The 71805-nt window shown below is 43.7% G+C and overlaps 2 protein-coding genes and 1 pseudogene across 4 annotated transcripts; 1 reads left to right on the plus strand and 2 right to left on the minus strand.

Moving 5' to 3' along the window:
* Positions 1-7374: 7374 nt before the first annotated feature.
* ttf2 (transcription termination factor, RNA polymerase II) lies at positions 7375-16638 on the minus strand. 2 transcript variants are annotated; one of them, XM_029639355.2, is made up of 23 exons: positions 16533-16638; positions 16078-16192; positions 15816-15902; positions 15637-15706; positions 14493-15506; positions 14283-14403; positions 13998-14174; positions 13726-13883; positions 13522-13603; positions 13271-13387; positions 12980-13130; positions 12744-12849; positions 12469-12653; positions 12189-12342; positions 12021-12112; positions 11856-11935; positions 11574-11713; positions 10954-11127; positions 10782-10840; positions 10235-10388; positions 10044-10126; positions 9891-9965; positions 7375-9745 (listed from the first exon to the last, which is right to left on the minus strand). In XM_029639355.2, the coding sequence occupies exons 1-23, from the start codon at positions 16558-16560 to the stop codon at positions 9601-9603; spliced, it is 3567 nt and encodes a 1188-aa protein (XP_029495215.1). In that variant the 5' UTR covers positions 16561-16638; the 3' UTR covers positions 7375-9600. The 2 variants fall into 2 exon arrangements, with proteins under 2 accessions (XP_029495215.1, XP_029495206.1); XM_029639346.2 differs by having other exon boundaries at positions 11847-11935.
* An 83-nt stretch (positions 16639-16721) lies between these two features.
* LOC115112350 (centromere protein J-like) lies at positions 16722-24321 on the plus strand (annotated as a pseudogene).
* Positions 24236-59876, minus strand: rnf17 (ring finger protein 17). Of its 2 annotated transcripts, none has more exons than XM_029639324.2 (37): positions 59684-59876; positions 59105-59217; positions 54953-55050; positions 53740-53803; positions 53480-53569; positions 53138-53241; positions 52781-52949; positions 52571-52647; positions 52403-52477; positions 51697-52112; positions 51473-51580; positions 51204-51365; positions 50904-51075; positions 50640-50781; positions 50254-50444; positions 47792-47942; positions 47524-47701; positions 46299-46414; positions 46022-46142; positions 45785-45905; positions 38794-39045; positions 38434-38581; positions 38134-38246; positions 37800-37890; positions 30682-30803; positions 30254-30558; positions 29100-29263; positions 28875-28994; positions 28695-28775; positions 28384-28509; positions 28232-28282; positions 27961-28068; positions 27738-27861; positions 27448-27583; positions 26389-26575; positions 25896-26013; positions 24236-24416 (listed from the first exon to the last, which is right to left on the minus strand). In XM_029639324.2, the coding sequence occupies exons 1-36, from the start codon at positions 59760-59762 to the stop codon at positions 25918-25920; spliced, it is 4971 nt and encodes a 1656-aa protein (XP_029495184.1). In that variant the 5' UTR covers positions 59763-59876; the 3' UTR covers positions 24236-24416; positions 25896-25917. The 2 variants fall into 2 exon arrangements, with proteins under 2 accessions (XP_029495184.1, XP_064870618.1); XM_065014546.1 differs by having other exon boundaries at positions 28232-28277; positions 28382-28509.
* Positions 59877-71805: the final 11929 nt, after the last annotated feature.

Below are 71805 nucleotides of genomic sequence, written 5' to 3' on the forward strand. Positions count from 1 at the left end.
CAGCAGCGTAAACAGGAGTCTCGGTAGCCCTTTGATTAGCTGTTTAGGAGCCTTATGGCTTGGGGGTAGAAGCTGTTAAGTCTTTTGGACCTAGACTTGGCGCTCCGGTACCGTGCGGTAGCAGAGAGAATAGTCTATGACTAGGGTGATTGGAGTCTTGGACAATTTTTAGGGCCTTCCTCTGACACAGCCTGGTATAGAGGTCTTGGATGGCAGGAAGCTTGGCCCCCGTGATGTATTGGGCCGTACGCACTACCCTCTGCGGTCAGAGGCCAAGCAGTTGCCATACCAGCAGTTGCCATACCAGGTAGTGATGCAGCTTTAGAACCTTTTGAGGATCTGAGGACCCATGTCAAATCTTTTCAGTCTCCTGAGGGGGAATAGGCTTTGTTGTGCCCTCTTCACGATTGTCTTATTGTGTTTGGACCATGATAATTTGTTGGTGATGTGAACACCAAGGAGCCTGAAGCTCTCAACCTGCTCCACTACAGCCTCGTCGATGAGAATGGGGGCGTGCTCGGTCTTCCTTGTCTTGTAGTCCACAATCATCTCCTTTGTCTTGATCACGTTGAGGGAGAGGTTGTTGTCGTTACGTCTATCTTTGTGGTATTCTGAGGTGTTTTTGATTTCAGGAGGGGTGGTTTTGAATTCAGGAAGAATGTTCTTGATATTAGTGAAATGGATAGAGATTTTTGCCCTCTAGTACAGTAACCATTCCCTTATTCCCTATATATATATATATATATATATATATATATATATATATATATAAAGAGAGAGATTGATTCCATATGTGTTATTTCATAGTTTTGATGTCTTCGCTATTATTCTATAATGTAGAAAATAGTACAAAAAAGAAAAAACCTGGAATGAGTAAGTGTGTCCAAACTTTTGACCGGTAGTGTGTGTGTATATATGTGTGTGTGTGAGATATATATATATACACACACAATTAGATATTTTCTTTGACATAGTTTGCAAACTGATATGTGACACGTAATGCCAAAATAAAACAGGAAAGCCCCCCCCCCCCAAAAGTGTATTCTTTTTTGTCTTAAAATGTGGGGCTCAAAACAGGTTGGGCTCTGCCCCACCTGCCCTGAATGGCGTGTCTCCACTGTCCGTACCAACATTAGTTATTTATCTCCTCTAGGTGGCAGTATTTACTCTTACAATTATGTATTGATTAAAGTGGATCTCATTCATGCTATTTAAACATAACTTGTTTAGTTTTAATCAGAATAGTTATTGCACCACAACAAAAGGCTTATCCAAAAGAACCGGACCTGGTAGCTTGTTGAATAAAATCCTTTCACTCTTCTCCCACTGAGCACCGGACACCCATAGACATTGAAAAGTCGTCTAAATTTGGTTAGTCCACCCTGGCCTTGATTTTTTTCGTAGAAATATTTGCTCAATAATATTTCTCAGATACCGGAACTTGTGAATTCAAATAGACATTATTACGATGTAACAAGTCGGGCTGGTCCATGGATCAACTGCCTTTCCAGCCTCGGCACACACTTTTTATACAGTTTTCATCCTTACGTCACACACTGTCACTCCTCTTTAAGTTAATGATTCATCCCCTTGGGCATTCAGCCACCATTTTCTTTTTTGCCTTGCACTCATTTCAGCTTGGTTTCTATTTTCTTGTTTGGCACAGACCTTAGGGTCTACAGACCATAGATTCTATTGGTGGCGTATCCATAGCAAAGATACAAAAAGAAACAGACACACACACTCCTAATGTAGGTGCATGTCTAATGGCCCTTTCAGTAATACAAACCTACGCTCCTAATGCACATCTAATGAACCTCATGGGACTAGGAAATGGCTCCCCTTATCCTAATGGCCTATTGATTATTGGTTTCCCTTAGCCTAATGACCCAGACACATATGCCACCCCTTAACCTAATGACCTATTGATTAATGGATTCAGGGTCCATGTCTAATGACCCAGACACATATGCCGTTCCTTAACCTAATGACCTATTGATTAATGGATTCAGGGTCCATGTCTAATGACCCAGACACATGTGCCATTCCTTAACCTAATGACCTATTGATTAATGGATTCAGGGTCCATGTCGAATGACCCAGACACATATGCCGTTCCTTAACCTAATGACCTATTGATTAATGGATTCAGGGTCCATGTCTAATGACCCAGACACATATGCCATTCCTTAACCTAATGACCTATTGATTAATGGATTCAGGGTCCATGTCTAATGACCCAGACACATGTGCCATTCCTTAACCTAATGACCTATTGATTAATGGATTCAGGGTCCATGTCTTTCTCCCAGGACAGACTGAACAACGTGTGCTAATCTGTTCGCCCTCACGATTGCTGTAGACCTTTATAACATGCTAAGGCTTAATTATAAACATAGTTTGACAAGTTTACTCGAAATATAATGTATACTTTCGACGTTTTGGTGCGCAGCCACTTGAAATTTGCATACATTTCGACCGAAAAGTGTCTAGTTTGAGAACGGAAAGACACAGAGTTGCAAACTGAACGCTAACTTGGTGAGTATTAACCCTTCCACGTCTTCTGACGCAAGAACAGCCATGGTAAGGGAATATTTACGTCTTCATTTTGGGTTTCTGCCGACTCCATGATAGAGGAGTCAGCATGCTAAATGAGAGCGCCGACTCTCTATTATAGCCTAGTAAACGCCAAATGTAACGTTAAAAATAATTGTAACATAGCAATTGCATTTAGAAGAAGTTTATCTTGCCATACATATGTAAAACATGCATATTTAGTCAAAGTTTATGATGTGTATTCCTTGTTAGCTGACGTTATCTGCCGGAGCTATTTATTTCTCCTGACATTGCAGTAGCATTTTTTGAACGATGCATAATTGTAAACAGAGATTTATGGATATATATTGCATATTATTGAAAAAAAAATGAATGTACTGTGTAACATGTTATATTACTGTCATCTGATGAAGATTTCAAAAGGTTAGTGAAATGATTTTTCTTTTAATCCTGCGTTTGTTGATTGCATATTTTTTCCTACTTGGCTAAGCTAATGAGGTATGTATGCAGTGGTGGTTGGACATAAATATGTGCTATGTTTTCGCCGTAAAACTTTTTAGAAATCTGACTTGCTGGGTAGATAAATAACTTCTTTATCTTTCATTTGAGCCATTTTTCAAGCGATTCTGTGGAGGTTAAATATTTTTAGGATTATTTCTTGCGTTCCCTGCGCCACATTACAGCTCAGGGGGGGTGGGGGGTGATCCCAAAGGGGAACTAGTAGCTCTAGCAGGTCTATCATCATTTATCCTTTAGCAACTGTTATATTGAGTACATGGTTATACACTTTTAGTATTGATTACATGGTTGTATCCCTTTAACACTGAATACATGATATTATTTTATACTATGTGTATCCTTTAAACACATTCCTTATCCCAACATAAGAGGCAGTCACCCCTTTGACACATAGCACAGAAAATTGCGTCAGCATGATGAAAATGTCCAAGTCTCTGATAATCTAGTTTACACCATTTGCACAACCCTCTTTTTGGGCATGGTTTGTGTACATGAGGAGGTACATCACCACCATAGTCTGGGACTGGGTATAGGTCAGGAAGATCTCTGTCCAGTCCATTGCTCAGCAACCTTTGTTGATCCTGATAGCCATCTCCCTCCTGGTCTTACTCCATATAGACATTCTGGGTTTCCAATAGGACAGTCCAATGGTCCTCCTTTAGCATTGCATGGTTTTCCATATCTGTCCTTATTTTGTCCACGAGCATCAGGCACAGGATTCACTACGACAGGTGGGTCATAAACACCCGTTCCCACAGCGATATGCTTTACTGCAGTTTATACCAGGAGACACTTTTTCAATGGTAAGACACAACAAAAACCTATTCCATGGCCACCAGTACAACACCTATCATGATATCAATTTTTGTAAATATTGCTCCCCATTTCCCCAAAGTTCAATCCAACCAGTCACAAGCGTGGGTATCAAATCAAGAATTGTCCCTTTACTTCTTGCCGTAATTCTTTCAGTTTGGTCATAGCTTCCGTAAATTATCCATCTGGGGCCGTGTTGTTGGGAATGAAGGTGTAACATTCTTCTCCGAACATTATGCAAACTCCACCTTTCTCTGCTAAGAGCCAATTCAAAGCCTGCCTGTTCTGCCATGTCATTTTGCTTGTGGCCTGTACTTGTTTTCCCAAAGCTGTCAATGCTTAGTTGGTATAGTTAATGAATCTTTGTTGGTTATAGTAAATGTAATTTATCCATTCTAAGTTTTTGTTTGGTGATATCCAAAGAAATATTAATTCACATCCTGGCTTAATACAAATGGCCGCTCCCCTCAGTGGGTGCTCTGATCAGTGGGTGCACCCACTCGCCCCGAAATGCCCCCAGCCCAAAAGGAGAGGGCGGAGTTTGCTGTTTGGGAAAGTGGTAAATGTGCTGCTAAAAAGGAAAACCACTGTTCATGATTCCACTTGTTTACAAAGAGGCAGGCACAATTAGAACTCAATCAACCTCAGAAAAAAGCATTCTGATCTTTGATCATCGCTGGGAGCAATATTTCGATGTTGACCCGTAACTGATTTTCTTTTTGTACAAAATTAATATTTTAATTTAACACAACCAAATATCAACATGTGAAGGAGATGTATCTTCTGCTTGGATAGTTCCATCAGTGCCACTAATTAGGCTGGCTTTAATTCCACTTTGTCTACAAATTAATAAATTATATGTTGGATTCATATCTCCAACTCAACCAAAAATACAATTTAACTAATGGGATTAAGCCAGTGGCTCAGATGGAACTATCCAAGCAGTAGATACATCCCCTTTTTTTCTTTACATAGCTGAATGTGCTGACAACAAAATCACACAAAAATTATCAATGGAAATCAAATTTATCAACACATGGAGGTCTGGATTTGGAGTCACACTCAAAATTAAAGTGGAAAACCACACTACAGGATGATCCAACTTTGATGTAATGTCCTTAAAACAAGTAAAAATGAGGCTCAGTAGTGTGTGTGGCCTCCACATGCCTGTATGACCTCCCTACAACGCCTGGGCATGCTCCTGATGAGGTGGCGGATGGTCTCCTGAGGGATCTCCTCCCAGACCTGCACTAAAGCATCCGCCAACTCCTGGACAGTCTGTGGTGCAACGTTGCGTTGGTGGATGGAGCAAGATATGATGTTCCAGATGTGCTCAATTGGATTCAGGTCTGGGGAACGGGCGGGCCAGTCCATAGCATCAATGCCTTCCTCTTGCAGGAACTGCTGACACACTCCCGCCACATGAGGTCTAGCATTGTCTTGCATTAGGAGGAACCCAGGGCCAACCGCACCAGCATATGGTCTCACAAGGGGTCTGAGGATCTCATCTCGGTACCTAATGGCAGTCAGGCTACCTCAAACCGGTCATGCTGGAGGATGTTGCAGGCAGAAGAACATTCTCCACGGCGTCTCCAGACTGTCACATGTGCTCAGTGTGAACCTGCTTTCATCTGTGAAGAGCACAGGGCGCCAGTGGCGAATTTACCAATCTTGGTGTTCTCTGGCAAATGCCAAACGTCCTGCACGGTGTTGGGCTGTAAGCACAACCCCCACCTGTGGACATCGGGCCCTCATACCACCCTCATGGAGTCTGTTTCTGACCGTTTGAGCAGACACATGCACATTTGTGGCCTGCTGGAGGTAATTTTGCAGGGCTCTGGCAGTGCTCCTCATGCTCCTTCTTGCACAAAGGCGGAGGTAGCGATCCTGCTGCTGGGTTGTTGCCCTCCTACGGCCTCCTCCACGTCTCCTGATGTACTGGCCTGTCTCCTGGTAGCGCCCCATGCTCTGGACACTACGCTGACAGACACAGCAAACCTTCTTGCCACAGCTCGCATTGATGTGCCATCCTGGATGAGCTGCACTACCTGAGCCACTTGTGTGGGTTGTAGACTCCGTCTCATGCTACCACTAGAGTGAAAGCACCGCCAGCATTCAAAAGTGACCAAAACATCAGCCAGGAAGCATAGGAACTGAGAAGTGCTCTGTGGTCACCACCTGCAGAACCACTCCTTTATTGAGGGTGTCTTGCTAATTGCCTATAATTTCCACCTGTTGTCTATACCATTTGCATAACAGCATGTGAAATGTATTGTCAATCAGTGTTGCTTCCTAAGTGGCCATTTTGATTTCACAGAAGTGTGATTGACTTGCAGTTACATTGTGTTGTTTAAGTGTTCCCTTTATTTTTTTGAGCAGTATATATATATATATATATATATATACATATATAAAAATCGGCATCGGCTTTTTTTGGTCCTCCAATCGGTATCGGCATTGAAAAATCATAATCGGTTGGCCTCTAGTTCCTATTGTTTGGTATACTTCATGTAAGTGAATTTGTCCAAATACTTTTGGTACCCTAAAATGGGTGGGGGGGCTGCAATGCTAAAAGTGATGTTACTTCTAAACGGTTTACCTGATATGGATGAAAATACCCTCAAATTAACACCAACAGTATGCAGTTTCTCATAGTCCTGTTATCATTTCAAATCCAAAGTGCTGGAGTTCAGACCCCGAAACACTTCATGTGTCACAGTCCAAATACTCTTGGACCTCACTGTATAAAATAATCAGATCGAAACAAAACTTTCAAAAGGTGGCTAGACTGTAGAAAAACAAGTGATATATTGTGAAACTAATAATGATGAGGCTGTGTGAAGTCTATACCATAAGAGTGATTTCTGTCTCAAACATTCAGAATAACCTAGGTCACACTACATTACGTTGCACTGATAGGTCAACAAGAATTGCTCAACTGAATTGCTCTGTACATAAACCCATTCCTCATAGAAAAAGTGTGATTTAGTCCTATTCTGTAACTTAGATTTTTGGTTGATATGGAGACGTGAATCCAACATATCAATTATTAATTTATAGAGCAACTGTAATTAAAGCCAGACAAGCCAGTGGCACAGATGGAACTATCCAAGTAGAAGATATTTGGTTGCATTGTTAACAAAACACATTTCCAAATCTCTTTTGTGATTAGCCTGTTAACCTGCACACAAGTTAACAGATTGTTGGATTTACATCTCCAACTCAACCAAAAATAAATGTTGAAGAACATTAAGCCAGTGGCTCAGAAGAAACTATCCAAGCAGTAGATTTGTATTTGGTTGCGTTCTCAACCAGTAATACAGTAAATGGCCTAAAGAGTAACACACCGATGCCTACATTGGTTACGGTAACTAATGTTCTCTAATGTAATCATAGAAAGCACTCATGGTCAAGATAGCAAGCAAAGGTCATGTGTCTCTGGAGATGTTCAAAATTGTTATAATAAAGAATCTCAAACAGCAGTGATCACTTGCACTATGCATAGGGTATGTACTTTTAATGTTCTCAACTGCAGTTAGTTGGGATTGGCCATTTGTTGTGTGATGTAATATTTCACTATAAAAACAGAGAAAAGTTCATCAAGCATTCAAAAAGAAAGTAAAAGAGTGTTGCTCTGTAAAAACAAAAAACATTGAAATGAATCTGGATGGGATGCACACTAACAAACATACTTCAGGTGAGAAGAATGCATACTACTGGCAACAAGTAGGTGAAACCTGTGGGCTGTATCAAAATGTCTTAGGGCAGTTTCCATAAGGGGAAATATGACACCTTACCTCAGTAACCCCACCTTTTTAATAGTTATAAAAAGACAACCAGCACATGATACAATCAGAGCACCACTCCATACATCATTTTGACCAAGGGGAGGTGTTCTTATTTGAGCTGATATGCCAGCACATGCCAATCACCCAGCCCTAAACTCTGAATTCTTGATGAAGTTGTTTGCTACAGGCTACAGTGCTTTTGCCATTGTTGCCTTTTTCATCATTTTTCAGTACATTTTCAAACTGGACTTCACCTGTCCTTGTCAGTTATCTTGGCTCTGTGGGTTTGTGGAACATCCAGAGGCAAGTCATATCGGGAATATCTGTATGATGTGTACTATGAAAAGGCTGAAGACAAAAAGACAAAGGAGGAAGAGGAGAGAGCAATGCATAAACTAGAATCAGAACGCTCACAGTCTAATGTCACCCACACAGAGTGGACGACCTCAAAGTGGACAAACTCAGAGTGAAGAAAGCATTAATGGAGGACCTCAGATAGGAGGCTTGGAGCATCAAGATCAACATGCATGTTCAGATGAATCAACATTCGACTGATCAGGAGAACTATTATGATGGGACAGAACCTCCGGAAGACTCCTCTACTGAAATGTCAGAAGAGGAATGTTTTCTCATCACAAGGATAAATTAGTCAATTACATTATTAGCATATCTAGTTTCCTTACAAAATGTATTTGCCAGTGGAAGAGATTGGTTGTGAATATCCACAGATTTTGCAAAGTGGTTGAGCATTAACAATATCCGTCAGCAACCTCCATAGAAAAAGGCAACTCCTAAAATTTTAAGCATAAGAATCTACACAGCTTAACATCAGCAAATGGATTAATATTGCCTGTAGCCTAATGCTACTGAACATTTTAGCTTGAGCAATGTGTATATTTATAGTGGTGTTAACATTACTCCATAACCCCTCCCCTGTATGTACTTGCCTGAGTTTTATTCTAAACCATGTGACTGGTGGTTTAGGGACTTTCTCTCAGTGGGACAATCATTCCATCATCTCACGTTTGAAAAACTCTGAACTGGGTATGGTTTTAACCAGAATACTTTCACAAACAACATAACACCCACTTTTGTAATACATCTGGCTGTAAATTGTATGATTACTGACTGTATTGTCTTTATTACTCATGACAATACTGGGTTATCAATGGTCAGATGGATCATTATCTGCTATTTGCCACTTTAAATGATTCTCTTAACTTATGAAGACCCTGGGTCATTTGGGATGCTTTTTCTGTTCAACAGAAACTCTTTGTTTATGTAGATTTCATTATTAATCCAAATTCAAACATATTTTCACCCACTGCAGTGATTGTTCTTATGGAATTCATGCAACTTTTCATTCTCAGAATAAGCGGTTTGATCAACTGTAATAAATAATATTTTATTCAAAAACAGCCAACAGCCTTGAGGAAGACCTAATAATCAAACACAGCATAAGAGGTAAAAGTATTTAGGATTAGAAATAACATGACCCAGCAGAGATAAGTCAGTCTTATAAATTACACTTAAAATGTATTCAATGAAAAGACCATGTGACCTGACCAGGAGAAACAAGGTAGTTGTCTTAACACATGGAATAGTGTGAAACAGAGTGCTGGATATGGGAAATACAACAGTACACAGCTAGTAGGCCTGAGGCTCTGCAACCTGCCAGAATACCATATGGAGAAAAGTAGCAGCAAAGCATTCAAGCGCATAACAGCAAAGTAGTGCCAACAACATTAGCCACACTATGTGCCAATATGTAGTGTTGTGCGCAGTAACCAACAAGAGCAAAGGGGGTTATCAACCAGATTCATACACAACATAAATCTAGCAAACCTAATTGTTTAAGTATGGCTGGCCCCGCTACTACCTGGTCCTCAGTCTGGCTGCCCCCACCACCCTTACTTCCTGGTCGTCAGACCCCAAAGATGACCCTGAGGTCAGCCAGGGAGAGCTTGGTGAAGGAGGCTCCAGTCCCTGACAGCACCTTCTGTGCGAGATCCTTCTTCTTCTCCTGCAGAATGGAGATCTTATCCTCCACTGTGCCCTCACACACAAACCTGCAGGGATAGGGACACACATGCTCTGTGTAAGCACTCACATCAGCAATCAGATTTATACAATGTCTTTATTCAACAGGACACAACCTCAAAATATGTCAGTGAGATTCTCCTACAGTATCTCTGCACCCAAGCATGCGCTTACCTGTGGATGGTGACATCTCGGTGCTGACCCACTCTGTAGATGCGGTCACAGGCCTGGTCCTCTAGAGCTGGGTTCCTGTCAGAACCACAGTATAAATCAATAAAGAACACTCAGATGGTAGTGGTGGATGGGTGTGTGTGTTGTGAGTCTCACCAGTGCATGTCCATGAGGAAGAGGTGATTCCCTCCAATAAGGTTAATACCCACTCCTCCAGCACACAGAGACACAAGCATCACCTAGAAACACAAAACACCTTGTCTAAACTCTACCAACTACACTGTATCCAAAGCTGAAAATAGGTAGAGCATATCAATATTTTATGGTCACGGTTGTCCATACGATACCTGTGGTCCTTTAGGGTTGGTGTTGAACTCTTCGACCAGGTCCATGCGGCGTTTGGGGTTGACAGTGCCGTCGATGACAGCAAAGCTCAGGCCCATTCTCCTCAGGTGAACGGCCACGATGTGAAGCATGCTGGTCCACTGGGACACTATCACACTGACAGACAGACAGAGGATGATTATCATATATGATTACTGTACAATCAAAATGCAACATAACAACACATGCATTCAATCACTTTCTGACTGTACCCCTTTAGATTTGAACGAAGCCTTCCAGACGTGTTTGCCCATGGTAGAAGTGGTCAGAAAATTATTTTTTGAACCCGAATGCCAAAACATTCAAGAGATAGAGGTGCTCAAAGTTGACCCATTTTGCATACCCCACCCTACTATGAGGGAAACATGTTCTATTACCAATAATCCTTTATTTGTCATGGACTTTAGTTGTCTATCAAACTCCTCTATATCTGTCTGCCAGGACTACATCATCCAGATGACACCAAACATTTGTAGTCTGAATGGGCTACATTTAGGTGCGTGAAATGACCTTTTCTGAGCCTCACTCTGCTGCCTGATATCCTTCAGCTCTGTGAGAATGGCAGCGATCTGAAACAACAAGAACATTAAGAGAATCAAGCAGGTAGTAGCGTATATAGATGCACCAGATAGCCGTATAAAAACAGAAACATTTTAGTATACATGGAGGCAGTTGACGTCACCTTGGTGCTCTCGTGGGTGTCCTCAAAGAGATCGGAGGCGAATCGGCTCCCATTGAGGGACACGGTGGCTTTGGGGTCGGGGCCCGAGGGCTCGGAGAAGAGGCATAGGGCATTGAGCTGCTCCTCAAGGGAGAGAGAGATCCCATCCCCCTGCAGCTCAGATGAATCCAGGGTCTTTGAAGAAGACACACAAAGAGAACGCCAGGTAAAGACAGACCAAACTTACCCATAGTCTGTGGAGCAAGACACACAGAGAAGAGCAGCAGGTAAAAACCAAACAGATGCCTGTTCCATAGACCCCAGAGATAAAGAAAAAAGAGAGGAGCGCAGGTCAGGCCCTCTCCACAGGTCTGGCTCCTGATTGGCGCAGCGCTCTAAGGCACTGCATCTCAGTGCTAGAGGCCCCACTACAGACCCTGGTTCGATTCCAGGCTGTATCACAGCCGGACGTGATTGGTAGTCCCACAGGGTGGCGCACAATTGGCCCAGCGTCGTCCGGGTTAGGGTTTGGCTTGGGTAGGCCATCATTGTAAATAAGAATGTGTTCTTAACTGACTTGCGTAGTTAAATAAAAGGTTAAAAATAGTTTTGTTTTTTAAAAGGTAGAAGTGTGTTTGTACCTTCTTCAACAGAGACAGATGGCAGCAGCTCTGTCTGAGTCGGAGCAATAGAGACAGGATGTGAACAGTGCTGGTGGGGCCCTGGGTCTGCTGGGAGGAGGACACAGAGTCCGCCTGGGACACTCCAAACTCACGAGCCACTGGGGGGGGAGAAAGACAGACACTAAGGTGTCACATTGGTATCCTGTCCAAATTCACACGCCTCTGGAGAAAAAGACACATGAATTCAAACAGATTATTATTAGTAGTATTATTTTTTAACAGAAAGTTTACCTCCCTTACCCTTGTCGAAGGGATTGGAGTCGTCTCCCTTTTTACCATTGTCTCCCTCATGTCTCTTCAGATAGTTCTGCAGAGTGGACCTAGGAGAAAAAGTTGAAAGAATCAGTCATTAAGCCGTAGACCCAGAGAGGGAAGTTTCAGATACCAATCAGACATAGTTGTTACCTGGACTGTGCAAACACCACATCGTAAACAGACTGCTCCTCTTCAGACAGCTTCAGGCGATGCACCTCACAGGTCCGATCTGGCAGATTCACCTGGAAAATTAAGAAGGAAATCAAATCAGCTAATAATCCACATATGCTAATGTGTGTGTGTCTGTGTGTCATGTACCAGAGGTTTTCCGGTAGAGTCCATCTGGTCTTTGGTGCGTCGGAGCAGCAGAGTTTTGGTCAGAATGTTAAGTCGCTCTCCTCCTCTCTTAGAGCCGTTGTCTACCTGGGTTTTCCAAAGCTTGAACTCATCAAATGGGGCGCAGCGCAGAAACCTGACAAACACAGGCAAAGACTTTAGCAAAGGATTCTGTGGTTTGGGGGGAGGGCTGTGTATTGTTACTGGACATGTGGTATGATATGTGTAATATAAGGGTAGAGTAAGATATTGATGGACTTACTTGAGCAGGGCGTACATATCCAGTAGGTTGTTCTGGATGGGGGTCCCGGTAACAGCCCACCTGGCCTTGGCCCTCAGCTTACACACAGCCAAGGAGGTCTGCACCTTGGGATTCTTGATGTTGTGGGCCTCGTCCAGCACAATGCGGGCCCAGGCCACCCGCAGCAGAGGAGGGAGGGCTGATGGCTGGGGAAAGGGAGCGAGGGGACAACGTCGTAGCATCATTAGCACCATCAATACATTACACACCGTTTCTCTCTCTGTGTTTATTCTTACCACATCCTCGGGGTCCTTGCTAGGTTTCTCTGCGTCGTCCTTCGGGACTGGGATCTCCTTGGAGACAAGGCTGTAGGTGGTCACCACCACATCATGCTCAGCCAGACTATCAGAGAGCAGGAGATAGAAAACAAATAAAACACGTGTCAAAAGCAACCTGTACACTTGATAGTCTTTCAGGTGACACAAGTGTGTTAAACTCAGGGAAACAGATGACTCAGGTGTGTGTGTCTTACACTTTGGCGTTCTTCTGGCGGTTGGGCCCGTGGTACAGGTAGATACTGAGTCGGCTGCTCTTGACGCGTCTCTCGATCTCCTTCTTCCAGTGATGAACCAAAGAGGCAGGGCAGATGATCAAAGTGCCCTGAGACACTACCAGGCTAGAGTCTGCAACACAATACAGGGTATAACAAATATATCATACACAAGTTACTAAATACATTATATATACACATTGTTCACATACATTACCAAATATATCATAATACAAGTTAATAATTACATGAGAAGTTGCCATTTGATATTACCATTTTTGGAGATCCAGCCTTCCAATTTAGTGTCTTTCTCCTCCTCCTTTTGCTTCTTCTTCTGGGCCAGAATGAGAGCGATCATGGTGAGGGTTTTCCCCAGGCCCATGTCATCAGCTGAGGATTAGGGGAGAAATGTTGTTAATGCATTTTCTGAAGGTTTTTGAAATACTCTGGCCATTCAACTCCTTACAAAACCCCTGGGGCTGCTGCAATCAAAGCAACTACACAGACAGGCTGGTTGACCTTACCCAGGATCCCTCCACAGGGTTTCTGGGTTTCTCTCCACAGCAGCCAGGCCAGAGCTTGTCTCTGATGGGCCAGTAGAGGCACCTGACCAATGAGAACGACCACAACACCACAGTAGATTAGGGTACCATACCCATAGACAACAGTGTGTACAATATGAGGTTTAGAAGGGTTGAGGCATTGAGTAGTGTACAAGGAGGTCTTGCCTTGATGCCTTTCGGGTCCGTAACCTCAGTATTGGGGTCGGGGCAGGACTCCAGGGAGCTGTGGAGGTGGTCAATGGCCTCAGAGGTGGCGTTCTTCACCGCTAGCAGACGGTTGTCTGTCATCCTGCCTCCATAGAACGCTTGGCTCTGGGGGTTCACTGGACAATCAGGGAAAGGCAGAGGGTTTACTGACGGTGATCACGGAGATACGACTATATCTGACTAAAGCAGGTTACAAGAATACCAAGTGTGTGTGTAGCCCTGTTCCATACCTCCATACATCTGAGTGTATCCCTGGCTGAGCTGAAGCCCCATTGAGCTGGTGGAGGCCTGGTACTGGAGGGGGGCAGGAGCAATGGGCAGTAGGACGGTGCCTCCCGGGCAGCTAAATGGGTTGTACTGGCTGGGAGTGGGCTTCGGTTTGGCATTACCTTCGTCACCCTGAGGCTCTAAAAACAGAACATTAAATTGAGTTTGTGCTTGAAGTACCTACAATTACAATACAGTAGGCAATGTTGTGGTTAGCCAAACAGTCCAGTATCCTGCTAGGGTCTTACCTGGCTCAGTGGAAGTGGTGAGGCAGAGAGACTCCAGAGCCTCCTCCAGGTCTTTGACCTGACTCTTCAACCTCTCCCCTTTATCGGGCAGAGCAGACATATTCACCACCGACAGAGTGGCCTGAGAAAGGGAAGGAGAGTTAAATATTAACTATTTATTTCAGTGTACATTCTGACACACACACACACACACACAGGGGTGTCCCTTACCTTCTTCTGTTTGAGCTGAGCAGTGAGCTGGCTGTGCAGGGCCCTGGGGTCCTCCTGCTGACCTTTGACCTGAGAGGCAGGCTGGAACCCTGGGAAGGATGTCAGGGCTTTCTGGACCAGGGGCACTGGTACTAGAGTCGTTGTCTGTGTACCTGGCTGAACTGACACAAACTGGACATCATCATCATCATCTTCATCACAACGCCACTCTCCAAATTGGTTCCCACAATGGGACTTGTCCTGGTTCTGCTGTGATGATGAAGCAGTCATTTTCTCTGCCTCCTTATCCTGTTCAGTTGTTGGAGTGGAAAGTCGCTGCGCTGGTTTATCAGATTGTGGGATTGGGGTTTTGGTCTTCTCTGTGCTCTTAGGTGCTTGGGTGTCTTTAGAGGTAGTGCCATTTGGGTCGGAGGGGTTGCTCTTCTTCCTATCTGTGCTTGGCTTTTTCCCAGCATGCTTTCCAGACTCTTTTAGGCTATTGGTTAGTGGCTCTCGTGGGTAGTATCCATGATGACCCTTTGAGGCTTTGTGTGGGTCCTCTGTATCCTGGGGTTTCGGGCTAGAGTTGTTGCTTGTCTCAGCCTCTCTCTGGCTGTCTTTGTTTGAGTTCTTGTTTTTGTCTTTCATCTCCTTGACAGTCTTTTCCTTTTCCTCAGGTGATGTTTCAGAACTTTCCTTATTGTCCTCGCCTGATACTCTCTTCTTTATCTTCATCCCTGCTGGAAGCTGTTTGTCTCTCCAAGACTCCGAGGAACTTGACATCCCCCTCTCCTCCTCCTCCATACCTCGACCGTGTTCGCTTTCTTTACCTACACTCTTGTGAAGCCTCTCCTTCTCTCCACCTTTCTCATTCTTTCCTTTGCTCTCATCCTCCAGTCTCCCCCCATCTTGGAGTCTCCTCCACTCTGACGTCTGGTCAGTCTTGCCTGGGGCCTTGAATGGATTTCTCTCTGGGGGCAGGCTGGAGGGCTGCAGCTGTCTGTCAGACAGTGGGCTGCGTTTCTCTGCCTCTGGCTGCAGGGGTGGAGCACTAGTCAGCCATTTTGAAACACATTCAACGAGTGCTTGCCATGACAGTAATAGGCTATGACTCAGGCAATGTATACTGTATTTTCATCATCACCAGTAGTTAGGAGGTGCTTACCGCTGTCCAGGGAACATTGCCACACCACCTCTGACCTGCGTTCTTCCCCAAAACACACCGGTAGTACAACCTGAGAAGAGAAAAGAGAGTGAGACAGAGTATGATAATGCACCTGAACACAAACCATTGATCATAGCTAGAGTTAGAGGAAGCATCCACACACATGCACACAGACAGACCTGTAGCCCTGCTGCTTCTGACTGCGGATGAGAGTCTGGAGTTCCACCATAGAATCCTCATGAAGCAGGCAGTGTGAGGCCGGGATCCTAATGAAAGCCATAAAACAGATCAGTCATATCAGTAAATGACTATTGCATAAGTCCTGTACATTGTTAGATGTCTTTTGAGAATGCCACGGTCAGATACCAGTTAGGATAGAGCTAGTGCTCTTCATGAAAAGAGAAACAGGCATTAATGAACTGACATGAGAGAACCACCTACCCTGCCACTTTGGTGAAATCACAGGGAGACCCCAGTTGACGCTCCCCGCACAAGTAGAAGCTTTTACCCTTATTTGGCCCTTCTTTCACTCCCGTCTTCAGCATGCATGTGCTGCCTGGTTAGTTTAAATACAAGTCAAATAGATGAAAACATGAGTTCATATTCAGTAAAACACGTCCTTGCATTACTAACGTTATCACCCCCCTATTGGTTGATATGATGGCTCAATTATGTTAATATTATTATTAGGCAGGTGGCTAGCATCATATTCTGCCTCGAGAGATAAAGAAAACACAATTGAGCTATGTTCCCAACCTGCTAACGTTAGATGGCTACAAGTGCAAGCTAGCATACGTTTCAGAAAAGCACCTCGTTTCAGCAGGCACGAATAACAATATAATCATTATGATAATGCAACACTTTGACTATGTCAATGGAAAAATAAACACATTTACCGTGGTTATTGCATAGTACAATCTCCATTATCAAGAAAAGTTTAAGATAATGATCAAATTCGTCCAAAAGTAAAAATGCGTTTGAACTTCTTGAAACTTTCAATTGACCAATGGGAATTGTGTTTGAAAATCACTTCCGAGTCAATTATTTAACGTTAATTACTACATTACCCAGATTGCAATGCGACCCATTTTTTTTCTCTCTCGCGGGCTTAGTTTCAGTGTGGCGGAACACTTCGAAATCTCGAAATTCCCATTCGTTGTCTTCACAACAAAAATACCCTGAATACGTGTACTTGTCGCATGTAAACAAGGTACGTTATGTAAGTTCGCTTTGTATCCATCATTATATAATTGAAGCACAAATGTTGTCTTACTTGCCTGCCATGATAAGACTTTGTTGCAAGCTAGTTTGCTAGTCAAACCAAGGAGTTGTCAATGGAGTGGCAGGCACTAACGTTAACATTAAACTGCTAACTAAGCTGTTGTTCGACAACATTATAAAACACATCTGTCATTTAGCACGCAATATGTCATATAAGGTAGTTACAGGTACTTTACGGTTCAGGGATTTACAACTTATTGCAACTAGTGTAAAAGGCACAGTGGGCAAACTGTAGGTAGAAAGCTGTTGCTAACAGTCCTTTTAAACGGTCATTTTTGCCGTAACTAAAGCCTAACTACACTGTGACATTCCTAACTAGCTATATTAGGTAGCTAGCCACTTGATCGTGTATTCTGAATGATGCACGCCGCCTTATTATTGACCTGTCTCTAAACTATGGTTTACTCGGTTTAGCCCTGTCTGGAGAGTACTTTCATGTCATCTCCAGCTGGGTTACAGGCTCAGCAGTGCCAAACAAACTTCCTCTCCCGATGGATGCCAAGCAGCTCTTGTGCCGGGGTTATCCTGAACCACTCCCTAGACCTGGCTGAGTCTCTTCGACATAGCTCTGTCTGGGGGTCCCGGGACGTGGACGATTCCTTCGCCTCTCAATTCCTTTGTCCCCGTGTACATTTCCTTGTCCATGATGCTGAGTCTGGGACATAATTGAACAAACGGAACCAGCGACCTGGGGATAGGCCTGGAGAGATGGACAGTATGGAGAAGTTGGTAAAGCAGTCTCAAGACCTACCCTTGATACTCAAACTTGAACAGGTAAGAAAAAAACATTGTTGAATGGCTTCATAAAATATTTGAGAACAGTTTGGAATGGCTTGTCACTTCCAGGTAGGCAGGCCTGTCTAGTGTTGTACACCAGGAACATAAGCACTGCAGCCCATAGTGCTGTTATCTAGGCCTATGCTTTGTTGTAATTGAGGCACTGATTATTGATGTGTGCTGTATTTGGAAGCAATGCTTATTGGTAGTGTAATGTGCCGTGTTTCAGCTGAGGCAGTGGCAGCAACACATGCAGGAGCAACTGAAAGCCCACCAGCTGGAAGAGCTGGTCCATCTCCAGGAGGAGCAACAGAGGCTACTCTGCATGGTGCATGTGGCTCAACAGGACGGAGCAGGTACTGAAAATATAGTAGATAATCTATATCATCTACTGCATCCTTATGTAATACATGTATCACTAGCCACTTTAACTATGCCACTTTGTTTACGTACTCATCTCATATGTATATACTGCACTCAATACCATCTACTGTATCTTGCCTATGCCGCTCTGTACCATCACTCATTCATATATCTTTATGTACATATTCTTTATCCCCTTACACTTGTGTCTATAAGGTAGTAGTTGTGGAATTGTTAGCTAGATTACTTGTTGGTTATTACTGCATTGTCAGAACTAGAAGCACAAGCATTTCGCTACACTCACACTAACATCTGCTAACCATGTGTATGTGACAAATACAATTTGATTTGATTTGAAAACACGCTCACACTGTGTTCTTGCCATGTCATTGTTGTTATTCCGGTGGTATTACTCAGCAATCTGGATGGAGCAGGAAGCACCAGTTATTGAGTTTGACACCCCTGATTTAGACAAGACTGATTTCCCACAGATTACATAGAGACCTCCAGGTTGACGGGAGCAGACTGGAGAGAGGGAACTCTATTGGGGGACGCCCCCCTTTCTCAAAGTTCCCCAACAGCCCAGAGCTTCCCTATAGGCCCCAGTCTTCCCAGCTTTGGAGAGAGGGGCCTACCTTCCAACAGCCTCCAAGGGGCCAGGAGCAGGAGGGAGAGGATCAGGACCAAACACTGGGTTGGTAAAGTGCTTACTGGGGGGGAAATGTACTTACCATGACTGTGATATGTGGTTGTCTCACCTAGATACCTTAAGAGGGAGGCACTAACTGTAAGTAGCTCTGGATAAGAGCGTCTGCTAAATGACTAATGTGCCAAGGTGCTTAAAAGCATTTAAAAGTGCTTTTTACATGAGCATTGACTCAAACTCTGTCACTCAAACAGGGACAGAAGCATGGAGCAGTCCACACAAACATCAGCTGAGTGGGAATGCTGATCATATGGGTGATAATGAGATGGATGAAGTCATGTTATCCCCCATTCTGCTCCCTCTATGATTGAATAATGCAGATTACAGAGGAGATGACAGTGAACTAGACTCACAGGACAGGTAAATGTTTAATTTAATATTTGAGATAAATGTCAACATTTTTTATTTCACTATTCTCTGTCAGCTGACAGTACAGACTACAAAGAAGCGATTTAGCTGTGTGTTTATGCTCTACTCATTAAAGACCCATTAAACAAGGAATAGAGGGGCAGAAGCAGACATTTGAGGAGCTCCTGGAGGAAGAGCTGAGACTGGAGGAGCAGAGACTGAAGACTACCCAGCAGCAGCAGGTCAGAAACTAAACTACACTAAATATGGGCTGTAGAGCTCACACAAGTGACAAGTTTGAGGTTGATTCAGGTATGGTGGTTTTTGGAGCTACAGGACCATTCCCTTTTGGTGGGGGAATGCAGCATTGCTAATGCTAAGCTCTTCTCTCCATCCCAAAAGAGCCCAGAGGCAGTTGAGGGTGCCATTCCCAAAAGGGTCTTCCTGAGGCAAGGGGAGGGCCTCTCCAGATTCACCAATAGAAGCAAAGCCAACAGACAGAGACCCCAAACCCCAGGGGACCTCAGAACCCAAGCCCACCCAGAGGGTCAGTCAGTGGCCTCCCATACAGTGCAAGACTGCTGTGCTCAACAAGGCGAATAGACCCAGAGATCCCTGCTCACCCCCCTTGGACAGTGGCAGTCCAGACAGCAAGGCAGCGCAGACAGAGGCAGTGAGACCCGGAGTCCTGGGCAGTCACCACAGACAGAACATGGCGACACCTGACCTTCTGAGACCTAGGAATGTGATTAGTAACAAGGTGGGTGGGACTTCTCAGCCTGTGAGTAGAACTCCTGCAGCTGCAATTAAACAGTTTGGGCTTGAGGAGAGGACTGGGGCCCTGCAGAGAAATGGAAGTGGTCCATTGAGACTAGATGGAGCAGCAGAGGGAAAACCAGGTGTTGTTTCAGAGTATTCCTTTGAGCTGTCGTTTCAGGAGAAGCTGCAGCGCTGGGACTGTGACCGTCACAAGGAGTGTGTGGAGCTAGGAGAGTTTGAGCTGCTGGAGCAGGCAGCCGAGGAGCTCTCTTTCTCCTCCAACTCATCCTTCGTCATGAAGGCTTGTAATGCTTTTATACCTGTCTTTTTTTTATCATGTATGGCATTAACATTTTTGTTGTATGTTTCACAAATTAATGCTACACAATTGCTTAGTAAATGTAAACCTACAGGTGCTGCAGCTGGACCAGCAACACCCCCTCCATGGCAGCTGGGGGCACCACCTGCTACGCCTGTCCTCCAATCAAATCCCCCAAACCCTTGCCAACTAAAGGTATTCACAGCGGAGGCACCAGTAAAAGTGGCCTAGGAACAGGGACCAGCTCCTCTGAATCATCAGGAGTATCTGCTGTGAGGGCAAAGGAGGTTGTGATGAGGGAAAAAGGAAAAGCCACTGAGGAGGAAGATGAAGTGAGGGACCGCAAACATGAGGAAATCTGTATTTCGTTCCATAGCAGCTCTGAATTCGGGGATCAGGAGGAAGTAGCCCGACCGCCGTACCAAACTATATTTCCCAGCAACCCCTGCAGCTCCCCACATCCAGCCCTCCATACGACATGAGGTCATATCAGGACAGAGAGGGGGGCAGGGAGAGTGACCTTGATGACTCCACCCTATTGGAAGACAGAGAAGAGGGGGACCGCAAGGGTCGGTTGGTGTTTGATGACGATGACACCTGGAATGGCCTGGAGGTGGCTGGCAGAATCGTTGAGGACCCCATCAGAACAAAAGGCGCTGCTACAGTAAACAGCCACACTCACAATAACAGGGAACGACGTCTCTCCCCCAGAGAGGAAGCTGAAGAGAAAGGTGGCTGGGGCCGAGCTGGAGAGGGTGTCAATTATCACAGCAGCCAACCAGGAGCCAGATCCTCCTCCCGCCTCCCAGCTTATGGCCAGGCTGTTCCCCTCGCTGAAGCCCAAGACCCAGGCCCCTCCTCCACCAGAGCCTAGGAAGTCTGAGAACGGACCAGGTGAGAGAGAGTTGCAAACACACTCTTAACCCAGGGGAGCATCTCAACAGCAACTGTTTTCCCTTCCAAAGTTGGTAGCACCAGCATTAAACTGTGTGTGTGTGGGGGGTCAGGCCAGCAGCAGCAGTCCAGGCAGCTGAGGGAGAGAGAGAACGATTCAGGACAGAGAACACTGCCCTGGCCAGACTCCGACTGGAGAACGAGAATAACCAGGAATATCTCGGGTAACAACCATCTGGTCTGACCTGGAATGGGACGGTTTTCCTCTCATTCAAAGACATTGTTACAAAAATTATATTTAATAACCCCCATATTAAAATTATTAATATTGGGTATTCTATTCCAGGAAGGAGAGGGCAGAGTTTGAGCAGCAGAAGGCTGAGGAGCTGGCCAGGTTTGAAGAGTTCAAGAGGGAGGAGACTAAGAAGCTGCAGAAGGAACGCAAGGTGTTTGAGAAGCACACCTCCGCCGCCAGGGCCATACCAGATAAGAGGGAGCTCGACGAGATCCAGGTGAGACGTTTTAGTCATTTAGTAGACACTCTTATCCAGAGCGACTTACAGGAGCAATTAGGGTTAATTGCTTTGCTCAAGGGCACATCAACCAATTTTTCAGTGTCGGCCCGGGGATTCAAACCGGTGACCTTTCGCTTACTGGCCCAATGCTCTTAACCATTAGGCTAACTGCCGCAGACACACACACAGACATGTCTTGTATCCGTCAACAACCTTGCCCCCCGTCCCCCCCAGGCCCTGAAGCAGTAGCAGAGTTCCCTACACAAGGAGCTGAAGTGGAGAGAGCCGCTGGTCCACCACACACAAGCGTCTCCGACAGCAGATCGACTTGATTTATTCATGTGGAGGTATTGTTCTACATTGTGTGGTCTCTTAAACAGACAGTATCGGGGCATCCTAAAGAGGTCAGCCCCTACAGCAGCCGCAGCACCCGATCCCACTCAGTTACAGCTCTTTGACCAGTCACCACGACCACTCACACAACCTATCCCCTGTGAGTTAGGAATGCGCACAGCCTTCATCTGACATAAATCACTAGCCTTTTTAATTATTTAATGAAAGTACCTCCATGGCATAGCTCCACACTGCTATACACTCAGAGAAATTACATAACTGTATGTCATTTTAATAGGATTTCTGTGTATACACCACCATTGTTGTTGAGTGTTGCTGTGGTGTTTGAATGTACCCACAGAGGTTAACGAGCAGCAAGAGCTAAGTCAGGATGTCATCATTCACCCTGATGGAAAGGTGAGGGGGGGATGAGAAGCATTGGGAGGGAATTCTGTGAAAATAATTTTGAATTTAGTTTCACTCAAAGCAGGTAGTCTCAGAGCCATACATTATATTAAGAGTTCGGCCAGGTTTTAGAATGGAGGCGGAAGTGTCAATTATCACTAGCAACGGCTATGGAGGAGAAAGTGGAGTCTCGGAACGGTCAGACAGAAATGGCAGTGGCCCGGCTTCCTAAATACTGCACACTGAGTCACCTTCCTAATATTGAGTTGCACCCCCTTTTGCACTCAGAACAGAATCAATTTGTCGGGGCATGGACTCAAGATGTTGAATGCGTGGCACAATTGTCAAGTTGGCTGGATGTCCTTTGGTTGGTGGACCATTATTGATAAATGGGAAACTGTTGTGTGAAAAACACAGCAGCATTGCAGTTCTTGACACAACTGTACCATACCCCGTTCAAGTCTTGCCCACTCACTCTGAATGGCACACAAACACAATCCGTCTCAAGGCTTAAAAATCCTTCTTTAACCCGTCTCCTCCCCTTTATCTACACTGATTGAAGTGGATTTAACAGATTATTTTTTTAATTAACTAGGCAGTCATTTAAGAACAAATTCTTATTTACAATGACGGCCTAGGAACAGTGGGTTTAACTGCCTTGTTCAGGGGCAGAACAGATTTTTACCTTGTCAGCTTGGGAATTTGATCCAGCAACCTTTCGGTTACTGGCCCAACGCTGTAACCACTAGGCTACCTGCCGCCATAGCTTAAACCTGGTCAGTCTGTCATAGAAGGAGCAGGTGTGCCTAATGTTTTGTGCACATGACTCTGGATTGTATTCATGGATTTATTTAGTGCTTTTCCAGGAGCTCAAAGTGCTCTACATTGTATGTATGTGTTCCTGTTGAAGATGGAGAGGGTGCTGGCCTGTGGAGGGAGACTCATCATCTTTCCCAATGGGACCAGGAAGGAGGTGTTAGCGGACGGACTGACAGCCAATGTCACGGCTGACCAGAGAGTGGTGGGTTATTGACAGTGACCCTTCCCTGGCCTTAGTGCATTAGCTCAACACCTTTCTTAAGTGGGATATTAAACTTACATGAATCCCAGATCGTTGTGTGTGGTCCTCTTACAGATCTACTATGCTGATGCCCAGACCATTCACACCACCTATCCTGACAGCATCGAGGTTCTGCAGTTCCAACAACCAGACTGGTGAGATTTGATGGAAACATTTCATTATTATACTTGACTACCTCCTCCTCCACCACTTTGTTCTGACCCGAAACATTTCCTTTTGTAGTGAAGCATTTCCCTGATGGCCGTAAGGAGATCACGTACCCTGACCAGACAGTTAAGAACCTGTATCCAGATGGGACGGAGGAGTGTACACTCACTGATGGGACCATCATTCAAGTTAACCTGTAAGTCCACACCTATCTACCACGTTCTCTACATTGACATGCATCTGGACAGGTAAAAGCTCTTGATGAAGAGTTCCCAATCTGTCTCTTTCATGAAGTCAGTGGTTACAAGGGGTTTTGTTCAAGTAAGGCTCGTATTTTCACCACTGTTCTCCTCTCCTCCAGGGATGGCAGTAAGGAGATCCGGGTCCACACAGCAGACTATAAAAGGAGGGAGTACCCAGATGGCACTTTGAAAACAGTTTATACAGATGGCAGACAGGAGACCCGCTACACCACCGGACGCCAACGTTGTCATGGACAACAGGCCCTAGGACTGAATCATTTGTTTCGAAAAGTTTATTTTAATGTGGTGCGAGTGTCTTTTTTATGTCTATTTATTTTAGCTGATTGTAATTTCTATTGTAAAATACATGTTTATCAAATCCCTGTGCATACATTTAGGGAGTGTATTAAAGAGTCAGACACATTGAAGCAGTTTTAAATGAAAACTTTAATACTTCTGTACCCTTCATACAGACAGAAAATAAAGTACTCAGCTACATTCTGCTCAAAACAAAATGTTAGATTTGTATGTACTGTATATTGAAGGCAGCATTCTTACAATGCAGAAGGAACAGGGAACTGAAGAACCCGTCCAATGTCACAGCAGATCTCTGAGGGGGGGGGTCAAAGGAGAGAAAAGGTTACTTGATAACGTATTCAGACTTCACGTCGCTCTCTTGAAGAAACAGATTACACTTCCTTTGAACACCGGAGTGCTATTACTGACCATACGATGCCGAGAGGCCTGGGGTCCTGTTATGTGCTTTGTCACTGATATTCACACTGTTCATTGTCTAATGGAAAACTGCATAGAATGGATGGCGGAAGATGTATACATGCATAATGTCCTGCATGTCATTGTGACAGCAAGGGGGAAACACAGCTACCAACTTTTAAGGAGCACCAGGAAGATAATTTCTGATATAGTTTAGGCCTATATGAATCCTACCTTGAAGGGGGTAGTGTATCCCAATATGCTTCATGTTGTATGTGTGTGCTTACTGTGACCATCGCTCGGACATTGGCTACTTAGGTAGCTACTTCCACGGTGTTGCCATTCATGCCCTCCCCATTGAGTATGTATGTATGGTTATCAATACTAGTTATTTCTTGTGTAGGAAAGTACTATCCTACTTGAAATAAAATTATGGTAGGAATGAAATGGCCACGTTAGTTATCCGGCTTATCAACTTGTCGTGCAGCCCAATCAGCCACGCAAAATTAGCTGATTTGCTTTCTATACACCCACTCCTTTCGACACATCTCGCTCATACTCCGGTCGCCATATTGGGCTGTAAGCGAAGCACATCTCATGAGTAGCAGACCCTTTACTTTATATCTGTGCCAATCAAAATTGCCTAGACCTAGTATCAAAGTTAGCCGGTTGTTAGCTAGGTAACATGACAACGTTTATCACACCAATAATTAGCAAAAAACAGCCGGTGACATGGTTTGTGAAATTATAAAATGCGTGCAAAATCATGCAGGAAGAAAAAAAGGTAACTTTGCTAATATGGGTCATATTTGTGGACCCATTTGGGCTAGACAGTGTTCTCTGCTATAAATCTGCACGCATGCCTGTCGCGAAGCGGCGCTCCATTTTTCCTCTGTCGCTCAGCGAACTTGAAATTGCAAAGCCTACTTAGACTGGCCTGTGACCTTGGTTATACCAGGCAATGAAATTATACAATGTATCAACTTTGCTCATTAGGGTCTGCATCCTTTCGCCTTCACAGCCAAATTATATTTTAAAAACTGCAGGAAGAGTGGACAGAGAGAAGCAGGTGAGTGAAGGCTGGTAGGGGATGCAGAGAGAAGCAGGTGAGTGAAGGCTGGTAGGGGATGCGGCTGGCTGATTATAGCTGCCACACGTGAGATGCGCCTGAAAGTGAACATTACTAGACTGGCGCAAGAGAGTAGTTGTTGCTTAATGAAAACAATTTATGAACAAAACTGACTTTATAAACAGCGGCAGGGCTGAAAAATGTGGTACTATCATATTGTACAAAGTGATTCAAAAATGTTGGTATCATGACGTTTTGGTACCGGTATACCGTGCAACACTACTCCTGAATGAGAGCCAAACCCACCTTTGTCTCTTGCTGTAGTGTCTTAGTCAAAGTCAGCCAGTCCTTTCTCCACCAGAGGCAGGTAGACCAGAGCTCCATCCTCGTCATACAGGAACACAGACAGCTCTGGTTCAGTGGCCTGAGACAACCAGGAAACAGCATTATCATAAAAACGTCACTATAGCTTCATTATCACCATTATCATAAAAACTACACTATAGCTTCATTATCACCATTATCATGATTGGCAGAGATGACCAACAGCACCAATGTTACCATCTCACAATGATCTAATTGGATGAATGGTATTTGAACAGTATACTGTTTATAACCACAATACACACATGCAACAATTCTGCTGTTATCGCCCTTGTTGAGCAGAGACCACAGTAACGCTGAATGCCAAAAATCCACTATCATAACCATGACCACACTTAATGTGTCGTCATCGTCTGTCCAGCTTTTTATGACTGCCACTGATATGACGGGGATAACTAAGGCAGATGTTGCTCACGGTAACGGATGCGGTGCAGCAGCTGTGCAGCAGGTCAATCATCTCCAGGGCAGCCTTCAGGCTCCACTCTGGCCGGTAGGACAGGCGCTCCTTCTCCAGGTTGTGGCGGGGTGGTCTGAAGCCCGCCACCCGCACCTTGATGGCCTTACAGGGAAACCGCAGGAGATGGGCCGGGATCTGACGCAGCCTGACGGGGAGAAAAAAAGACTCCGGTAACCAGAGAGGAAAAGGCAAAGCGAGAGGTTTTTACTCTGCCCAAAATCTGTCCACAAAAATGAGACAGACATTTTTGTATGGAGGTCAATGAGTGTGTCTAATTTGGTCAACACATTTTAAAAATTTGCGATGTGGGGCTTATTTGATCTAATAGAAGTTTTGTAATGGTTAGGTTGTAAACAAATACACTGATATAAATGGACGCACGTGGCATGCCGGCAACTTTGAAAAAAAAAAAATGACTTTTTGCCTGTTGTCATAGAGATAGAGGACTATAACCCATTTTAGCGTGGACATTGCCGTTGAGGAGTTCCACCATTTTAAAGTAGTCAACAGGGTGGGGATTCCTATAATTGGGAGCAATCAGCCAATGAAGAATAAGAAAATTGACTACTTAAAATGGAGACAGCCTCAATGGCACTGCCCATGCTGTCAGACACTATAATGGCACAGATACAAAGATGAGTAGTCTATCTCAAAAGATTCCCAACCAGGGGTACAAGGACTCATAAGACCATAGGCTTACTGGTAAAATGCACATGAGTAAATCAGGGGTACTCAGGGCAGACCACAATTCAGTTGGTGGTACAGTAACTGAAAAAGGTTGGGAACAACTGCTCTTGCTTTAAGGCCTGTTGTTCGCATGCCCTCTCATTGGCTAGAATGGTCCCACCTGATCTCGCCTCCTTTCGCCTGCCTTCCATCTTTGAGGATGTGTATTTCCATTGTTAGAGCGGTCACTTGACCATCTTGTCAATATAATAGACAATCAATCTGCACGAAAATGGGATTTACTTATGCTCCAATCTCCAGTAGGATTCGGCCCACAGTGAGATGTCTTACTTGTGTGTGGGAAGGGTGTCGTCAGAGCCAAAGTCCACGTGTCTGACCAAGATCTTAACAGGGTTGAGGCCAGCGAAGCCCAGCAGCTTGGCCCGGTAGTACTTCCCATCACTGTATTCTGCCAGACACGGGGCCTCTGGAGAGATGGATACACAGGATCAACAAGTCAGAACTTTACCACCTAGCTCGTTATAAGTCCCTGTTACAAGACCCTACGGAAATGTTTTAGTAAAAGCATTAAGTGTGAAGTTTAGTACATGGAAAGAGCTTGTGATCGTGTTGTGGTTTACCAATGGCGAAGTCCGAGAGCATGGCCAGACGGTCAATCCTGTCATGGACTCTCTTCAGTGCTTCCTCCAGACTCTCCCCACCAGACTCCACACAACTACTGCCATCTAAGGGATACAGGAACACCTGCAACACACACGCAGTAGAAAAAGTAGAAAGTGTTGCAAAAGGCATAACAAATCATTTCAGAATTGACATTACAGTTGGGTATGGAAGTGGTAGTACCTCGTTGGGGGTCCGGAGGTGTTTGATCCTGACCCGGAAGCGTTCGCCTTTCTCAGGCAGGTTTGGGTATGAGAACACCCTCGGTACTGGCTCTGGGTCCTCCAAACCCTGTACATAAGACAGGAAAACACAGCAGAGCAGTGGGGATAACTGACATTATCACACTCGATAAATAAATAAACAAATGTAATTGGCAAGTTATATCGCAGTGTGCATACTAGCAATTTCAAACAACATCTTATATACAGATGGCACTGAATAACCAACATACCTCTGTGTCAATGTCCCAGTCATCTAGATCTAGGTGAGATGACACCACCAGCTCGAGGAAAATCACAGATTTAGACAATTGTGTTGAATCAAAAAAAAAAGGGGGGGGGGGGGGGGTTGAAACAAGGGTAATACCCACTCCCACCTCCCTACCTCCTGCGTGGATGCAATAGCCTGGTCTACAGAGGCGTGTTGGTGGTGAACCATGATTCTGCTTAGAGTCATGCCATCCAGAGAAATCTGTACTGTCAGACAGCCCAGAGGATCCTCAGGCAGTTCCTAACACACAGTCATGTTTTTTGTTACATTTCATCATACATCAGGCCAGTGAGTCCATGCACAACTGATACAGGGCCTTGCCTGCAGCTTATAGTGAGACACCCACACTTACTCAAACTGAGAGGATCACCTCATTTCCCCCAAGCACTAACATACCATCTTTGTGTGTGTAGTGTCCACCTCACCATAATCTGCATGTCCACACAGCGGTTTAGCAGCAGCTCTTTCAGCAGAGCCACAGCATCCCACTGCCACGTCCTGCCCACCTGAACAGAGAGAGGGGAGGGGGGAGCAACTGTAGATAAAGGAGAGGAAGCTACTGCGATGGAACACAACAACCATGATTCTGAATCTAGTCCACTCACAGGGATGACTCCGTGCAGCTGGCAGGGCATACAGAGCTGGGGAATATCCTCACACAACACTGTGGGGTAGACGTGACACACGGGGATGTTCTCCACTAGACCCTGGTCCACGTAGCGCACCTGGAACACACACAGGTTGGGGTCTTGTAAGTTTTGTATAGACATCATTTGTATAAATTGTTCAAAATCCCAGTATTTATTTGTTCACAAAAAACGTGTCTGTACCTTAACGTGACCTCCAATGACCTCCAGCACCTCTCCTCTGTACCAGAGCATGTCAGAGCCCATGACAGCACAACCCAGGACACTCTTCCAGGTGTAGGGCTTCAGCCTGGGAAGGGTCTTTATGTGCTGCTGTAGACGCTCCCGCAGCTGCTCAAACTGACGCCCTGACAAACACACAGTAGTTACGCATGTACACTGAGTGTACAAAACATTATGAACACCTTCCTGATATTGAGTGTGTCACCTAGGGCTGTTATGATGACCACTGAATAATTTTTCTTAGATGCATGCCAGCAAAGCACAACACAATACAAGTGGCTCCCATTTTGGCTGTAGTGTTTGTTGCGTGTTCCGGTGAGGGTGTGCACTTAGTTATTTATCTCCGGTAATGTTCTCCGGGATTCTCAGTCTTAAATTTGATCGTTTATTTACATATTAGGGTACCTGAGGATTGATTAGGAACGTTGTTTGATATGTTTGGAAGAGTTTATTGTTAACTTACGGGATTCATTTGTATGCATTTTAAACGAGGGAAACCGGTGGATTACTGAGTCAAGTGCGCCAATGAAACTTACGTTTTTGGGATATAAAGAAGGACTTTATCGAACAAAAGGAACATTTGTTAAGTATCTGGGACCCTTGTGATTGCAACCAGATGAAGATCTTCAAAGGTAAGTGATTTATTTTATCGCCATTTCTGACTTTCGTGACGCCTCTGCTTGGTTGGAAAATGTATGTAATGCTTTAGTGTGCGGGGCGCTGTCCTCAGACAATCGCATGGTGTCCTTTCGCGGTAAAGCCTTTTTGAAATCTTACAAAGCGGCTGGATTAACAAGAAGTTAAGCTTTTAAATGATGTATGACACTTGTATTTTCATGAATGTTTAATATAACGATTTCTGTAATTTGAATTTGGCGCTCTGCAATTTCACCGGATGTTGTCAATGATCCGTAAGAAGTTAACCTGTCTCCTCCCCTTCATCTACACTGATTGAAGTGGATTTAACAAGTGACATCAATAAGGGGATAGCTTCCACCTGGTCAGTCTATGTCATGGAAAGTCTGTGTCAAATTGTGTATAACTCAGTGTATGTGTGTGGGGTGGGGGTGGGTGAGAGTGAGCGCAGGGGTAAACAGGAGTAGAAAGGAGAGTACCTGCGTGGTGCGTCATGGCGTAGATGAGGCCATCCTCTCCGATGGCAGAGATGGTCATCAGAGTGCGTCCACAGTGGGGCAGCTCAGGGGGGCAGTAGGCCTGTGTCTTCACCTTCTCTGGGAAGGGGTTAGTACGGGGGGCCGGTTTGGGCGGCATAGGGGCAGTGGAGACGGGTCGGGGAGAGACTGACCAGTCAGCGGGGGGGGTGGGGGGCTGGTTTTCTGTGTTAGGTGTCCTGTTTTGAAGGCCCTTGAACTTGGAGTCAGAGTCTGATAACTCCTCTAGTTTAGGCATGGGGGACACTCTGTAGCACAGAACACAGGGACAAAGAGGGCAGATACGTAGAGCCAACAGAAAGACATGGGTCATAGGAAACATATTATACTCAACTGTGAAACATATATCCACACACAGTTCTGTTACTCACTGTGGCTTCCTCTCTTTCAGAGCGAGGCCCTCACTAACCAGGAAGTCTGCGATGCTGACGTCTTGCCCGGCCCGGTTGGAGCAGTACAGAGAGACCGGCACCGGACGCTGCTCTGTGTTCTCCTGCAGAGAAGAGGAAAAGGCTGGTATAAAGAGAGATTCAAGTAAAACCATGGATGGTCTCCACTGAGCTGGTGAAGAACAAAGTGTCACAGTATTCAGATGATCTACTATTATATATCACAAATCCTGTCTATAACATACTGCCTATTTTAAACACATTTGGATCATTCTCAGGTTACAAATTGAACATTCAGAAAAGTGAATGTTTTCCGATCAACCCCGCTGCCAAGCAAATTCACCCTGCCTTTCCGTCTGTCGCCCTCTGGTTTTTACTATTTAGGTTTGAATATAACACCTTTGGCTACCCTCCATAAAACTAACTTCGCAAGTCCAGTCAGTAGAGTTAAAACAGACTTACAACGCTGGGATAGTCTGCCTCTGTCCTTAGCTAGCAGATCCAATCTGTTAAAATTAACATTTTACCACGGTTTCTATACCTTTTTCCAATGTCTTCTGATCTTTCTGCCAAAATCATTTTTTACCAAGTTGGATAGGCTCAGTCAATTTATCTGGGCTGGCAAATCACCTAAGATACGTAGAACAATACTTCAAAGGAGACAAGATGGAGGATTGGCACATCCAAATGTACTGCTTTACTATTGGAAAGCCAATATTCAAAAGATTGTGGTCTGGTGTAATGCTCCAAGTAACAACTGGTGCTCATTAGAAGCACACACCTGCCAATCATCCTCCCTTTCTGCTCTTACTTGTGTCCCACTGTCCTTCAAAGTACACTGGAAACCCCAATGCGCTCTCTACTTTGAGGATCTGGAGACAATTTTGTCAACATTTTAGACTTTTTGCCCCTTCTCCTCTAAGCCCCATTTGTAACCACTTATTTTAACCATCCAAACTCAACCAGGCTTTTGTTTTGTGGCAACAGGGAGGTTTGGTATGTTTCAAAGATGTATTTTTATATGGGAAGTTAGCCAATTTTAAAGATCGTGTAGCTAATCTTTTCCCCTATTTTCAAGTCCGTAACTTTGTTCGCTCTAATTTTCAGATGACTGGTGGGAGGAGGCCCTTCTTAGGGTTAACTCCATATCATGTGCTCGGTTAAGTTTAATTCAGTTCAAGGTCTTGCACAGAATTCACTACACCAAAGAGTAAATTCCTCCCAGACACAAATGACACATGATAGATGTTCAAAATCACTCCGATCTGCAGCCTTGTCCTCTAATAGCTATATTTGGAGTTACATCTTTGTTGCCTAGTCTCACTAAAAGTAAAGAAGGCGTTGTAGTGTTTGCTTCCCTTATAGCACGCAGGGAGATCTTGCTTAATTGGAAATCCTCCAAACCTCCCACTGTATTAGCCTGGTTAAAAGATCTGTTTTCGACAATTAAAGGTTGTTCTGGCAGCCTTTAATTTCCTTTTTTGAACAGTTGCCTTCTATTGATCAGGAGTAAGAATGTTGGCCAACAGGGGATATGAGATTGTGGGAGAGAATGGAGGGTATGTAGTGATATCTTTTATTTATTTTTGTGTATATATAATTTCCAATTGATGTTTTAATGTATTTTTGTATGTATGCTGCTTTTGTTAAGGGGAGGGAGGTGTTTCAATAAGTATAGGGGGATAAAAGGATGTATCTGTTCAATTTGTAATTTGTGTTTATTGGTCCAATAAAATATATATATACACAGTACCAGTCAAAAGTTTGGACACACCTAATCATTCAGGGGTTTTTCTTTATTTGTACTATTTTCTACGTTGGAGAATAATAGTGAAGACATAATTTGAGATTCTTCAAAGTAGCCACCCTTTGCACACTCTTGGCATTCTCTCAACCAGCTTCATGATGTAGTCACCTGAAATGCATTTCAATTAACAAGTGTTCCTTGTTAAAAGTACATTTGTGGAATTTATTTCCATCTTTAATGCATTTGAGCCAATTAGTTGTGTTGTGACAAGGTAGGGGTGGTATACAGAAGATAGCCCTATTTGGTAAAAGACCAAGTCCATATTATGACAAGAAGAACTGAAATAAGCAAAGAGAAACCAGTCTATCATTACTTTAAGACATGAAGGTCAGCCAATGTTAAGAATTTCAAGAACTTTGAAAGTTAAGTGCAGTTGCAAAAACCCTCAAGCACTATGATGAAACTGGCTCTCATGAGGACCTCCACAGGAACGGAAGACCCAGAGTTACCTCAGCTGCAGAGGATAACTTCATTAGAGTTACCAGCCTAAGAAATTGCAGCCCAAATAAATGCTTAACAGAGTTCACGTAACAGACATATCTCAACATTAACTGTTCAGAGGAGACTGCATGAATCAGGCCTTCATGTTCGAATTACTGCAAAGAAACCAATTCTAAAAGGACACCAATAAGAGGAAGAGACTTGCTTGGGCCAAGAAACACAAGCAATGGACATTAGACCGGAGGAAATCTGTCCAAATTTGAGATTTTTGGTTCCAACCGCCATGTCTTTGTGAGACACAGAGTAGGTGAACGGATGATCTCTGCATGTGTGGTTCCCACCGTGAAGCATGGACGAAGAGGAGTGATGGTGCTTTGCTGGTGACACGGTCTGTGATTTATTTAGAATTCAAGGCATGGCTACCACAGCATTCTGCAGCGATACACCATCCCAATTGGTTTACGCTTTGTGGGACTATCATTTGTTTTTCAACAGGACAATGACCCAAAACACCTCCAGGATGTGTAATGGCTATCGGAGCAAGAAGGAGAGTGATGGAGTGCTGCATCAGATGACCTGGCCTCCACAATCACTCGACATCAACCAAATTGAGATGGTTTGGGATGAGTTGATCCGCAGAGTGAAGGAAAAGCAGCCCAAAAATGCTCACCATATGTGGGAACTCCTTCAAGAATGTGGGAAAAGCATCCCAGGTGAAGCTGGATGAAAGAACGCCAAGTGTGTGAAAAGCTGTCATCAAGGAAAAGGGTGACTACTTTGAAGAATCTACAATATTAAATATATTTTGAATTGTTTAACACTGTATTGTTGGTTAACCTGTCTAGGACTGTTTAACCCCGTTCCGCTAGCGGAACCCCTTGCCAACAGCCAATGAAATTGCAAGACGCCAAATACAAATCAACAGAAATCTCATATATCAAATTTCTCAAACATACAAGTATTAGGCACCATTTTAAAGATAAAATTCTCATTAATCCAGCCACAGTGTCTGATTTCAAAAATGCTTTACAGCGAAAGCTCCACAAATGATTTTGTTAGGTCACCACCAAGCCACAGAAAAACCCAGCCATTTTCCAGCCAGAGAGAGTCACAAAAAGCACAAATAAGAGATAAAATTAATCACTAACCTTTGATGATCTTCATCACATGACACTCATAGGACTTCATGTTACACAATACATGTGTTTTGTTCGATAAAGTGCAGATTTATATTTTAAAAATCTCATTTTACATTGGCGCGTTACGTTCAGTAGTTCTAAAACATGCAATGATTGTGCAGAGCCACATGAATTCACAGAAATACTCATTATAAATGTTGATGAAAATTCAAGTGTTATGCATGGCTCTTTAGATACACTTCTCCTTAACCTGTTATGGCTGTATCCCTTTGTTCTCAATTTCCGCCTGAAGACATACCCTAATCTAACTGCCTGTATCTCAGCCCCAGAGGCAAGGATATGCATATTCTTGGTATCATTTGAATGGAAACATTCTGAAGTTTGTGGAAATGCTAATTGAATGTAGGAGAATATAACACAGTAGATATGGTGTAAGAAAAGAGAAAGAAAGAGCATACGTTTTCTGTTTTTTTATCGTTGTAGCATCATCTTTCACATGTACTAGAATAGCCACACAGTCAGATAGGATGCTGGTGATAATTTTGATGGATAACACAAGAGGGCAACGGTAGGTGTGCAAAGTTTCAGACTGATAACTTCAGGAATGGGTGAGCTACATGACATTTAGCATGAAGTCACCCAGGTGTCCCACACAAGTTGCCCAAATGTACCCAAGTGGCCAAATTTGTGAAATGACCTATAACTATATACAACAGTGCAAATAACTATATACAACATATCAAAAAGCAATTCTAACACACAAAAAAAAAAAAAAAATCTTAGAAAAAAACAACAAAAAAAACAGGGGTAGACCGTTAGGAAGCCCTCTACACAATATTTTGCTGCCTGTGCCATGTCCCATTGCAGTCTCTTTCTGCTGTAAAGCAGAGGCAAACTGAACAACTGGTGCAGGTGATGGGGATTTCATGTGACAAAGAACACAACGACGCCTCCATGCTTTACCCTTCTGGCCCTGTGGCACAGTCATGCCTGCAGTAATGAACTGTGGCATATGAACACCACTGGAGCTGGCAGAGGTAGAGGCGGCAGAATATGATGCAGTGGACTTGCTGTAGCCAGCAAGCTCCTGGATGAGCAGCTCCCTGAAGGCTAGCTGTGAGATGGGGGGCTGTCCACAGCTCTTGGCCATTTCCTTCTGGAGGATGAAGGAATTCACCACAGCAATGTCAATGAAATGGTAAAACAAATTCTTGTACCATTTCTTTGTCTTATGTAGAACATTGTAGTACCCTATAAGTGCGTCTGAGAGGTCCACACCTCCCATGCTCTTGTTGTAGTCCTTGATGACTGCAGGAATGGGGACATTTTTGGTGGTCCATGCCCAGTAGCGTCCTTCACACGCCTGACGACGTGATCGCCACTGAAGGACTTGTGGATAGTGGAGCACATCACCACCTCTCTGGTGTCCATCCACTTCAAACAGCAGGCCATCTTCACGGATCCATCGCTCAGCCCGCTTAGGCATGTCATTTACCTTGGTCTTTGGAAAGCCCACTCCGTTGTTCCGAATGGTGCCACATGCCCACACCTCCAGATTTCTCAGGTCTGCAAACAGGGTAGGGCATGTGTAGAAGTTGTCCACAAAGAGTTTGTAGCCCTTCCCCAGCAGTTGAAAATCCAATAACTCCATTAGAGTCATAACTAAGTCCTTTACCAGTCGCACACGTGTTCTTCCCCTCATAGACAAAAAAATTGCATGTGTATGCACACACAGATCAGCCAAAACAAACAGCTTGTAACCCCAATTAGTTGGTTTGTTACGCATGTATTGTTTTAGGCCAATTCTGGTCTTTGAGGCTACCATCCTCTCATCTATGGACAAGTTCTGGGCGGGCTGAAAATGTATCTTGCAGGCCTCAACCAAGCTGGGGTAGAGAGGTTTGACTTTGCACAGCCTGTCAAACCTTGCGGTGCCTCTCCTCGTGTCATTCTCCTCATCAACTTCTGGGTCACTGATGTGAAGCGCCCGTGAAATATTTTAAAATCTTGTAGAGGACATGACAAAGGGGGGGGGAAAGGCAGGTGATAGAGTGGGGATGTTTTCCAGTAATCCTTTAGTGTTTTTAACTTCACCAGCCCCATGTAAATTACCAGTGAAAAGTAGCAGAAAAGGTCTGACATGGAAATGGGCTTCCATGCCTCTTTCTTTCCTGCTTGCTTCCTAGCCCCATACTTGTTAGTATTACACACCGGGGAATCAACAACTGCCGGGGGGGAAAAACAATTGAAAAAGTTGCATGGGGCTGTATTTTGATGTCATGTCAAGCTGAGGTCCTGGTGGCCTTTTTGGTCGGAATTTTGGAGGACGTGGCTCCACATCCTTCTCCAGCAGAGTGCCATTGCCCCTCTACCTCTCTGCCAGCAGGTTCCACACTTCCCTTCCTCCGCTTGTTTGTTTTGTTCGATAATGTCCATAATTTATGTCCAAATAGCTTCTTTTGTCAGGGCGTTTGGTAAACAAATCAGGTCCAGTCAGACGAAAAGTTCAAAAAGTTACATTACAGGTCGAAGAAACTTGTCAAACTAAGTATAGAATCAATCTTTAGGATGATTTTATCATAAATGGTCCAACCAGAGAATTCCATTGTTTGTAGAAAAGCAATGGAACGCAGGTCGCTCTCATGTGAAATGCGCGTGACCAGCGCGTGGCTCTCTGCCAGACCACTGACTCAAAGAGCTCTCATCCGGTCCCACTTCACAGTAGAAGCCTGGAATAACGTTCTAAAGACGGTTGACATCTAGGACTGGGACTGAGGAGGAGGCAGTTTACTCTGGGCACGCTATTCATCCAAAAGTGAAGATGCTGCTCCCTATCACAAAGAAGTTATGGGCTTGTAAAGTAAGCATTTCACTCTAAGGTATTCGGCGCATGTGACAAATACATTTGATTTGATTCACTATTATTCTACAATGCAGAAAATTGTTTTAAAAAAACTTTTGACTGGTACTGTGTGTGTGTGTGTATGTATATATGTGTGTATATATCACACATACAACAGGTCAGCCCACCAGGCGAAGACTCGTTGAGGCCTGGTGACAGAGAGTATACATCACGAGGTGACGCCTCCATCTGCTGGACGTGCCAGGTCTCGACGGGCACTCTGGCCAGGACTAATTGGGGCTGATTGAGAGTTGGTGAGAAATCAAGGGATGATTGCTCACCAGCTGAACGAGTCCCATAAAGCTTCCAGAAGGGCAGCACACAGGGGAGAGAGTGGGGGAAGAAAGGACTCCCGTATAGTTGGGGATGGTTGCAGAGGTAACAGGAGTGAGTTCAGTTTTTGATTCCCACAGGATACAGCAAGACCCGGAGCCAAGAAGACGGTATCCCGTGGGTCTCATGGGGGAGACGTATTCTTTTATTTTTTAACTATTGTTTTAATAAACACCTTTGAAACTAAGCTAAACCTACTCTGTCCGTGTCTGATCTGTGTAAACGTTTTGACCCAACCCCCTGGTCTGCCACTATATCTATACACACACAGTACCAGTCAAAAGTTTGGACATACCTACTCACTTAAGTTTATATAAAAACATGGATGGTCAAATATGCCACAACACAAAACAGTGAGGCATCAGAGACTAGGCTCCATCTCCACCCCTCTTTGCTTGGAGTTCACATAAGTGTGGGGAAGGGGTAGGGACTAGGGGGAAGTGGTAGGGCTAGGAAAAGGTGTGTGATGTGGCGTAACCTTGATGGTCATGATGGCCATGGCTCCTGTCAGGTAGTAGGAGATGAAGTCACACGCCGTGGCTGTCCAGGTGGAACGACCGCCTGCAGGTCTGAGAGGGAGAGAGAAAGAAATGGAGCGAGAGAGGGAGAAATAGTGAGAAATTTGAAATGAGGTCTAAGGAGAATAGCATGCCCCTTGCTCCACTATTAGGATAGGTGTGATAAATAGCTCATGCCCAGAGGAAACCTGTCAGAATCTATTTTTGTGAAAGGCCTACTAATTCAGGACATTTTGCCTGGGATCAGTGTTTGAAGTCAGCCCTTCGTATACCTGAATTTGTGTGTGTGTTTACCTGATTTCGCTGAGCGAACACTCCAGCACCAGACAGCCAACCAGACTGGGCAGCAGTGGTCTCAGGTTGTTCACATGGAGTTTCACCTTGTTGCCAAAATCACAGCGTACTACCTAACACCATGTGGAGAAAAAACACCACACTGCAGTTACAGCTGGATGTACCCATCCATCTGTCACTGATGAAACAGTTATGCCAAATCGGCTACAATCAGCTGCTACAATGTTATTACTTCTAAATCCACTCCTAGTCCACTTCTGTGACTCGTAAAGGATAGATGTGTGTGTGTTCGTGTGTTACCTCGGCAATGAAGCCGAGGGAAACAGGAGAGCAGAGCTGGCCCCTCTCCCAGACCCCGTTATTGTAGGCAGCACAGTACATGTCTGCCTTCCACTCTATCTCCTGGGGCTCTGTAAGGGCATACTCCTGCTTCAACAACTCATACACCCTGAAACAGAGAGGGGGCGAGAGCAAGAGGGAAAGGGAGAGAGCGAGCGATAACTAAATGACACAGACCTCTCATCAGCATCTCATTTCTAAAGTCACACATCCACTCTACAGTTACAAGATTCCTGTGTGAACACAGCCCAAGATTCAGCGAGGCTTCAGTAAGCCATTGTCTGTCCCTCCTTGCCCTCCTCTCCATCACCACTGGCTGACCTCTTGAGCTGGGTGTCCATCTGTAGAAGCTGGACGTAAAAGCTTCCGGGTGAGACCACGTGGGTCAACCTGACCCTCAGGTCTTTCAGGTTGGCCGGCAGCATCAGGTAGGGCTGGATCTCTTGGTCCTGCTCTGGGGTCTCCTGGCCCAGGGAGGTAGGGGCTGGCTCAGACTCACCCAGAAGACCCTCGAGTGGGGGGTCCCACACTGTGGTGTCTACCACCGGGGCCTGGGTGTCCTTAGATTTGATGCTAAGGAAGAGGGAGATGGGGTAAAACAAAACATCTCCTTTTTGGAACCATACCCACATGTGTGTGTGCAGGTATCAAACATTCTAAATAAGGGGGGGCGGAGCTAGCATGTTGGAGTGAACGGCTGTGCGTGAGAGGCTCCTGCAACTTTTTTGCGAAATAATCTAATTTAACCTACTTTATGGCACTTTTTACAACAAACATTTCTTTCTAATACAAGATTGTAACTTTTTATATGAAAATGCCGAGTAATAAGCGACCAAAGGACAATAAATCCACAGCGGAGGCCAACTCCCCACTAAACAACGAGACAGACATGGCGGGAGGCACATGCAACAACGTGACACTTACAGAACTTACCCGTGCTTTGGGGGAGCTACGTGTTGCTATAGCTGAGGATCTTAAGGCCACTATTGCTGAGCTGGACACCAAAATCGAGAGCGTCATTCGAACGGTCGCTTCGCATGGCCAGAGTATTGTGGACCTTGAGAAAGCTTCTGAATTCAACGTTGGTAGGATCGACGAGTTAGAGAAGCGATGTTCGTCCTTGCAGGATACTGTGCAGAGGCTTTCTGTGAAAGTGGTGGACCGATCCAGACGTAATAACCTTCGCGTTGTTGGTCTGGCAGAGGGGATAGAGGCGGGCTCTCGCCCTACTAACTTCTTCGCCAAGCTATTGAAGGATGCAATGGGATCGGATGTTTTGGACTCGGATCCCCAGCTGGACCGCGCACATCGCTCCCTTGTCCCAGTGCCTGGACCGGGCCAACGTCCTCGCCCAGTAATAATCTGTTGTCACAGTTTCAAGACCAAGGATCTTATCCTGCGTGAAGCTCGAATGAGGGGCAACCTGTCACATAAAGGGCATCCATTCCGTGTCTATGATTATGCGCCCGATGTGGCAAAGCATCGCGCCGACTACAGAGATGTCATGACCAAACTCCACAAACTCCATCTTCGCCCAGCCTTACTCTTCCCTGCAAGACTAAGAATTACCCCGCCTTCCGGTGAGAAGATTTGGCTCTCCTCGGTTTTGGACGCAGAGAAGTTTATCCGGGGATATACACCAATCCCCCGTACAGGTTAGAGTGCCTTGTTAGTGCGTGTTAGGGTCTGCTCATGGACTCGAATCCATACTATACCATATTGGGTGAAAACGTATTAAACGGGCTCAACAAGGGCTACAGAGCATGTAAGACGCTGAGCAGACCAATGGATGGCGGTCAGAGCTCTCATTTAACGTTACATTCACTTTCATCCCGGCTGTGCTCAGCGATGCATATTTTTTACTTCCAGGTTTGATCACTGACACCTTCGGACGGATATACTTATATTCCCCCACTTTTGTTTTGTTTCGTTAGTTATTTTACAATCCTTACATCACTCTTACTACCATACCATTTACTTATTGCTTGCAGGGGACTGGGGGTGATGGTTGGGAGGGGGCAGACGCCTGGTTAGCAAGTTGATGTTTTGTGCCGTTCTGCCTTTGTCTGGCCGTGGGCCTCTCTCCCGACTAGAGTCCCACCAGCCCTCTGTAATGCTTATGTATGTGTAGGTGTGCGTAAATATAATTACTATTTGTACTTTATTACTATTTTCTCTTAGCATTTTAGTATTATGTATGTGTATATTTTAAATCAGTGTAGATTGTTATTCTGGGGTATGAATGTTTGTATGTGTGCATATGGATGTATATACATATTCTTTAAATATATATTTTTATATATGATTTTTTTGTGTGGGTATGTATACATACATGTATATGTATGGATGTGTGTGTGTGTGTGTATGTATATATATGTATATATAGGTGTGTGTATGTATATATATGTATATATAGGTATGTGTGTGTGTGTGTGTGTGTGTGTGTATGTATGTATGTATGTATATATATATATATATATAAGGTATATATTTTTACTTATTAAACTTTTTTTTTTTATGGGGGGAACGTTTAATTTAACAAATCCTTGTTCCGATCTCCTGACCCACAGTATGTAAAGGTACGGCTGACTAGGTCGGTTGCGGATGGTTTATTTTTTGACCGGCAGTGCTTAGCAATATTATCTTGAGGCTATGTCTTGCTTATCTCTGGGATTGACCCAGGATGACGCTAAAATGCGCAATATGTTTAAGTTGCAACTTATTCGGTTTAGGTTTATTAGATGCTAACTGAACACTTAACTCGCGGGAGCCTCCTCAGTTCATATGTTAGTAAAAGTTCTAGGATAGTGAGAGGTTTGTTTTACCTCTTGTTCAAGGTCGCGCCGTGCTTTTTTGGCATCGGCCAGACAATGTGTTTATTATTTTTATTTTTCCTTTTTTTTCTCTCCTGTTTGTACATGCCTGTTAAATGTGGGTTGATGGGGGGTGTAAGTGTTGGGGAAATTAGGGGAACAGGGTGGGAAGTAAAGGTGCTTGCAGGGGGAGGGGTGGGTTGGATACTGCTCGGGTGTAGGTGCTACATATGCTGATCGTGATGGTTTGGTGCGCTTTCTTACCTTTTTATCAAGTTACATGGTATGCAGGCCACCATAGGAACTACAAACGAGAGGAGGGCGGGGCTTACATTCACTTCCTGGAATGTCAAGGGTTTAAACGAACCAATTAAGAGGGGCAAGGTCCTAGCCCACTTGAAAGCACTCTCGTCTGATATTATATTTTTGCAAGAAACCCATCTGAAGAATAACTCTCATAGCAGACTTAAGTGTAGGTGGGTGGGGCAAGTGTATCACTCTAACTTCTCTGCCAAAACTAGAGGCACAGCGATTCTGGTACGGAAAGGAATTCCCTTTCTACATAAAACCACTATTGCGGATAAAGAGGGTCGGTATGTGATCGCAATAGGAGAAATCCACTCTACCTCAGTAACTCTACTAAATATCTATGGGCCAAACATTGACAACCCCTCTTTTTCAAAAGAGTCCTTGCCCTGATTCCAGATATCTCCCATACTAACCTGGTCATTGGAGGGGACCTTAACTGTGTGCTAGACCAATATTTGGATAGATCCTCTACCCGGCGAACCCCTACCTCCTATTCAAGCGAATTCTTGAACACCTACATAAAAATTCAAACTTATTTGATATATGGAGGATCGCTAACCCTACGGGTAGGGAATACTCCTTTACTCTCATGTTCACAAGGTTTACACTCGAATTGACTACTTTTTGTTGGATGCTAGACTACTCCCCTATACCTGTAATGTGAGGTATCATGATATTATAATCTCGGACCACAGTCCACTCACCTTCTCCCTGAGATTGGGTGACATTGTACCAAACGAGAGGGTCTGGAGGTTGAATCCTCAGCTCCTCACAGAACCAACATTCTGTGAATATCTTAAAGACCAAATTAAATTTTTCTTTGATACCAACGACAACACAGAGACCTCCCCAGCATTATTGTGGGAAACACTGAAGGCTTATCTGAGAGGCTGTATCATCTCCTTTCAGGCTGCCAGGAGTAGGCAAAACAGAGGAAAACTGGAAGAACTAGAGGGACAAATTCACTTACTGGATAGGGAGAATGCTAGCCACCCATCTATGGAGAAACATAAAAAAATTACCTCTTTAAAATTTGAATATAATCAGATTCTCTCAGCTAAAATTGCTAAATCTTTTCTCTATGCCAAGCAAAAATATTTTGAGTTTGGTGACAAACCACACAAATTACTCGCCAGACAACTTCGAAAAATGTGAGTGACCGAATGATTCACAGGGTTAAATCTGCATCTGGGGAATTACTCTCTTCCCCCAAAGACATCAATGACAGATTCCGGCAGTTTTATGAGACTCTATATACATCTAAAGCGGATCCTAACCCCTTAATTATGCAAACATTTTTGGAGGACTGTAATCTTCCTGCCCTGAACCAGGAAGATTCTAACTTCCTGAATAAGGAAATATCTCTTGATGAAATCCGAGAAACAATTAAATCTCTAAAGAATGGCAAGACCCCGGGCCCAGATGGATACCCTGGTGAATTCTATAAAACATTCAGCAACATGCTCTCCCCTATCTGCACAAAATGTTGATTCAGGCCAATGAGGATGGAGCTCTCCCTTCTACTTTGGACGAAGCGTTCATTACAGTTATACATAAGAAGGGTAAAGATCCAGAAGAGGTAGGGTCATACAGACCAATATCTCTCCTTAATACAGACCAAAAGATTTTAGCAAAAACTCTGGCTAACAGGCTTAGCACTTTAATTGGCAAATTGGTCCATTCGGATCAGACCGGCTTTATCCCTAACAGAAACTCATTCTTCAATCTCAGGCGCCTCTTCAATATTATGTATTCTCAGAGGTTACCCAACGTGGACCTTGCCGTCATATCTCTTGACGCCGAAAAGGCCTTTGACCAAGTTGAGTGGCCCTATCTATTCAAGGTCCTACAGAAATGTAATATTGGAGATAGGTTCATAAATTGGATCCAGCTTTTATATAGGAACCCCTGTGCCAGAATACTCACTAACCAATCATTGTCACCCCGATTTAACCTCAACAGGGGGACAAGGCAGGGTTGTGCGCTGTCGCCTATGCTCTTCGCCCTAATTATTGAACCGCTCGCTCAGACGATTAGATCTCATGCAGCAATACACGGCTATAATACTAAAGATACTCTAAATAAGATCTCCCTATACGCAGATGACATCCTCCTCTATGTAGCAGAACCCCAGGCTAGTATCCCAGCTATTCTTGATGTGATCAATTTGTTTGGTACCTTCTCGGGATACAGAATAAATTGGAACAAGAGTGAATTAATGCCCATACGGTCGCAAAATACCTCCTGGCTAGAACATCTCCCATTTAAGTTATCTTCAGAAAAATGTACCTACCTAGGAATTGTAGTTACCAAACAATACTCCTTACTATTTAAAGAGAATTTCCCCTCTCTGATACAAAAACTCAAAGCAAACATACTATTTTGGAGAACTCTCCCAATTTCTCTGCTCGGAAGAATTAATGCCATTAAAATGGTCTTCCTCCCACAACTGCTCTACCTATATCAGAACATCCCAGTATTCATACCTAAATCCTTTCATAAACAACTGGACTCAATTATCAATCCTTTCATCTGGGATTATAAAACACACAGGATAGGTAAAAACACCTCTGTAAATCCAAGATGGAAGGAGGATTGTCTCTCCCAAATTTTATATTTTATTACTGGGCCGCTAACCTCCGCATTGTTACGTTTCTGTTGGATGACGTACTCCCGGCACCCAGCTGGCTTAGTATGGAGCGTGAGGAGTGTCACCCCTTCTCTATTGGCGCTGTGATTTTGTCGCCTGTCAATCTGGAGATGTCACTTTATTGTAACAATCCTATAATACATAGCACAGTCCGAATCTGGAAGCAAATTAAAGTCCACTTTGAGCTCAGACCAATGTCATTCATGCTCCCTGTCGCCAGGAATCCCTCCTTTGCCCCTTCTAACCTTGATAACACCTTTGAGCGATGGGGAGAGTTGGGGATAAGTACCATAGGGGATTTATACATAGAAGGGACCTTTGCTTCCTTTGAGCTGCTGAGGGAAACTTATAATCTTCCCAGAAGTAATTTTTTCAGATACCTACAAATTAGAGACTACGTTAGAAAACACCTCCCAACATTTGGGGATGCCAAACCTTCCATGTTTGACGGATGCATAAAAATATGCCCCACCTCAGATAAACTGATATCGCGTCTATATGATGCTTTTCAATCTGTTAGCACACCTTCTACTGATGCCATCAAGGCAAAATGGGAGGAAGAACTAGGGACTGACATCTCAGTGGCAGACTGGGAAGAGAGCTTGGAGTATATCCACACATGCTCCATTAATTCCAGACATCGTCTCATACAATTCAAGGTATTACACAGATTACACTATTCCAAAACTAAACTGCATAGGATATTTCCTGACACATCCCCTACATGTGATAAATGTCAGGCTACGCAGGGTACTACTACTCCACTGCTTTGCCCTATGCTCTAGCTTGCATGGTTATTGGTGTGGAATTTTAGGATCCTCTCTGAAGTTTTGGAGACTTCAATAGATCCAGACCCGCTTCTGATAATCCTGGGAGTATCTGAGTCCCTAAACGGATTAACCAACCCCAAAAACAACTAATCTCGTATGGTCTCATCTCGGCAAAAAAACTAATCTTGTTGTTTTGGAAAAGGAGGGAAGCGCCCTCTACCAAATTATGGCTCAGTGAATTGGCAAACACTGTACACTTAGAAAGAATTAGATATATTCTGAACAATAAATTATCAACTTTTGATCAAATCTGGCAGCCTTTCCTCTCCTACTTGGGAGTCGGCGCTGTGAATTTGTACTTATTAACGCACTCTCAATTGTAATATTTTAATCTACCTTTGGGCAGCGTGTGCTGGCCCTACCACCCGAGCAGTTGGGAGGGGGGGGGGGGAATAGGGGATGGGGGGGTAGGGGGACATCTTCCCTCTTTCTTTCTACGTGTCCTTGTTTTGTATGTCGTGTTTTGTATTATTTGTTCTGCACCCAGAACTCTGGGTCTTGTTGTTCCTGTATGCTCTTTTATGTTTAGATAAGAATTGTATACTTCTCATGTATACCTATACACCATTCTTGTGTGTGTTTAATAAAAATATTTGAAACAGAAAAAAAAAATAATAAAAAAAATAAAAGAAAAGAAACATTCTAAATAAGATTAGTTATTGATTTTACCCATGAAGTATCCTGCTGTGAGATGACAGACACACACTCACCCCTTCTTGAAGCAGGCCAGTTGATCTTTGACCAGCAGATCTTCAATGTTTGCTAACGGCTCGCTGGAATCACTGGTCTCAAACAGCCTGACTGGCAGACCCCTGCCCCTTCGACCAGCCTCTGGGGGTTCAGAAGACACACAGAAATCAATCAACTACAGAACAGTCACACGGTTGTCGTAGGATGCCAAGACAGTGCCGTGTGAAAGGAGAACACTCCAGTTCTACCCATCTTACCTGTGGCCACAGCGGTCACAAGTCTCTGGTCAGCAAGACTCTTGAACTTCTCTATACACGCTTTGCTCCACGTCTCACCCTCTTCCAAAGGAATCACATCAGCCAGGTAGCACTGGATGGCCTGGGTGGGGGGGAGAGGTAATTGTCAGAGCCAGTTGAATAATAGGAGTGCCCTGCCCAGTCTACCAACCCTAGCAGTTAATGCTGGGATGGTATATGGATACAGTCAGCCTTATTTATTCTCCATCCAACATACTCTTGTGTAGTGTGACCTCACCATGGCTGGGAGGGCAAAGAACTCATCCTTGATCTTCCTCAGGTCGTTGACTGACAGAATCTTGTTGTTGCCAAAGTCTACAAACTGGACTTCCACCTTCCTGCCCCCGGGAATACCTACACACAATAACATTTTAATCTTTAGGTAGACTCTTTTCCATACATTTTTGGAGTTTGCATATAATTTATTATCTAAGGGAGTGGTTCTCAAACCTCTCCTCGGAATCTCCAGACATTTGACAATTTTGTTGTAACCCTGAACTAGCTCACCAGATTTCACTTAGTTGACTATTTGAAATCAGGATGTGGTAGTTCTGGAATAGATAAAATACATGGAACGGTTGTGGGCCGCCAGGAGAGGTTTGAGAACCACTGATCTAAGGGGACAATACCGTAAAAACACATTGTGACCTCAATGAGCGTACCTAGGGGCTGTGGCGGTCATTACATTTTGTCAGTTGGTAACCGTCATGCTAATGACTGCTAGTCTCACGGTCTCAAAGACCAAAAACAAACAGGTAGGCTGCTCCTTAATAATCTGAATGGAGTTGTTATTTATAACAGTACGCACACACACACTGAAGGAAGAAAAGAAGCGCAGTAACGTTATGTAGACTAGCCTCAATTAACCTACCTAGCTAGCTTCTCTCAGTTTGACGCAGTCAAGACGGGTACTATTTAATCAGATATGATGAGAAATAACAAGCAAGAAGTCTGTTAGCACGAGTTAACATTGCTTGCCGTCGCGCTCTCTTTCTGTGCCTGCTCTTGTGTCACTCACTGCGCACACACACACCGCAGGCCCCTTCTCCCTAGTGCCATGCTCGTTCTGTTGCTCTCCCTCTCCTTTCCTCCACTCCGGTTAATAAACTACCAAAACAAATGGAATTTTCTCATGCAAGGTTGTAAACCTGACCGGGTCTCTATGTTAAAAAGTGTACTGTGCATATTGTGTCCGTCTGGGAAAGCCCCGGGTCCATTTTGGAACGGGACCTCTTAACTCCCATCATCATTTATCCTCATCATTCAGATTAGACTGACAACAGGGCGCTGAGTACCAAGCCATTCATTAGCCAGTTGATTATTCTGCCTTATGCATCAGCGCCATTCATGTAGGCCTACAGAGAGCATTAATGTAGGCCTATGTGACTCATGACTGCCGGTGTGGCGGTAATTTGGTCACCGTAACTGCCCTAAGTGTACCCACGCACAGACAGTGTACTGACCGATGACATGGGCCCTGTACCAGACCTTGTCGTCAAATCGTGCCACACAGGCCTGATCCAGGACAGGACAGTAGACCTCCAAGTCCTGGTCCTCTCCTCTGGTCCCCCTGCTGGGGCAGTCATAGCTGTAACACTCCTGCAGCTTGGCTGTCAGCAGCAGGAACTCCATGTTGTCAACCTGCGTTTAATCAGCGAGGGGGAAGAGTTAGAGAGGGCACTGGAATATCAGCTGATAATGCTTTCGTGTGTGTGTTTGTGTGTGACCTACCAGTTGGATGTAGAAGTGTGAGGGTGTGTCTATGTGGGACACCACAGCGTTGAGCTCTATATTGGTACGAGGGAAGACAGGAAGGTAGAACTGGAGAGGCCTCCTGCCACATGGCACAGTCTTGGCATTCCACGCCACGGGAGAGTAAAACCTACAGCAGCAGAACGGGACAAACATTACTACTGATTATCCATGGCAACAAGGAAGAAACTGATGCAGCCTTCCCGCAAAACTCATAAGGGAAACACTGGATATGTACAGTATGCAGGGTTCATACACATTTTGACAAATGGAATTAAGACTTTTAACCAAATTTCCATGACCAATAATTGGTGCCGTCTGTGTGTACGTATAAAACAGTATGTAATGTGGTATCGACCCTGGGAGGCTGCTCTCTGATCCCATGTACCAACTCCTGTCGTTGTGCAAAGCACTTAACCCCACCACAAAGTAGAATACCTGTTAGGCAACTGTACAAAACAAGAGGTCAGTCTGGAGAGCTACTGGGTGTGCAGGCTTTTGATCAAGCCCAGCTCAAACACAGAGACAGTTTATCAAGGTTCGGTTCAGCAGCTAATTTCTAAAATGTGGTTTGTTTGAGGGGGACTGGAATAAAAGCCTACCCACCCATTAGCTCTCCTGGAGGATGGTTGACCACCCTTGATGCATAATATTGCAACATTACAACCAAATACATTTTATGCCTTTTCAAATAATTTGCTCATTTTATATATCAAAAGATCAAATGGCTTTAACAGGCTACAATTATTTTTATTCAGCTGAAGCAAGCCCACACATTTTCTTCAGGAAATGTACCTTTTCTCATTTATTTTAGTTACCTTCGAAGTGATTACGTTGCAGGCTGACTAGCATCTATTGAGTTGCAATGTCCCATACATTGGATGCCCAAATAAACTATAAGTATCACCAAAACAAGTTGAAGCCACTTAATCCAAAAGAAAGGCTACATCTAATCCTTTTTTCTAAAATTACTGTTCACGATTCACAAATTCTTATTTTGATTCACTGCATTTGAACCAAATCCCAACTAATACAATGGTGAAATGTATTGTTCGTTTCGTAAAAAAGAATAGTTTAAAATGAATAATCTGAGCCGTTCAAAAAAGTAAATCAACTTTGTATGGCCTTATTCGCAAGTGTTTTGGACATGACGAAAACATGAATACAAGCTAACAATAGCTTAACAGTTAACTAAAGGGCACAAGATATGTTTTGAATTGGCTATAAAGTTATTAGTCTGTTCTCTATTTAAGTGATAATGCCCAAGAAGTCGGCACGGGTGTTGTTAACCTTGAGAAAAAGTAAACCGTGCCAATATATCCTCCAAACACCGGCTTCGAGGGCATTATCACTTTTATACAACATGTTACCAACATATTACATTAATCATTGACATATTTCCATTAAAAAAACATTTTATGAATTTATTCATACTATTTCATCCTTCCACAAGATATAGTCCCAACACAAATCTAAGGTTGCTAACCAAGCAGGCTGGTCATTCGTTCGATCGGTTCGGTTGCCAGAGACGCGACCCAGTCATTCAGTCTTTTTGTTCTGCATCTATGGATGAGACCCAATCGTTCAAAACGAACGAACGATTGCAATGTTCTTATCCCTTGCTTGCAAGCTAGCCAACTACAGCTAATTTACAGTCACATAAAAAAGTGCAGCCAGAATAACAGCAAAGTAGTTGCATTTGTTTAAGCTGTTTTCTAGTGACATTTATTTGGATACATCCATAACAATGAGCTAATAAGGCGCGATTTCGGTTGGCATAGAAAATGTGCTCACTCGTCAGAACACTGTTGTTCAGAGGAGCTAGCCAACAACTCAGCTAACACAATCCCTTCAAACTGAAAAGACTACAAACTAGTTGCACTTAGTTTAGTTTGACCTTTTTTCAATTGACATTTCTTTGTATATACCCATAAAAATTATGCCAGCTGATTCATGATTTCGACTGGCTGAGAAACGCTGCCTGCCGGTCTCCTCACGTTCATTACTATGGAACAGCTGGAGATCAAATTTGAATATTGAAACAATGTTGCAGATGTCAGAGAGACAGACAGCAAGGTTGATATAAATCTCTGCTGTTGAAAACTAAATGTTAGTCTAAAAGAAATGTGAGATAATGTCTAGATGCTTTTTACAGTGGAGATCGAGTTGATAAATTGCTTGGCTGGGCTGACGAGACAGCAGGTTGCCCAGTCAGATGGAACAGAGTAAATACGCATTTTAATATGTGGATTTTAATTTGATTGATAAAATATTAAAAAATGGTCTCTAAACAAATGACATTAACAGAAAATTACTTTTTCCACAACTTTTCAGATTTGATCATTTTCCAAAACCTTTCCAGGCCTGGAAAACACCATTCAAAAAATTCCATGTCTTTTCCAGGATTTTCATGACCATACGAACCCTGAGTATGTATGTACCTGGCGAGCTCGAGGAAGACCAGGTACTCTCGGAGGGACATGGGCATGTTGCTGGAACCGCTGTCCATGGGGGCTTTCTTCAGGTCCACCAGCAGAGCACCTCTCTCCTGACCAAACACCTGCATCTCTACTGAGGCTGAGCCCACCACGCGGCGAAACTCATCCTGGGCCTCCGCACTCCAGCCTTTAGTCTGGGAGAGAAGAGAGGAAAAGGAGGGGGATGCAGGTAAAGAAATCAAATCTAAATTCATCTTAGTCACTTCTACAAAAGCCCTTCACTTGAAAAAAAGATAGATGGCGACATACACAAATGTTATGTCAGAATATGGACAATATGCAAATGTATGCCCCTTACAAGGTCTGCAGGCACGATGTCATCGACTTACCAGGTCTGCAGGCACAATGTCCTTGAGGGAACACTTGATAGCCTGAGGGAGCCAGCGGCTCATTTCTGATTGGCCGGCCACGTCCACTCTTCTCAGACGCTCATTCATGTCCCTGATGAACAGGTCTGGACCCACCTCCTCACTGGGAATGGGGAAGTAGAGGTGTAAGAGAAAGACAAACCTGGGTGACTGAAAAAACAAATCAATGTTCTGTCCCTTTTTATGCCTACTAGGTTTTTCACGTGTGTGCGTGTGCATCTGTACCTCTGCAGGGCTATTCCCTTGCAGAAACCATAGTCTTGGAAGTAGACTCTGACACGGTGAAGTTCAGGAACAGGACAGCTGCGGACCGGGTCCAGGTGACCTCTCTGGAACAGTTCTGTCAGGGTGGCCCGACACCACATCCCCTCCTTCCACTTCACAAACACTGTGGAGCCTGATGGAGACACTCACGCGCAATAGTCAGAGTGGCAACATCGCACTGCTTTCATTTCACAAACACCATAAAGCCTAGAGAGAGGGACATACCCACAGTAAGGTATCACACACACACAGTGATCTCACCAGTCTCCAGTATGTCGCTGGCTGTGAACAGTCCTCTCTCTCCAGAGCAGAGGGAGTTGATCTTCTTGGACAGCAGAATACAGGCCCTCTGCTCTGCCACGTGGCGGATGTAGAAGTGGTTAGGGTTCACCACATGGGTCACCATCACCCACTCCTGGAACACTGAACACACTCACAGTTTATAGGTGTCTCTATTCATCAAGTTATAGATTGTGACCATAATGGTTGTGCATGTTATTATGTGAAATGTGTGTCTGTCTCTCTTCTACCTTTCCCCTGACTGACAGGTGAGAGGTCCTCCTGGCTCTTCTTGCTGCTCCTCTGGGCTCTCTGTCTCTCACTGGCCTGCTGCAGCTCAGACAGGTGAGCTGGGACAACTACAAGCAGAAACCAAGAAACACCATTATTATCCTATGGGTAATGGGGATGCGGTTTACCTCAGCAGACATGCACTAACGTGCTCTCTAAATGTTGCTGTGACATTGTCACTAACCTCCAACTGAGAACCCTGCTGCAGTGGTTTTGGATGAGGCTGTGGTGACTTGATGGCAGGATTTCAAACTGACTTCGTCCTTCCCTTCTCCTCCTTGTTCATTCTCCTCTATAATCTCCTCTATGATGACGTTGGGTCCGGAGTCTGAGACAGGGCTGGAGCTGGGTAAGGGCCGAGAGGGGCCCCAGGTATGCCTAGTCATCCTCAGGCTTTCCTGCTCCTGGTGAGGTGGAACATGCTCTCTGGTGCTGGACGGGGGAGGCCTCATCATCGTTTGGCTCACCTGCTGCTGCTGCTGCTGGGGGCGGCTGGGCTCTCTGGTGCTAAGGGAGTGTGGGAGCAGGGGGGCCTTCCTATTGGGCCCAGCCTGCTCCTGGGGCCTCTCTCTGTCTCTGTGGATCAGCTCATCTGTCAGACTGAGGGGGGAGTTCAAAAGTCAGTTAAACCATTTAACAAAGATACATATATTTTTCTATCTGTAGTCAGGGTAGCCTAGTGGTTAGAGCGTTGGACTAGTAACCGGAAGGTTGCAAGTTCAAACCCCCGAGCTGACAAGGTACCAAATCTGTCGTTCTGCCCCTGAACAGGCAGTTAACCCACTGTTCCTAGGCCGTCATTGAAAATAAGAATTTGTTCTTAACTGGTCTTGCCTAGTAAAATAAAGGTAAAATAAAAAAAATAAATAAAATAAAATTACAGTACGTACATCTTGGCATTCCCAATGTTGATCTTCAGACACGCCTTCAGACTCCTGCCCAGCGCATCCTGCTGTGCTATGCAGCTAACACGCACACATACATGCACGCCATGGTTCAGATGTGAGTTCAAACTACAGGGTTTTAAATTGTAATTCAAGTCAACTTTATTGACTCACCTCAGTCCAGAGCCCAGAGACAGACACTTCAGGTCAAACGACTGTACATCCACAGAAGCCTGCAGGGTCTCCAACAACTGTTCAACACACAAACACACCTCGTATTCCTTGAAGTGCCACTCTACAACCAGAAGGTGCAGTTTAGTGTATGTATGTATGTATGTATGTATGTATGTATGTATGTATGTATGTATGTATGTATGTATGTACCTGCTCCAGGTCACAGTAGCTCTCCAGGGAGGGGTGCTGTCCGACCTGCTTGGCCTTCTGCATGGCTGTGTCCAGGGCCCTCATCCTCTCCTCCACCCGGCCCAGTTCCCTCCTGCTGGACGGGAAGTGCTGCTCCATGTTGGTCAGCTCAGCCACCAGTGCCCCCTTCCTGACAATGTAGGAATTACACCTCACCCCATGAAACATAGTGAAAAATAATGGGGTCCATTTGATCAGCCCTGATAAAAAGCATTACAGCCAAGCGCAATACACACAATAAGTAGCAGAAGCTACAAATACATAACACACTTGCCCATTAGTGAGAAGAAGGTATGAGGTGGTTGTAGAGTAGTGTACCTTCTATTGAGGATGGTGAAGGCCCTGTCCATAGCCTCATCTATCTCCATCAGCAGTCTGGCCTTCTCTCTCTTCACCTGCACCATCAAGCCTTTCACCAGAGTCTGCAGAGCCAAGCACACAGCAGGTATGCTACAGGTAACATCTTGCTTTCATACAGGGCTGATTTCCCAGACACAGATTTAGCCTAGTCCTGTACTACAAAGCATACACAATGTATATTCTCCATTTAATGTGCTTTTTTTAGTCCAGGACGAGGCTTAATCTGTCTGGGAAACCAGGCCATAGTATTATTGGATCATGGAAGGACAGGAGATCTAGGACAGTACTTTAGTCGCTCACCTGATGGATGTTGTCCAGATTGGCCATGTTCTCAGAGGCCTGAGACAGAGCCTCTTCTACTGCTTTCAGTGCTTTCTCTACATCTGGACCCTAGAACAGAATACATATATTGCCTAAAATATAGAAACAACAGAAATTCTTCCATTTCTGCAGCATTCTTTAAATAATGCCCTGCATCTCTGTTTGGCTGACTGACTCCAGGAGCTTGGATATTACTGATCAGACAGGCCAAGCACACTTATATTAACGTTAAACCATACCTGTTTTGTGTCCTCCTCGAGAGGTGAAGACGAGGATTTGACTCTGTGATGCCTCGGTCTGTCTCTACCAGAGTTTTAATAAACAAAAATAAAGGTTGTCTACAGAATAAGAACGATTACATAAAGTGCATTTGGAAAGTATTCAGGTCCCTTGACCTTTTCCACATTTTGTTATGTTAGAGCCTTATTCTAAAATGGATTAAATAGTTTTTTCTCTCTCATTAATCTACACATAAAACCTCTTAAGCAAAAACAGGTTTTACAAAATATCTGCTAATTTATTAAAAACAGAAATACCTTATTTATATAAGTATTCAGACCCTTTGCTATGAGACTCGAAATTGAGCTCAGGTGCATCCTGTTTCCATTGATCATCCTTGAGATGTTTCTACAACTTGATTGGAGTACACCTGTGGTAAATTAAAATTCATTGGACAATTTGGAAAGACACACCTGTCTATATAAGGTCCCACAGTTGACAGTGCAAAACCAAGCCAAAGGTACTTCAACAAAGTACTGAGTAAAGGGTCGGAATGAATACTCATGTAAATGTGATAGTTTTTTATTTTGAATTAGCAAAATTGTCAAAAAACTGTTTTTGCTTCATCATTATGGAGTATTGTGTGTAGATTGATGAGGGGGGAAAAAAAACTATTTAATCCATTTTAGAATAAGGCTGTAACGTAATTTTTAGGGGAAAAAGTCAAGGGGTATCAATACTTTACGAAAGCACTATGTAAATAAAGATGTTTATTTGATTTTTTTACATTTTCAAAAATTTAATTGTGGGGTATTGTGCGTAGAAAGATGAGGAAAAAATAAATTCTCAATTTTAGAATAAGTCTAATGTAACAAAATGTGGAAAAAGTGTAGGGGTCTGAATACTTTCCAAATGCATTATATTTCTAGTTTGGAGTGTTTCTTCATCATTGAGATATGAGACAGAATCTCTGTGATTCCCAACTAAAGGACCCATAATGGTCTGAGGAGAATGGTAGTGTTCGCTCAGAGTTAGCTGCTAAATGGACACTGAAAAGAAAAATTAGAATAGGGGGAAATAATATTGAAATGTTTTCTATTTATAATTATGCTCTTAATATGTGTGTAAGGTCAACTGGACAGCAATTCAGTTTCTGCATTGTAAACTGCCTGAGTGAATCATAGTGGCTGGCATGTGTGTATTTATAAGTATGTGAAATAAACTGTTATATACCTTTTCATTTTGTTCATTTTGGCTGTGTAGATGAGGCCAATGATTCTGCTGTCCACCTGCAGTCCCTCCACCCCTCCTTCAGGAAGAGTGGACTCAACCTGCAGGAACACCCACTGCATTTCATACAACTACACTACTTATTCACACTGCAGCCAATTAGCCTGCTGGTAAGTAATATGAACTGGCACAAAAGTATGTGGACACCCCTTCAAATTAGTGGATTCGGCTATATCAGCCACGCCCATTGCTGACAGTAGGGCTGGGCGATATGGCCAAAATCTCATATCCCGATATAGGTAATTTCATATCCCGATTACGATACATATGATATAGCACATTTTCTGTAAATTCAATGAATAACTACTTTATATAAAATGACCATGTAAAAGGCCTATTTCTCTTTCAATTATACTCAAATAAAAAGGTACTTACTCATTTGATTATTTCTCCTTTTATTTAGAACCTTTGTGCAAATTTTCAATTAAGCATGTAACAAAACAAAATATTAATGTATAAAATCTAAAAAAGGTAAATAGAAAACATTTCAACTATAGTTGCAAACAAAATAATATAGGCCTAAAATATATATATTTTGGAAGTCTTGCCTGTTTTGCATGTTATTTTGGCATTAATACGTGTCACATATCAATTTGCATTTGGTACCTTGGGTCGAGAATTAGCACCAACTCACGAAACCCCCGTTTCTCAACCGTGTAAATTGGGGCCATGTCTTTGCAGATGTAAATTGTAACAGCAGCTGTTATCTCCTCCCATCTTCGTGATTCTTTGCCATAAATGGTGTGCCGCGGGCAAAAGCCTCTTGCAACGAGTTTGGGGGGGGGTTTGTTTCGAGCACTCGACTGTACTTTTTTGGGTGTCATCTGTAGACTCTCTCCGTACAGTTTCACATGATTCTTGCGTAGGTGGTAAAAGAGGTTAGTGGTGTTTGATTCTGTTGTCAGGAACGGCCTGCAGCATATTTTGCAGAGGACAGTTTTCTGGTCTGTGCCAGACTTTTCATACCCAAACCATGTCCATGCGAACGAAGTAGCCCCTCTTTTAGGTACGAGCTCTGTGTCTCCATGCTACGTTCACTCTCCTCCATGTTTGTTTGCGTTCACATGTGGAAAGAAATTTGCAACACAAAGCGTCATCCAATTGACGAAAAATATTGCCGTAAAGAGGGATTTGTGACACAACAAAATAAACAATAGAGCATAATATGAAACAATAGACGTTTTTCTATTGTCACACGATATATATATAGTCATATCGCCCAGCCCTAGCTGACAGGTACAGTGGGGCAAAAAAGTATTTAGTAAGCCACCAATTGTGCAAGTTCTCCCACTTAAAAAGATGAGAGGCCTGTCATTTTCATCATAGGTACACTTCAACTATGACAGACAAAATGAGGGGGAAAAAATCCAGAAAAATCACATTGTAGGAATTTTAATTTATTTATTTGCAAATTATGGTGGAAAATAAGTATTTGGTCAATAACAAAAGTTTCTCAATACTTTGTTATATACCCTTTGTTGGCAATGACAGAGGTCAAACGTTTTCTGTAAGTCTTCACAAGGTTTTCACACACTGTTGCTGGTATTTTGGCCCATTCCTCCATGCAGATCTCCTCTAGAGCGGTGATGTTTTGGGGCTGTTGCTGGGCAACACGGACTTTCAACTCACTCCAAAGATTTTCTATGGGGTTGAGATCTGGAGACTGGCTAGGCCACTCCAAGACCTTGAAATGCTTCTTACGAAGCCACTCCTTCGTTGCCCGGGCGGTGTGTTTGGGATCATTGTCATGCTGAAAGACCCAGCCACGTTTCATCTTCAATGCCCTTGCTGATGGAAGGGGGTTTTCACTCAAAATCTCACGATACATGGCCCCATTCATTCTTTCCTTTACACGGATCAGTCGTCCTGGTCCCTTTGCAGAAAAACAGCCCCAAAGCATGATGTTTCCACCCCCATGCTTCACAGCAGGTATGGTGTTCTTTGGATGCAACTCAGCATTCGTTGTCCTCCAAACATGACGAGTTGAGTTTTTACCAAAAAAGTTATATTTTGGTTTCATCTGACCATATGACATTCTCCCAATCTTCTTCTGGGTCATCCAAATGCTCTCTAGCAAACTTCAGACAGGCCTGGACATGTACTGGCTTAAGCAGGGGGACACGCCTGGCACTGCAGGATTTGAGTCCCTGGCGGCGTAGTGTGTTACTGACGGTATGCTTTGTTACTTTGGTCCCAGCAGGTCATTCACTAGGTCCCCCCGTGTGGTTCTTGTGATCATTTTGACCCCACGGGGTGAGATCTTCCGTGGAGCCCCAGATCGAGGGAGTTTATCAGTGGTCTTGTATGTCTTCCATTTCCTAATAATTGCTCCCACAGTTGATTTCTTCAAACCAAGCTGCTTACCTATTGCAGATTCAGTCTTCCCAGCCTGGTGCAGGTCTACAATTTTGTTTCTGGTGTCCTTTGACAGCTCTTTGGTCTTGGCCGTAGTGGAGTTTGGTGTGACTGTTTGAGGTTGTGGACAGGTGTCTTTTATACTGATAACAAGTTCAAACAGGTGCCATTAATACAGGTAACGAGTGGAAGACAGAGGAACCTCTTAAAGAAGAAGTTACAGGTCTGTGAGAGCCAGAAATCTTGCTTGTTTGTAGGTGACCAAATACTTATTTTCCACCATAATTTGTAAATAAATTCATAAAAAATCCTACAATGTGATTTTCTGGATTTTTTCCCTCATTTTGTCTGTCATAGTTGAAGTGTACCTATGATGAAAATTACAGGCCTCATCTTTTTAAGTGGGAGAACTTGCACAATTGGTGGCTGACTAAATACTTTTTTGCCCCACTGTATATAAAAACGAGCACAGCCATGCAATCTCCATAGACAAACATTGGCAGTAGAATGGCCTTACTGAGGAGCTCAGTAACTTTCAACGTGTCACCGTTATAAGATTACACTTCTCCAAAAAGTAAGTTTGTCAAACTTCTGCACTGCTAGAGCTGCCCAGGTCAATTGTAAGTGCTGTTATTGTGAAGTGGAAACGTCTAGGAGCGACAACGGCTCAGCCGTGAAGTGGTAGGCCACACAAGCTTACAGAATGGGACCACCGAGTGCTGAAGCGCGTAAAAATAGTCTATCCTCGGTTGCAACACAATTCCAAACTGCCTTTGGAAGCAACATCAGCACAAGAACTGTTCATCACCAACAAACTAACATGGTCCAAGCACACGAAGACAGTCGTGAAGAGAGTACGACAAAACCTATTCCCCCTCGGGAGACTGAAAAGGTTTGGCATGGGTCCCCTGATCCTCAAAAGGTTTTACAGCTGCACCATCGAGAGCATCCTGACGGGTTGCATCACTGCCTGGTATGGCAACTGCTCTGCATCTGACAGCAAAGCACTACAGAGGGTAGTGCGTATGGCCCAGTACATCACCGGGGCCAAGCTTCTTGCCATCCAGGACCTCTATACCAGGCGGTGTCAGAGGAAGGCCCTATAAATGGTCAAATACTCCAGCCCTAGTCATAGACTGTTCTCTCTGCTACCTCATGGCAAGCGGTACCAGAGCGCAAAGTCTAGGTCCAAGAGGCTTCTAAACAGCTTCTACCCCAAAGCCATAAGACTCCTGAAAGTCTAATCAAATGGCTTCCCAGACTATTTGTCACCCCCCCACTTCTACACTGCTGCTACTCTGTTATCTATGTATAGTCACTTTAATATCTTTACCTACATGTACATATTACCTCAATTACCTCGACACCGGTACCCCCTGTATATAGCCCCGCTGTTGTTATTTTACTGCTGCTCTTTAAATTTGTTATTCTTATCTCTTACTTTTTTTAAAAGGTATTTTCTTAAAACTGCATAGTTGGTTAAGGGCTTGTAAGTAAGCATTTCCCTGTAATGTCTACTACACCTGTTGTGTTCAGCGCATGTGACAAATATAATTGGATTTGATTTATATTACTGTAAATGTGAAAATGTTGAAAATATAGGGACTATACATATACAGGGAAGTGTATACATTCAGCATTGCATTTACAGCCGTACCCCTTCTGAAATATGTATGTGACCATCAGTTTCATGTAGTGTTTGTTGTATAGCTGACATCAGGTGCTAGTACTGTACTGTACCTTGCATTCAGGGCACAGAATGACATTGTTAAACTCCAGCGAGCGCAGACAGGTAGTGCAGAAGATGTGGGAACATAGGAGGACATTGGGAAGGTTGCCAACGATTTCGTCCTCTGAAAAGATTAATGGCATTAAGATGTATTTTACAACGTTTTGTGCATTTTTAGATTGAGGGAAGGAGGTGGCTAAACCTGCAACATTTTATTTTCCTATGCCATAATAGAGTTAACGTTAACGGAAGATACTTCCTCTCTGGCCATAATGGTCCAGTCCAGATGTATTGGCACTGTGGCAGTTTATAGGCAGAATGAGATGATGTGACCGGACCAAACTCTTGATAAGCTTCTTCAAGTCAACAAAGTGTATTATTAACTACGATATAACGTTACTGTATAAACACAGTTCGCCTGTTTACTGAAGAAAATGGACCGTATAAGTTTTGGTAGCCACAACGTGGCCCGAAGCTAGCTAACAGGTGTGCAATTTGACAGGTAACGTTAGCTCGATATAGCTAAAACTTTAAACAACATGAATGACAATATGTGGACTGGCAAATTATAATTATTACAAAGAATTTACCTGGTAAAGTGTAAGCAATACCGCATATGTTACAAACCACAGAGTTCGGGTTGTCGGCTCGAGGCGTTCTGTCCGACATTTTTGAACGGACGACTACGGTTCACATCGATTGAAAGAATGTTCTGTCTGAGTACTCTGCCTCCAATTATGTCACGTGCGCATAAAGGCACGCAAGAGCAGATGGAAAGGCCCAACCGTGCACACGACAGAATGGATGGAAAAGGCTGCGGAGAAAAGGCAACTTCTTTCTCCATAATTCCCACTTGAGGGCGCCATATCATACTTTAGCAATTCCTGGCCTTCCGGAACCGCCTGCACCCGGCAGTGATGTAGTCTGTGAGTATTGTGGTCAAGACAGGTAGGCTAAAGAACACGTTGACCATTGTGCACTCAAGTGCATGATGATAACAATTAATTTTAAACATAATATAATAACATATTTCCACCGTTTTTTCACCTTCTTGCCATTAAATGGGTTTAAGGAGGAAATCGAAACATTTACAGCTGAATGGACAATGTTATATTTACGAACGGGTCCAAGGGGGATATGAGTGTACAGCCGGCTGCATAGATTCACTTTTGATGGTAAGATGAAACTACTTAATACCGGCCTTTCGGGTAGCAATGGTAAACCCTCTATTTAAAATGAGTAATAATATTTAAATTGGTTGTATGAATGTGTTAATTATGTACATGTTATTGCCTACAGGTGAAACAAGTGCTTTGGGGCAGACAGTGAGAAAGAACAGTTTAAAATTAGTTTTACATGTAAGTTGACCTAATTGATTTAATGTCTATATATTTAAATCTCATAATTGTGACCGACTGTTTGATTCCCACAGTATACATTCATTAATGTGCCGCAATGAGGCCGAGGAGACATCACTTCGATCTATATGCAGCTGCAGTATTCCAAACACTGTGCCTAAGGGCAGCGCAAGCTGTGCAATGGAGCTGAATAATGGGAAGTGACAGGTTACCAGGAGCAGAGAGGCCAGACGGCATAGGTAATGTAGTAAACACAGTCAAATACAACAACTTTGCCCTTCAGCCTGCGTCCACCAGTCTGAGGTAAAGGAAACAAGTAGGCCCTACATTCAACCAGGTGAGGCTTGTGAACTGTGTGTGGCTGTCCATGTGGGCGTTTGAGTGAGAAAGACACAGAGGAGAACCAATCAGTAAAAAAGCACAGCAGACTGAAAACGGGACAGCTGAGGTATTCGTGTAGTTGAGTCTGTTTCTGCTGTAACATGGACTCTAGAACCTGATGAAACTTTATTGCAAAAACAAGCAAGGTGTTGTAGCAAACAATACTTTAGTTGCCTAGGCAATGCCCCCCTCTCTGCAGCAGCAGCACATGTAGTCAGGAGCGGAGCGGAGAAGAGGAGAAAATGTGCATCTTAAAACACTATTTGTTGTTGGTATTAGAACAGTTAGAACATTGGCCGCAGTCATTTAGCTGACCAATTACGTCATTCAAAATACCATGACCGTCACAGCCCTAGGGTAAGTATGGCAAGAAGAGGCATGGATTCATCCTACTGACTGTAGCCTGTCAGACAGATGCCTAGAGTGCAAAGAGATGTACGAGTCTGTCTGTGGAGGAATCTGGCCTATGGTATTTACCAGGGCTAGCTGCAGACTGGCAGGGGGAGAAGCATGTTTACCACGGGTAATGAACCAATGAGGTGGGCTGCCCAGGGGGGGTCGACGGGGTAATATCCCAACTTTCCCTCCAAATTTGGGTCAATACTCATCCTCGGGTGATTCCCTCCCACCCCTGGTTTCATACTCCATGTTTTTAACAACAATACCAAATTCCCAATAATTCATTGGATTCATCGGATTGACAGTGTGGTGTTCAACAGCATTTGTCTCCCTGCTCAGGCCTGTGTCTCTGGAACACATGAAAATGTCAACAGACACTCCTGGAGACTCGCACTCAGGGTTTGGTACTAAGTACACCCCCTATTTACCCCAAAGGGAAAATAGAGACATACAGTAGATATTCTCATTAAATCTAGGTCAGCTGACACAAACAGGATTGCTCTTTTTGTGAACTGAGCTGTGCCTATGGCGTTATTGCATGAAAGGTAATGGGAGAGATACAGAGGGCCATATTGTACCCCCACAATACACTGATCCTGCTCAATGTGCTCATTGGGTCCATGTATTAATAAGCCTACTCAATAGAGAGGTTTTCTGTCTTCAGATGGCCAATATGGCTCTTAACAACCAACATTTAGTTATTATTCTTTGTACAGTATATAATATTGTTAGATGCGAGAGTTTCGGGAAAATATTGCTCTCTTTTAAGTTGGGATCTAAGTTCTCCAAGTTAATTTGAATTCAAGAAGTGAATGCCACCACATACTACTCTGTGTGAACCCTCAGGTGCCCTGGTCCTCTCTCTCTCAGGGCTTTCCTTTTTCCCCCATCCCCTCTTCCATTCCCCCATCCCTTCCACTCTTCATTGACCCTGTCTTCAAAGCAGTGCTGGGAGGTGGAGGTACCAGTCGGACCTAAAGGGGGTATTTAGAAGCGACCGGAGGCCCTAATAGCCGGGGATATCACACACAGCCACATCAGAGGGCCTTCGTTCGCCAGGGCACTAATCACACTGTCGCCAACTATCCCAGGGCCTGTCAGTCATAAACAGGTATTACTCCCCCCGCCCCCTCTGATCGGGGACAATTGCCTTTGAAACAGTGGCCTTTTGAATGGTACTGTGCCGGGGGGTGCAGAGGGTGGGGTCTTTAGCGGTGGGGGTATATTTGAGTGGTAAGCCCTAAGCTGTCTGGGTAAATCACAGTGTGACAATTATCTCACTTTGCTGCACTTTCAGAATGCTTGACCTGCTTCTCAGCATTGATACACATTCTCAGGGCGAGACGGGGGTCGTAACCGAGGGTTCCAGTTTGTGTGAAGGAGTGAGTGTGTTTCAGTGTGTTGGTGAATGAGTGATATAGAGAGAGAGAAAGAGCGAGAATGTATGTATATGTGTTTTATCTGTAGGTCTCCATTCACTATAAGTACTGTATGAAACACAAACTTTCGTCAAACAGTGCATAATAGTGAATTTTTGATTTATTTTTTTTCGTCTTTGTAATCTCTTTGATTTCATTCTCAGGCCTTGTTATGCATAACTCACTAGTCACTACATCAATATTATGACAAGTATTTATTTAGAAAACTTGGAAGAGGCAGATATATTGTAACAAACATCAAAACTCTTCATGTGTACCAGTAATTGTGGTCCATAAATATAGTTTGACACAGAACATGATTTGGTTTTCACACCACAGTGTGTTATTGATGATGACTCACTACTTGAACATTTGGCCTGCATGTCTCTCCTCCACATAATAATAGCTGGAATAGAGTGAATGGAATGGTATCAAACACATGTGAAACCAGGTGTTTGATACCATTCCATTTACTCCGTAAACATCTGGAAAGATAACTCCATCCCACAACATCTCACTCATCATTATTCATGATTCATTCATGATTTCTCTTAATCATGGCATTATTGGGATTCATTAATAAGGGTTCAGAAACATCTTATATCCACTCACAACTTTAGACTACTTAAATACAATATAAGTGAATTTGTTCAAATACTTATGACACCTTCAAATGGGGGGACTAGATACATAACAGTAAAACAGATATTTATGAAAATACCCTCAAATAAAATATGACATTCTGTACTGTCGCCTAATAGCTTCACTGTCCAAACACATATGCAGGGGAGTGTAAATAATACAAAAAATGAATATAGCAATCGCAGATTGGCACTTTATCTATACTTAAACATTCTCCTACTGTCTACTAAAGCTCCCAGCTCTGCTCTATTATAAACCAAAGTGGATTGGAGTCCATATAACTTAGACCACTGTTTATTATGACTCTTCATAGAGGGGTGTAGTGTGCTGTCTTGTTGTGCCTTGTGACTCAGGCTTACACCTGGTCTGGTGGAGACCCAGCCAAACCAGATGAGACAAATGAATGGAAAATCCGCTGGATATGAAGAGAATGGATGTAGGCTCAATTGGGATATGTGTTCTCTGGCTCACTGTTAGGCCTGTGAAGTAAAATGGCCCAGTGGAATATTGAAAAAGGCTTCTCTGCTGTGATCCATCAGTAGAAGATCTGGACCTCTTCACATGGCTCTGGGAAGATGTTGCCTTCAGGCACAGATGTAGGATCAACATATCATCTCCAAATCATAATCTTAACCTGGATTAATCCAATTTAATCCAATTTAATCACTTGGCATTACTGGCACTACATTATTGCTGTTAGTCAATAATGTACAGTATAGATGTGGTCAGAGTGTGAGACAGATCTGTTATCTGCTCTGCTGTACTCCAGGGGTATCATAGTGTCCCTGGACATTATAGCGTCCCTACTCCTTTGGCCGCCTTTCCTTACAGTTCTCTGCTGCCAATGACTGGAACGAACTGCAAAAATCACTGAAGTTGGAGAGTTCTATCTCCCTCACTAACTTTAAGCGTCAGCTGTCAGAGCAGCTTACCAATCGCTGCAGCTGTACATAACCCATCTGTAAATAGCCCATCCACCCAACTACCTACGTCATCCCCATATTTGTTTTTGGTTTTCTGCTCTTTTGCACACCAGTATTTCTACTTGCACATCCTCATCTGCACATCTATCACTCCAGTGTTAATTGCTAAATTGTAATAACTTCGGCACTATGTCTGACCTCCTTACTTCATTTGGACACACTGTATACAGATTTTTATATTGTGTTATTGACTGTAGGGGTGTCACTCCTTTGCCCGTTGTATCATTATTACCCCTCACCCTGCCGGGGTTTCCAATGCCCTCCGCAGGCACTCCCTCTAGTCTTTGATGTTCTATCTCTCCTTTTCCGCCCCTCTTCTCTCTGTCCCTATCTTGCCTTCTGTGTCTCTCTTCACTGTCGTTGATCGCTCGTCCCTAGTCACATTTCATATGGTGCCTTAAATGGCCCTTTGGCTTCCTGGAATTAGCATAACCACTAACCTAGCTAACACTCTCATGACCATGGACGTCCCCTCATGTTAAGAGAGTTAGCTCCCATCACTCAGCTCTAGGCTCCACACTACTTCGTAATGAGAGAAGACACTCACTGCTCTAGGTGACGCAGCGCTGCATTAGCACTCAACCAAACAGGGAGACACATGCACGTATGAACACACACAGGCACACTAGTACTGACTCTGGGATAGATGTCACTGTAATGAAAAGATCAACACTAACACACTTTGGTAGCTAGACACAGTTCTATGTGTGTACTGACTGATGAAGTGCTTGTCAAACCAGGCGTTCTCTTGAGGGGTGGTCATGATGACAATACCTCTAAGTGAGGCTGTTAGGCCATTTTTTGCCTCTTGTAATGTCTCCCTCTATCCCTGCACCCAGATGTTGTGTGCTTGGGATTTTACTGCACTATATTAGCCAGATGCAAGCATAGACCATCAGCCTGGGACAACACCCCTTTGTTTATGCGATATAGGACTGATGATGTCTCTCCATCCTACTGGGTTTGAGTCATTTACATGTGGAACTAATCTGCCCACACCAAATACCTCGCCCGTTGGATACCGCCACCATCTTGTAAAACAATGGGTTACCATGGCGATATATCGTGTTGAGGTATTCCCAGTTTATTGGGGAACAGGATTTTATTAACACTTTCTGAATGTAATCTGGAAATATAATTTTATTTCATTGGTGTCGTGCAGAGGCTCAATCTGTGACATCCATTAAGACTTTAATGTAATGGTTCTCATGCTGAGGCAGAGTCTGCACAATATTTAGGATAATAACAAGACAGGTTTTCATTGACGTTTGGGTCTACGCACAACAACATAACTGTGAACTGGGTTTTTGGGCTGTTTTAAGATATTGCACAAGTGCCATAGTCGGCTCAGAGTGAGAGATGAGAGGAATTCATATGTTTGTGTTCTATATGCTCTACCTGTCAAACAGACAATGTCGCTCAAGTGGATCAGATTTACACAGTAAAAACAGTGGAGGAAAAAAACCTGTCCAATCAGAAAATTTGCAGTCACAGCTCTTAAGCTTGAGTGAGACTCTACATATTTGAGTGTTGTGCGTTTTTGTGTTTCTTTGCTTTGTTTTACAGTGTGGATGGAGTGAGGGCCACATTGGAATCCAGCCATACCTCATTCGCCTGGCCCCAGCACTGTCAGTCTCTCCTCTGTGAAAATAGGTTAATAGGACTGAAGGTTGAGCAGAACACGTTTTCAGACCGACCATAATGTCAACATATTGCCCCATTCACTTGATTCCTGTACGACCACATTCCAATGCTTAAGTTTTCTTAAGCCCTTCATTTCAACTTCAAGATTGGAATAAAACTATCTGTAAATTCAGGAAGCATGCCCAGAAATATGTGGAATGTGCTTTCAACAAAAGGGGAAGTGGCAAAGTGATTTTTCGCCCCATTGACTTAAATCCTCCATTGTACTCATGGTCTTTGTCTAGAGGTATGTATTTACAGTACTGTATGCTTCAGCAATGAAGAAATCAGGACCAGTTTATTTAGCCTTTGAGGATATTGACACACAGAGGAGTTGGCTGTAGCTTTTGGTCTTTGGTTAAGAATGTACAGTGCTCTCGTAGTCGACAAGCTATGCATTGATAACCAACTGTTTCTGAGACACCAAGACCACTCCATGGCTATTCTAAATAAAATGGAACATCCAACACTATTAATGGTAGGGATTGTAGTAAAAAAATAAACAGAAATAATCAAATACAACCGTTAATAAAGAAACTATAAATACACTATACTATTCAAGTTAGGGAATGTTGAAAAATAATTTGTATTCTATTTTTTATGTATAGTATTTATAAATAGATAAAAGATAGGACAATACATGAAATAATAAATCCCCAAATACAAGGAACTTGAACACAAAAGTATAAATAGAAAAATGACAAACCGAGGACATAAATGGCACAGTATGTGGGTATGAACGGGTATATTTCTGAGAGAAGAGCGGGTGTGTGTTTTGTGTGATTGGAAAAGTGTGATGAGTAAGGAAAATGGTTGCAAATGCCAGAGCCCATGTGTCTGCGAGCAGGAGTTGTGACAGAGCGATAGTCTTCACTTTTGCACAGATATGGGATATACATTTTTAAATAAAACTATACGCATTCACACATCAAGTCTTCTCTTGAGTTTGGCTCAGGGATGGAATAACCGTTGAACATTTGAGGTTGTGTGTGTGTGTGGGGGGGGGGTGTAGGTCGGTCTATGGGTGGAAGGGGAGAGATGGGCAGAGGTGGGTGAGTGAGTGTATGCATCCCACATCTGTTGACAAAAATTTAGAATTCCTACTACTGGCTGTTGTTATGGGTAACAATCCTTCCTAGAGGTGCTAATATTATGATGTGTATTATTCAGCAATTGTGGGAAAGAATTAAGATATGCAAGATTGTTTGAATGTACAGTACCAGTCAAAAGTTTGGACACACCTAGTCATTCAAGGGTTTTTCTTTATTTGTACTATTTTCTACATTGTAGAATAATAGTGAAGACTTCAAAACTATGAAATAACACATATGGAATCTGTAGTATCCAAAAAAGTGTAGCTACCCTTTGCCTTGATGACAGCTTTGCACACTCTTGTAGAGTTTTGTTGTCTGTTAGTTTACTCCAATTAGGGGAGGGGTGGTAGGTTTAGGGGGAAATAATTTAGATGCTTGCAGCATTCAAGGTCCCAAGAACATAAGAGGCCTCCATCATTCTTAAATGGAAGAAGTTTGGAATCACCAAGACTCTTCCAAGAGCTGTCCGCCGGTCCAGGTGACTGATGTTTCGTCGTCAAGCTGATGTCTTCCTCTTCCAGGTTAACTTTAGCTCTAAATGAAAATAAAAGGATTTTAGAAGTACAGTATGTGTACTGTAAGAGGGAGGGTGTTAGATACATTAGAAGTTAGATAACAGCTTGTTAAGCTGATGAGGTCAATTGATGGTGGAGAAACTTTAACAGAATTAACCAAGGGGAACAGAATTTGACATGGATGTCTGCGAAGCTGATATTCCTGATTCAGGCCTCATGTTCGGGCCTGGTTAGTGGACCTTGACAGATTGTTTCCGGGCCTCAGTGCCAGTGCCTAGACAAGGTGCTGGACTCTAACCCAGAAGCTTAAAAGAAATCCTGCTATGCCCTGCGACGAACCATCAATCAGGCAAAGCGTCAATACAGGGGTAAGATTGAATCATACTATACTGGCTCTGATGCTCGTCTTATGTGGCAGGGCTTGCAAACTATTACAGACTACAAAGGGAAGCACAGCCGCGAGCTGCCCAGTGACACGAGCCTACAAGACGAGCTAAATCACTTCTATGCTCGCTTCGAGGGAAGCAACACTGATGCATGCATGGGAGCATCAGCTGTTCCAGACAACTGTGTGATCACGCTCTCCATAGCCAACGTGAGTAAGACCATTAAACAGGTCAACATTCACAAGGCTGCAGGGCCAGACGAATTACCAGGACTTGTGCTCCGGGCATGTGCTGACCAACTGACAGGTGTCTTCACTGACATTTTCAACATGTCCCTGATTGAGTCTGTAATACCAACATGTTTAAAGCAGACCACCATAGTCCCTGTGCCCAAGAACACAAAGGCAACCTGCCTAAATGACTACAGACCAATAGCACTCACGTCCGTAGCCATGAAGTGCTTTGAAAGGTTGGTAATGGCTCACATCAACACCATGATCCCAGAAACCCTAGACCCACTCCAATTTGCATACCGCCCAAACATATCCACAGATGATGCAATCTCTATTGCACGCCACACTGCCCTTTACCACCGAGACAAAAGGAACACTTTTGTGAGAATGCTATTCATTGACTACAGCTCAGCGTTCAACACCATGGGTCCTGAGATCCTCAAAAGGTTCTACAGCTGCAACATCGAGAGCATCCTGACTGACTGGTTGCATCACTGGGGCTAAGCTGCCTGCCATCCAGGACCTCTACACCAGGCGGTGTCAGAGGAAGGCCCTAAAAATGGTCAAAGACCCCAGCCACCCTAGTCATAGACTGTTCTCTCTACTACCGCATGTCAAGTGGTACCGGAGTGCCAAGTCTAGGACAAAAAGGCTTCTCAACAGTTACCCCCAAACCATAAGACTCCTGAACAGGTAATCAAATGGCTACCCAGACTATTTGCATTGTGTGCCCCCCCCAACCCCTCTTTTACGCTGATGCTACTCTGTTTATCATATATGCATAGTCACTTTAACTATACATTCATGTACATACTACCCCTATTGGGCCAACCAACCAGTGCTCCCCTACATTGGCTAACCGGGTTATCCGCATTGTGTCGCGCCACCCACCACCTGCCAACCCCTCTTTTACACTACTGCTACTTTCTGTTCATATATGCATAGTCACTTTAACCATATCTACATGTACATACTACCTCAATCAGCTTGACTAACCGATGTCTGTATGTAGCCTCGCTAATGTATATAGCCTGTCTTTTTACTGTTGTTTTATTTCTTTACTTACCTATTGTTCACCTGATAACTTTTTTACACTATTGGTTAGAGCCAGTAAGTAAGCATTTCACTGTAAGGTCTACACCTGTTGTATTCGGCACACGTGACAAATAAACGTTGATTTGATTTGATTAACCAGGATGACTGGTGCTGGAACCAGGACCACATCCAAAAAGTCAACCTCCCTCAGAGCTGAACAGCCCAGTCAATGTCAGGAACAATGAGGCATTAACTGATTAAGATTGCATAAGAGTAGACTTCAATCTTTAACTAAAACAGACAATGCCATGGTGGTCTTTCTCCCTGTACCAGGCTTCTCACATGGTACCATTTCCAAAATCATTTTTCATCAGTCTCTGTGGAAATTCACTCTGAATGTGCTGAGGAGGAAAAAAAACACACAGAAACGCCACGGACGCATAGGGATGATGCATACATACAGTATCTCTGTCATACTTTGGGTAGTGGGTGTTCAGCGTAGTACTACAGTTTAGTATTCAGTTGTGAATTCAGTTTATTACTATTCCACACAGGGAATTTGAATTATTTTTCAAAATGTTCAAACACTGTGTGAAGAAGATACCTGGTCAAAGCTCATCATTACAGTTGTGTGACACACGTGCATTCCATGCCTGTTATGTAGAGATGGTCATTTTTAATATGTATAACAGAAAGCAGGTATAGCCAGGTCCAACATTATTGTCACGATCGTCGTAGTGAGGAGACCAAAGCGCAGCGTGATGTGAATACATATTTTTAATGAAAGACGAAAAACACCAAGTACACTAAACAAACAAAATAACAAGACGAACGTGACCGCTATCAAAACTGAGTGCAAACATGCAACATCACATAGAAGATGGCTGCCTAAAAATGTTTCCCAATCAGAGACAACGATAAACAGCTGCCTCTAATTGAGAACCAATCTAGGCAACCATAGACATACATAAACACCTAGATGGTGGACAACGCCATAAACCTAAAAAAAAAACTAGACAGTACAAAAACACATACATCACCCATGTCACACCCTAACCTAACCAAAATACAGTGCCTTGCGAAAGTATTCGGCCCCCTTGAACTTTGCGACCTTTTACCACATTTCAGGCTTCAAACATAAAGATATACAACTGTATTTTTTTGTGAAGAATCAACAACAAGTGGGACACAATCATCACAATCATTATTGGATATTTCAAACTTTTTTAACAAATCAAAATCTGAAAAATTGGGCGTGCAAAATTATTCAGCCCCTTTACTTTCAGTGCAGCAAACTCTCTCCAGAAGTTCAGTGAGGATCTCTGAATGATCCAATGTTGACCTAAATGACTAATGATGATAAATACAATCCACCTGTGTGTAATCAAGTCTCCGTATAAATGCACCTGCACTGTGATAGTCTCAGAGGTCCGTTAAAAGCGCAAAGAGCATCATGAAGAACAAGGAACACACCAGGCAGGTCCGAGATACTGTTGTGAAGAAGTTTAAAGCCGGATTTGGATACAAAAAGATTTCCCAAGCTTTAAACATCCCAAGGAGCACTGTGCAAGCGATAATATTGAAATGGAAGGAGTATCAGACCACTGCAAATCTACCAAGACCTGGCCGTCCCTCTAAACTTTCAGCTCATACAAGGAGAAGACTGATCAGAGATGCAGCCAAGAGGCCCATGATCACTCTGGATGAACTGCAGAGATCTACAGCTGAGGTGGGAGACTCTGTCCATAGGACAACAATCAGTCATATATTGCACAAATCTGGCCTTTATGGAAGAGTGGCAAGAAGAAAGCCATTTCTTAAAGATATCTATAAAAAGTGTCGTTTAAAGTTTGCTACAAGCCACCTGGGAGACACACCAAACATGTGGAAGAAGGTGCTCTGGTCAGATGAAACCAAAATTGAACTTTTTGGCAACAATGCAAAACGTTATGTTTGGCGTAAAAGCAACACAGCCCATCACCCTGAACACACCATCCCCACTGTCAAACATGGTGGTGGCAGCATCATGGTTTGGGCCTGCTTTTCTTCAGCAGGGACAGGGAAGATGGTTCAAATTGATGGGAAGATGGATGGAGCCAAATACAGGACCATTCTGGAAGAAAACCTGATGGAGTCTGCAAAAGACCTGAGACTGGGACGGAGATTTGTCTTCCAACAAGACAATGATCCAAAACATAAAGCAAAATCTACAATGGAATGGTTCAAAAATAAACATATCCAGGTGTTAGAATGGCCAAGTCAAAGTCCAGACCTGAATCCAATCGAGAATCTGTGGAAAGAACTGAAAACTGCTGTTCACAAATGCTCTCCATCCAACCTCACTGAGCTCGAGCTGTTTTGCAAGGAGGAATGGGAAAAAATTTCAGTCTCTCGATGTGCAAAACTGATAGAGACATACCCCAAGCGACTTACAGCTGTAATCGCAGCAAAAGGTGGCGCTACAAAGTATTAACTTAAGGGGGCTGAATAATTTTGCACGCCCAATTTTTCAGTTTTTGATTTGTTAAAAAAGTTAGAAATATCCAATAAATGTCGTTCCACTTCATGATTGTGTCCCACTTGTT

This window comes from Oncorhynchus nerka, linkage group LG3, assembly GCF_034236695.1.
Source record: "Oncorhynchus nerka isolate Pitt River linkage group LG3, Oner_Uvic_2.0, whole genome shotgun sequence".
NCBI classification, from domain to species: Eukaryota; Metazoa; Chordata; class Actinopteri; order Salmoniformes; family Salmonidae; genus Oncorhynchus; species Oncorhynchus nerka.

What these genes read in the sequence shown, in the direction of transcription:
- ttf2 (XM_029639346.2), bottom strand. Translation starts at nt 16,560, where the DNA reads ATGGAGATTGTACTATGCAATAACCACG. An exon ending in AGGCTGGATCTCCAAAAATG is followed by an intron (nt 13,131 to 13,270) that starts GTAATATCAAAT and finishes ATTGTGTTGCAG; the next exon opens with ACTCTAGCCTGGTAGTGTCT. An exon ending in CGAGATGTCACCATCCACAG is followed by an intron (nt 9,746 to 9,890) that starts GTAAGCGCATGC and finishes CTATCCCTGCAG; the next exon opens with GTTTGTGTGTGAGGGCACAG.
- rnf17 (XM_029639324.2), bottom strand. Translation starts at nt 59,762, where the DNA reads ATGTCGGACAGAACGCCTCGAGCCGACAACCCGAACTCTGTGGTTTGT. An exon ending in AGCAGGGTTCTCAGTTGGAG is followed by an intron (nt 51,581 to 51,696) that starts GTTAGTGACAAT and finishes TTCTGCTTGTAG; the next exon opens with TTGTCCCAGCTCACCTGTCT. An exon ending in GCTGCACCGCATCCGTTACC is followed by an intron (nt 26,014 to 26,388) that starts GTGAGCAACATC and finishes TGGTTGTCTCAG; the next exon opens with GCCACTGAACCAGAGCTGTC.